A 72,089-nucleotide genomic window follows, 5' to 3' on the forward strand; every position below is an offset into this window, starting at 1 on the left:
GGAAGTTTAACTAGTAGAATCCTCCTCAAAGGAACAAACAGAATGAGCAATAATACCTTTTAAAGTAAGAGCAGCACCAGACTGGTCAGAATGCTAATACATAATAAATTTGCAGGAGGAAAAACCTCAGCATGCTTACAGTATAAACATTTAATACTGGTAGGAAAGTGTTCAGATGACCCAGCTTCAAAGGCAGATTTAGAGACAGAATCAAAAGGTTACATAATTGCAGAAAAAAATAATAATAAAGTTAAAAGCAGAAAAAAACAATCATAAGGTTAAATAGTAATATGCCCATTAAAAGAGCTCTTGAGGACAGGGAACCCCCTTTGAAAGAAACTCTCACAAAATTACATTTTCAAAAAAAACAAATAGATCAGGGATGCAATACACAGTACACCTTGCATCCAGATAGTGAAGTGAGGCCCTCTTCAAATTAACGTCATATATAAAAAAAGTGCACCAAAAAGTATGCACATCATCGCACCAAAGCACGCAGGCCTGAAGGCTGGTGGGTGTCAACGTGCTTCAATATATGTACATGAAAATGAAAATGCTGGAAGTATTTCCTCTATAAAATAAAATACATAACTGTCCCAAGGCTATATATATATATATATATATATATATATATATATATATATTATCCCAAAAAGATCAAGCACATCAAACAGTTCTTTCAAGCAGCCAGGGTGCACTTTAAAATGTATCCAAGAGTCCAGCAAAAAAAGGCACTCACTGTTCACATAAAATTTAGCTTTCTCCTGTTAAATGTAGTCAGTCCACGGGTCATCCATTACTTATGGGATTATATCTCCTCCCTAACAGGAAGTGCAAGAGGATCACCCAAGCAGAGCTGCTATATAGCTCCTCCCCTCTACGTCATACCCAGTCATTCTCTTGCACCTAACTAATAGATAGGAAGTGTGAGAGGACTGTGGTTATTAAAATTAGTTTTTATATCTTCAATCAAAAGTTTGTTATTTTAAACAGCACCGGAGTGTGTTGTTTTTTCTCAGGCAGCATTAGAAGAAGAATCTACCTGAGTTTATGTATGATCTTAGCGGTCGTAACTAAGATCTATTTGCTGTTCTCGGCCATTCTGAGGAGAGAGGTAACTTCAGATCAGGGGACAGCGGGCAGGGTTCACCTGCAAGGAGGTATGTTGCAGTATATTATTTTCTAAGGAATGGAATTGACTGAGAAAATACTGCTAATACCCATATAATGTAAGTGCAGCCTTAAATGCAGTAATAGCGACTGGTATCAGGCTGATATGTATGTATGTTACACTGTGGTATTTCTGGGGAATGGAACTTCACTAAGAAAATACTGTGTACATTTAACTTATACTTGAGCCCCCACTGCAGTGTAAGCGACTAGCAGCAGGCTTATTAGTATCATTTCATAATTTTATTTTAAAACGTTTTTACTGGCATGTTAATCGTTTTTCTCTGAGGTACTTGGTGATAAAAAATTTTGGGCATTATTTTCCACATGGCTGTCGTTATTTATGAATACTTTCAGTTTGCTGAGCTTCCCCACTGCTATAATATGAGTGGGAGGGGCCTATTTTGGCGCTTTCTTGCGCAGTAAGAATTCACTCACAGTCTTCCTATTCCTTCCTCCATGATCCAGGACGTCTCTACAGAGCCCAGGGGTCTCCAAAACTAGTTTTGAGGGAGGTAATCACTCACAGCATACCTGTGAGACTGTGCTTTTTGACTGTGATAAAACGTTTTTATATCTGTTATCCGTTTTTGGGTATTAAGGGGTTAATCATCCATTTGCTGGTGGGTGCAATCCTTTGCTAACTTATTGCATTTATTGTGAAAATTTGGTTGCTATAACAAATTTGGTTCATTGTAATTCTACTGTGACAGTTTATTAGTGTTTCTTAAAGGCACAGTAACGTTTTTTATATTGCTTGAAAATTTATTTCAAAAGTTTTTTCCAAGCTTGCTAGTTTCATTGCTAGTCTGTTAAATATGTCTGACACAGAGGAAACTCTTTGTGCAATATGTTTAAAGGCCAATGTGGAGCCCAATAGAAATTTGTGTACTAATTGCATTGATGCTACTTTAAATAAAAGTGTACATGTAAAGAAAATTTCACCAGACAACGAGGGGGAAGTTATGCCGACTAACTCTCCTCACGTGTCAGTACCTGCGTCTCCCGCTCGGGAGGTGCATGATATTGTGGCGCCAAGTACATCAGGGCGGCCCATACAAATCACTTTGCAAGACATGGCTAATGTTATGACTGAAGTATTATCTAAATTGCCAGAAATTAGGGGTAAACGCGACCACTCTGGGGTGAGAACAGAGTGCGCTGATAATATTAGAGCCATGTCTGATACTGCGTCACAATATGCAGAACATGAGGACGGAGAGCTTCATTCTGTGGGTGACGGATCTGATCCAAGTAAACTGGACTCAGACATTTCAAATTTTAAATTTAAGCTTGAAAACCTCCGTGTATTGCTAGGGGAGGTATTAGCGGCTCTGAATGATTGTAACACGGTTGCAATTCCGGAGAAAATGTGTAGGCTGGATAGATACTATGCGGTACCGGTGTGTACTGATGTTTTTCCTATACCTAAGAGGCTTACAGAAATTATTAACAAGGAGTGGGATAGACCCGGTGTGCCTTTTTCACCCCCTCCTATATTTAGAAAAATGTTTTCAATAGACGCCACCACACAGGACTTATGGCAGACGGTCCCTAAGGTGGAGGGAGCAGTTTCTACTCTGGCTAAGCGCACCACTATCCCGGTGGAGGATAGCTGTGCTTTTTCAGATCCAATGGATAAAAAGTTAGAGGGTTACCTTAAGAAAATGTTTGTTCAACAAGGTTTTATATTACAACCCCTTGCATGCATTGCGCCTGTCACGGCTGCGGCGGCATTCTGGTTTGAGTCTCTGGAAGAGAACATTAACTCAGTTACATTCGATGAAATTACAGACAAGCTTAGAGTACTTAAGCTAGCCAATTCATTTATTTCCGATGCCGTAGTACACTTAATTAAACTTACGGCTAAGAATTCAGGATTCGCCATTCAAGCGCGCAGAGCACTGTGGCTTAAATCTTGGTCAGCCGATGTAACCTCTAAATCTAAATTGCTTAACATACCTTTCAAAGGGCAGACATTATTCGGGCCGGGTTTGAAAGAAATTATCGCTGACATTACTGGGGGTAAGGGTCATGCCCTGCCTCAAGACAGAGCCAAACCAAGGGCTAGACAGTCTAATTTTCGTGCCTTTCGTAACTTCAAGGCAGGAACAGCATCAACTTCCTCAGCCCCAAAGCAGGAAGGAACTGTTGCTCGCTACAGACAGGGCTGGAAACCTAACCAGTCCTGGAACAAGGGCAAGCAGGCCAGAAAGCCTGCTGCTGCCCCTAAGACAGCATGAAGTGAGGGCCCCCGATCCGGAAACGGATCTAGTGGGGGGCAGACTTTCTCTCTTCACCCAGGCTTTAGAGATCATATCTCAGGGATATCTTCTGGACTTCAAAGCTTCTCCTCCAAAAGGGAGATTTCATCTTTCAAGGCTGTCAACAAACCAGCTAAAGAGAAAAGCGTTTCTACGCTGTGTACAAGACCTTTTACTAATGGGAGTGATCCATCCAGTTCCGCGGTCGGAACACGGACAAGGGTTTTACTCAAATCTGTTTGTGGTTCCCAAGAAAGAGGGAACCTTCAGACCAATTTTGGACTTAAAGATCCTAAACAAATTCCTAAGAGTTCCATCGTTCAAAATGGAGACAATTCGGACAATCTTGCCTATGATCCAAAGGGGTCAATACATGACCACAGTGGATTTAAAGGATGCCTACCTCCACATACCGATTCACAAGGATCATTATCGGTACCTAAGGTTTGCCTTCCTAGACAGGCATTACCAGTTTGTAGCTCTTCCCTTTGGGTTAGCCACGGCTCCAAGAATCTTTACAAAGGTTCTGGGCTCTCTTCTGGGGGTTCTAAGACCGCGAGGAATTTCGGTAGCTCCGTACCTAGGCGACATTCTGATACAAGCGTCAAGTTTCCAGACTGCCAAGTCTCATACAGAGTTGGTTCTGGCATTTCTAAGGTCGCATGGGTGGACGGTGAACGTAGAAAAGAGTTCTCTAAGGCCACTCACAAGAGTTCCTGACAGAAGACAGGTTAACAAAACTTCAAAGTGCATGACGTGTCCTTCATTCCATTCAACACCCGTCAGTGGCTCAATGCATGGAGGTAATCGGCTTAATGGTAGCGGCAATGGACATAGTACCTTTTGCACGCCTGCATCTCAGACCACTACAATTGTGCATGCTAAGTCAGTGGAATGGGGATTACTCAGATTTGTCCCCTATGCTGAATCTGGATCAAGAGACCAGAGATTCTCTTCTGTGGTGGCTTTCTCGGCCACATCTGTCCAGGGGAATGCCCTTCAGCAGGCCAGACTGGACAATTGTAACAACAGACGCCAGCCTACTAGGTTGGGGCGCTGTCTGGAATTCCCTGAAGGCTCAGGGATCATGGACTCAGGAGGAGAGTCTCCTTCCAATAAACATTCTGGAATTGAGAGCAGTTCTCAATGCTCTTCTGGCTTGGCCTCAGCTAGCAACTCTGAGGTTCATCAGGTTCCAGTCGGACAACATCATGACTGTGGCTTACATCAACCATCAGGGAGGGACAAGGAGTTCCCTAGCGATGATGGAAGTCTCAAAGATAATTCGCTGGGCAGAGTCTCACTCTTGCCACCTGTCAGCGATCCACATCCCAGGCATGGAGTGGGAACTTCACCCGGAGGTATTTGCACAACTGCTTCGGCGTTGGGGCAAACCAGATCTGGATCTCATGGCGTCTCGCCAGAACGCCAAGCTTCCTTGTTACGGATCAAGATCCAGGGACCCGGAAGCGTTTCTGATAGATGCTCTGACAGCACCTTGGGTCTTCAACATGGCCTATGTGTTTCCACCCTTCCCGATACTTCCTCGTCTGATTGCCAGGATCAAGCAGGAGAGAGCATCAGTGATTCTAATAGCGCCTGCGTGGCCACGCAGGACCTGGTATGCAGATCTAGTGGACATGTCGTCCTGTCCACCATGGTCTCTGCCTCTGAGACAGGACCTTCTGGTTCAGGGTCCTTTCAAACATCCAAATCTAATTTCTCTGAGGCTGACTGCATGGAGATTGAACGCCTGATTCTATCAAAGCGTGGATTCTCGGAGTCAGTGATTGATACCTTAATACAGGCTAGGAAACCTGTTACCAGGAAAATTTACCATAAAATATGGCGTAAATACTTACATTGGTGCGAATCCAAGAGTTACTCATGGAGTAAGGTTAGGATTCCTAGGATATTGTCTTTTCTACAAGAAGGCTTAGAAAAGGGTTTATCTGCTAGTTAAGACGTATATTTGGGTATGTTAGGTGAGTTTTGGGATATTAGGAAATTATGTATTGCTGACATTTGACAAAGGTGTTTTGTAAACACTAAACGTTATGTCTTTTTAAACTTTTGCATATTTATTAAAAGCTAAATTTTATGTGAACAGTGAGTGCCTTTTTTTGCTGGACTTTTTATATATATATATATATATATATATATATATATATATATGCAAATGAAGAGTGCACTCACCAGCACTTTTTAACAATTTATTTCCCAAGTAGTGAACATTTTCTGGGGATTAGCCCCTTCCTCAGACATACAGAAAACAAATGTGCTTGCCCCAACACCCTTATAACAGTAAGACCATCCAATCACACGCTCTCCAGGGTAGGGTGCCACCCACAAAGTGACCTCACCATCCCCAGCAACATGTGTGTATGGTCTATAAACAATTCTAATACATATAAATAAATACAGTACAGCAGGAGTTAAAACATGGAAAAGTACATTCTCCAAAATCAAATACATCATATGTTAATATTATTGGGGCATCAAGTAAATCTAGTCTCAAATGACGAATATGCAGGCAAAGGTAATGCAAAAGCAGATATACACAAAGATTGTTCAAAAAGCGGTTATACTGCTCATTCACAGCTAAGCCAATAATATGGGGTCCATTGTCATAGTAACGGTAAACACCCGGCTTAAATACCTTATCCCCATATGCAATATTAATAACAGCCACCGTAGTGAATAAAGGCATGAGTTAGGCTACGCACATTAGAAAACCTATTGCCCTTAGAGTATATACAATGCAAAGCAGATGCGTAATGTTTGCAAATACATGCGTGCATGTAGCCCTGGTATTTAACCTGTTAGACGGCATAACAGGCGCGCTGTTCACCACCAACCACTGCAGGCACAAACAATCAGGGGTCAGAATCCAGACCGAATACCGAGTCTGATGTGATTGGAGGTGAAAGCCTAATACAAGAGTTATACTGTATATAATAACCTAAACATCTGTGCCAAATAATTAAAAAATATAGTACTTACCCACTGACACCCTGCCACTGAAGGAAACCAGTAGGAAGCCAAAACCAGTGCTGAAACATAACAGCAATGGAACTGGAATAGGATAAAATAAATGAAACAACAGGCAGAGGCAAAGGACAAGTCCCTGTGACTCCTGTGGCAAGACGTGATTAAATCCCAACAGGCAACATATATGCCACTAGCAAATACTCTGAGTAACTGTACTCTAGGGGAAATGGGTCTAAACTCAATCTGAGAACCCCGCTCACTGAAGAATCTAATGCACATCTTCATTTTTCACCACCTCCAGCAGAGGCAAAGACAAGACTGAAGTATGCATTAGGTCTGAGGGGTTTTATAGAGCTCTTGAGGTACGGAAGATCTTTACCCCTCCTTGTGGTAGGGAATAGTAATTCCCAGGAGTAATGGATGGTACACTATCACCACCTGTATTGAAGAAATGTAATTTTTATTATTATTGATAATGTCAATGTACTATATATATATATATATATATATATATATACCTATAAAACTATAGGAATATATATATATATATATAAGATATATAGCTATCTGTATATACAGATATATATATATATATATATATATATATGTATATATATATATATATATATATATATATATATATATAAATATGTATTTAAAATAAATATAATTTACCTGTATGTGAAGAACATTGGAATGTTAAATATTTAAAGTAAATACAGAGTAAAACATTATTAAATATTATTATTTAGACTCATATATATATATTATAGCCCTTTGCAGTCAAATACATGGCCATATACTATACATAGGAAATGTTATCAGCAAAAGGGAGTGAGTTTACATAGAAAGGGGTGCACTACACTGAGTTTCTAGCCCAGGGTTTAGAGTGAGGTTTTAATGTTCAATTTGTGGAAATGTTGTCTGTTAAGTTTCTGCCCATCTTGAAAGCAGCATACCTGTACCAATTCCATAACATAGTGAAAGTAAAAAAGTAGATAGTATTAGGTAGAATTGCCAGACCATTCTGTGGTGCCCTATTAAAATTCTTTAGCTTTTTGCTGTTGAACGTTCTGCCAAAAAATAAACATTTATATTTGGTTTAAATGATCACTTTTATTATCCAAAGGGATCATCTGTAATTAATGATACTGAACCCAAGTTGTCATCTGTGAGATACACATATTTTTGACCAACCAGTGTAGTAGTGGAAAAAGTGGACATTGAGGTTGGGTTCAGATTGTTTCTGCTGCACAAAATAATACAGGTATTTATTAGGATGCCATTTTCAGGGTATTTATTTCTTTATTTTTCATAGAGCTTTTCAAAAGAAAATTGCTGATTGGAGAGATGTTTTATATAGTTTTCATCTGATTTCAAAAAGTGATTGTTGCACTGACAGAAAAATGTTTTAACAGTTGCTAATCATGATGGTGTATCATTTTCAGCTCAGATATCATTTATTTTTTATGATAATAACTTTTTCATAAATATGGAAATTTATTTAGGTGCATTTTGACAATATTTATTGACAATTTAAATGAACTATTCCTGATTTCATATAATTTGTCCATGTGTATTTATTACAAATATTTTATAACGAAAACTGACAGTCAAGTAAACCAAAATGGCATATGTTAATGCACATTTAAAGTGATACTAAACCCAATTTTTTCTATCAAGATTCAGATAGAGCATACAATTTTAAGCAACTTTCTAATTTACTTCCAATATTAATTTGACTTCGTTCTCTTGCTATCTTTATTTAAAAAGCAGGAATTTAACGCTTTGGGGCCAGCCCATTTTAGATTCAGTACCCTGGATAGCACTTGCTTATTGGTGGCTACATTTTGCAAACCAATAAGCAAGCATAACCCAGGTTCTTAACAAAAAATGGGCTGGCTCTTAGGGGCATAATCAACCCCATTGGCCGCGAATCTGCAGGGGGCGGTGAGTGCTGACTGCATATGCTGTCGGCATTTATCGATGTGCAGCGGACATGATCGGCAATATCGGATCATGTACGCTTGCACATTAATAAATAGGTCCCTATAGCTCTGCATTCCTGCTTTTTAAATAAAGATAGCAAGAGAACGAAGAAAATTTGATAATAGGAGTACATTAGAAAGTTGCTTAAAATTGCATGCTCTATCTGAATCATTAAAGAAAAAATTGGGTTTAGTGTCCCTTTAAGAAAGATTATATATTAACCCCTTGAGTGCTAACGATGGCTCTGAGCCGTCGCAGAGTTTCCTGTACCTGCAAGACTCATAATACCAGCGGGCATTAAAAAGCAGCGTTAGCACCGGCTAATGCTGCTTTTTAAGCCTAACGCAAAACTAGTAATCTAGCCGTATGTTATTCCAATTCAAACCACTTTGTAAACACATTTTTTTTTTACTCATAATTTATATGAGAGACAGATTTTAATCAGATTGAATATATTTTTACACCCTGGTACCTTTATGACTACAAATTTTAACCCCTTAACAATGGCCAGAGTATCCTGTACATCAGCTATACAATATGTAGTGCTTCCAGAGCTGTAAGAGCAAGGTGTCGCTAACAGTGGCGAGGTAGCAATGTTTCTGCATGTCTCCTGGACAAGACCCATACTTGTACAGCCCTGGGAGGCCTTTGTGACGGGTACTTCATTGTACAGGGACATGAAATCATATGTGAAACTGGGGGCTTTGTTAAAGTGCAAAGGCTTACAGTTATGATAAATTGTAAATAAAAAAAAAACTGAAAATGCACATTATATTAACATGGCTGAGAACTACACTTCACTAAAGATGATAAAGTGTATCATTGATTGGCGATGGAACAATATTAATTATTTTGAGCATTAAGTAGAAAATTACTTAAGCATTGGGGGATATTTATCAAGCCGTCAAATGCAAATATGCTGGAATTCCGCAGCATAATTGTGGCGAGCTTGATCCTAGTTATCAAAGCCTACAGACTGGCAAAAGTTGAAATCTGTGACATAACATACGATCTGCCGGTCTCAATCCGACACAGATCGATGCTTACGTCATTACAGATGTTCTGAATACACATTGGGCACTATTTGACACTTTTTAAAAGTTATCAAATAGTTAACTGGTACGCACACGGCTATTCCGGCCCAGCGTACCCGGTTTTCAATCCGCCACCCTGGAGGCCGCGGATGCCATAGGAATCAATGGGAGTATGAAAGCAGTGAAAGCTTATGTTCGATGCTGCCAGATATCCCATTGATTTCAATGGTAGAAAACCAGTAACGTTTACACCTAACACCCTAACATAAGCCCTGAGTCTAAACACCCCTAATCTGCTGCCCCGACATCACTGCAACCTAAATAAAAGGTATTAACCCCTATCCTGCCACTCCCGAACCCTGCCGCCACTAAATAAAGTTATTAACCCCTATTCTGCCGCTCCCCGACACTGCCGCAACTAAATACATGTATAGTTAATTTAATTGCTACTTTAATGTAATTTTAGTATAATAGTTAGGGTAGGTTAATTAATAGTTTAGAATTATTTTCTTTTAATTCTACAGGTAAGTTTAAAAACATTTTTAAGATAGGGATGTTGTAATTTTAATGTAAAGTTAGCGGGTTGTTAGGTTTAGGGGTTAATAGCTTAATTTAGTTTATGGCGACGTGGGGTGCTAGCGGTTTAGGGGTTAATAGGTTCAGTTAATGGTAGTGATGTGGGAGGCCAGAGGTTTAGAGGTTAATACGTTTATTTAGTTGCGGCAGGGTTTGGGAGCGGCGGGATAGGGGTTAATAAATTTATTAAAGTTGCGGCGGGGTCCAGGAGCGGCGGGATAGGGGTTAATAACTTTATTAAAGTTGTGGTGGTGTCGGGGAGCGGTGGGATAGGGGTTAATAACTTTATTAAAGTTGCGGCGGGGTCCGGGAGCGGCGGGATAGGGGTTAAACATTTTAGTATAGTGGCGGCGTTTAGTGACATGGTATAATAAAGTTGGTAAAAAGCCGAATAGCAGTGAGATCGATGACTGTTAGTCTGCTTTTTGCCGTATTCAGGTCAGCGACCGCGATGTTAGGCGAGCGTATTAGTGCCGGCGAATGCAGCATAGTTGAGGCTTTGGTAAATATCCCCCATTGTGTCAAAAATAAATTAGTGTGCGTTTTTAATTTTATATATATATATATATATATATATACACACTGTATATATATATATATATATATATATATATATGTATATATATATATACACACACACACATACACATTTTCCTAGAATAACGTAATCTGAAAATCTGGTGGTATATAATTTTCTTTTGCGGAGAAGAAACATGAAGAAGAAATAATATATCACTGCATGCGGTGAACGTTTTTCCTACAAATTTATATTCTGCATGGGAATCTGTTCTTACTCAAATTTAACATGACAAACTTTTCCAAATAATTCAGACAGCATTTTTGTTTAAAATGCATCATTGTCAGTACTTTACATTAGACTTTTTTTTAAAAAAAATAGAAAACTTGTCCATTCCATGGCCAATTCTATGCACCACATAGCTTCAAATGTGCACTATTTTCTAATATTAAACTTATACCACTTCATCTTTATATAAATTATATCAATTTAATATTAGAAGACAAAAAAAAAACCTAGGTTACAGGATTAGCTTTTTGCCCTTTCTAGGGAGCATGGGAAAAGCACAATTTATATACAAAAGCAAGAGGTGCTAGCACCCTTTAAAGCAGTTCTTGCTGAGCATTGTGTAAGTATCCAATACGATGTCAAAATTATAAGGAGTTATCACCACTATTGATCTTTGTTTGTACAGGTGCTGTTTAAGTAAGTGCTCTCATTTTACAAGTCCTTGATAACTCTTCAATGAAGTGAGCTATAATTTTTCCATGGTGAATTTAAAGGAAAAACAGAATTAGATGGGTCAAGACATTTTTTGTTAAACTTCTAAAATGGGGAATCACTCTATTTTTTACTCTAATAGTGAAGGGTTAAACATATGATGTCATTGGTTAATGAAGATATATTGAGAACATTTTATTAACTCCGTCACAGTTCTAAGCACTTGAAAGTTTAAGTGAAAATGAGCCTCAAAGGCGTATTGAACAGGAGTGCTAAAAATACACAAGCATTCTTTAATGCAATTTCCTTGGTATTAGCTCTGCTACATTACGTAACTTGCACAACATTAATCAAGGCAATTAAATTTACCACAGATTGTTTTTAAGTTGGCTTAAGAAGAGCTATGGTTTACTGTAAAGGAAGGCTTGTTCTGTTAATTTAATATAAGAACACAGAAACATTTTGATGAACTATATATATATATATATATATATATATATATATATATATATATATATACACATATATACACACATACATACATACATACATGCAAGGCACTGGAAAAATTAAGAGACCACTACAAAATTATCTGTTTCTCTGGTTTTACTATTTATGGGTATGTGTTTCAGTAAAATTAACATTTTTGCTTTATTCTATAAACTACTGACAAATCTCTCCCAAATTTCAAATAAAAAATATTTTCATATAGAGCATTTATTTTGGAACTGGCCAAAATAACAAAAAAATGCAGTGTTTTCAGATCTTGAATAATGCAAAGTTAACAAGTTCATATTCATTTTTAAACATCACAATACTAATGTTTTAACATTGCAAGAGTTCAGAAATCAATATTTGGTGGAATAACTCTTATTTTCAATCACAGCTTTCATGCGTCTTGGCATGCTCTCCACCAATCTTTCACATTGCTGTTGGATAAGCAGCTCGGTTTTGTGACCATCCATCTTCCTCTTGATCACATTCCACAGGTTTTCAATGGGGTTCAGGTCTAGAGATTGGGGTGGCCATTAGAGTGTCTTGTTCTGATGGTCCTCAATCCACACTTTGATTGGCCTGGCTGTGTGGCATGGAGCATTGTCCTGTTAGAAAAAACAATCCTTAGAGTTATGGAGCATTGTAAGAGCAGATGGTAGCCAGTATTTATTTGTGCAGAGGTGGTCTAATATGCATTTTGTATGCATGATTTGAGTATATATCTTGTAGAAGCCCCTGCTTTATTACTAGCTGGACATTTGCCAAAGGGAACAGCATACAGAAAACAGCTAGGAAGCAGTTCACTGGAGTGTCAGTCAGCTGGAGACTGAGAGTACCAGCCTGCACCTATTGCACTATTATTTTGTTGTGCCATCATAAAGTGTGAGTCATTTTTGTCTCTGAACTTCACATATTTGAACTTTACAAAATTACACTTGTGACACCCCTTTGTTCCTCGTGTCTTCTAGAATATCTGCTATCATTGCCTATATGATTGGAAGTGGAGCAGCCAGAGCATGGAATCATTTACTATTTGATTCACTCTTATATTATCATACATACTATTTATTTTAGCTGTTTTCATCCTTTTTTATTGTTTTTTATGGCATTTTTTGTATTACTGTTGTTTGGTGCCACCTATAATCTACTCATTAGTAGGTAGTTTCATTATCCTCCTGGATAACCTTGTATGTTGCTTGATTCATGTGTCCTTCACAAAGATAAATCTGCCAGATTTCAGTCTTGCTAAAGCACCCCCAAATCATCACCGATCCTCAAGAAAATTTCACAGTCGGTGCAAGACAGCATGGCTTGTAGGCCTCTACAGGTCTCTGTCTAATGACCATGTGCTGGGCAAAGCTGAAAAATGGTCTCATCAGAGATGACCTGGAATCGGGCAGATTTATATTTGTGAAGGACGCATGAATCAAGTCACATACAAGGTTATCCTGGAAGAACACTTGCTTCCTTCTTCTCTGACAATGTTCCCCAACTCTAAGGATTGTTTTTTTCCAGCAGGACAATACTCCATGCTACGCAGCCAGGTTAATCAAGGTATGGATGGAGGACCACCAGATCAAGACCCTCTCATTGCCAGCCTAATCTCCAGACCTTAACCCTATTGATAACCTCTGGAATGTGATCAAGAGGAAAATAAATGTTTATCTAACAGCAATGTGAAAGACTGGTGGAAGAACATGCCAAGATATATGAAAGCTGGGTTTTTCCACCAAATATTGATTTCTGAACTCTTGCAAATTAAAAACAGTATTGTGTTGTTTAAAAATGAATATGAACTATTATTATGTATACTTGTTTTTTCTTCTGCATAATAAAAAATAAATAAATAAAATGAATATGAACTTGTCAAGGTCTGAACACACTGCATTTTGACCAGTTGCCATTTTCTGCAGATAAATGCTCTACATAATTTATTTGGAATATGGGAGTTTATAAAATAAAACAAAACTGTTCACTATAAATAGTAAAAACAAAGAAACTGATAATTTTGCAGTCAATTATATATTAAAAATGAATAAATAGTAATAAACTAATTTAGTGCAATGTCAAACTTGAATATTCAATTTTTATAATAATTAACAGTAACATCTCATAGGGCAACTCTACAATTCTATATGTATTCTGAACTTATGTTTAACAAAAAATACTCAAAAAGGCACACATCAATAGCACATAGGCTTTTCTTAAGTTGCAGGGATTCATTGTAATTCTTTATCAATCACATGTAAGGTGGTAAAATAAAATATATGATGCATCACTATCAGTCAGTTTTACTTTAATAATCGGGTATTTAAGTATTTACTGTAAATAAATGGTGCCTGATATTTTTTAAAAAAAGAAAGGAAAATATCTATCACTGCTGACATTATCCAAATCACTTAAACTAATAAGTAGAATATGATAAAGTAAGCTAACACTAAGAGGCATAAATCATGAGTTCATAAATGAAATGGTTTGGAAATAGCAAAGTGCTACTTGTATTTATGACTCTCTAATGACTCTTCTAAGTACTGTTTAGGTTTCCCTTCATGAACATACGGGAGCTATTTAAGGACATTAAGGCCTAGATTACAAGTGGATCGCTATTGATAGAGCAGAGTGTGCTTTCAACATTACTGGGTTGCCTTAGATTTAGCTTGCAAATTGGTATTACAAGTCCATGTTTGTACTGGGATGTTACTGGGATGGTTGATGTCCGTCTCTCGTCTTGGGGTTCGATGGTTGTGCTGGGATTGCCCGCTCATGCTTGCGTGGTGAACTCACAAATATGTGTTTATGGGGTTGCCATTGATTTGGGTGCTCTTTCCTGTGCTCATGCACATTATTCAGGTGCATGCTTTTCTTCAGCACTTACTCCGTTATACACCTGTTACTAGACATGCCCCTTAGCCTTTGTAAGTAGCATTTGCTTACTAATGCATTGCTTGTTTGTTTGGCCTGACAGGACAATGCTTTTTATAATACACTAAGTCCTGCAAATGTATAAACAAATACAGTACTTACTAGACTGACAGGATGATACAAGGGAGCATCTATGTTAGTGATTATTCACCACTAATTGACTATATCCTTAGATCCATTAAACAATGCATTTGCACTAAATAAAATGTGTAACAACATCCTGCAGCTATAATGTGTAACATGAGAGAGAAGTACTACAATTCAAAACACTCTATTTAAAAGGACAGGTTTTTTTTTCTCTCTTTCTCTCTCTCAAAAATTGTCTATATTGTTAAATCTTTTGATCTTTTGCTAAAAAAAAATACACAAAATACTCTACTCTCATGGATATCAAACAATGGCAAACACAGCACAAGTTTATTCCAAAAAATGTTTTCGTTGTTAAATATACAGTATGTGTGGCACAATTATTGGAACCCTTTTAGTCAATACTTTGTGCTACCTCCCTTAACCAATATAACAGCTCTGAGTCTTCTTATATAATGCCTGATGATACTGGAGAATACATGGTAAGGATCTGAGACCATTCCTCCATACAGAAGCTCTCTAGATTATTCAAATTTCAAGGGTGATGCTGGTGAACGCTCCTCTTCAGTTCACCCCATGGGTTTTCTATGGAGTTCAAGTCAGGGGTCTGGGATGGCCATGGCATGACCTTGGTTTTGTGGTCAGTAAAATATTTTTGTGTTCATTTTGATGTATGTTTTGGATCATTGTCATGCTAGAAGATCCAACCACGGCCCATTTTAAGCTTTCTGGCAGAGGCAGTAATGTGTTGAGTTAATATCTGTTGATATTTGATAGAATCCATGATGGCATGTCCAGGTCCTCTGGCAGAAAAACAGCCCCAAAAAATTAAAGAGCCACCATCATATTTAACAGTGGGCATAAGGTACTTTTCCATATGACTACCACTCTATGTGCGCCAAACCCACCTCTGGTGTTTATTGCCAAAAAGCTCTATTTTGGTTTCATCTGACCATAGAACCCAATCCCATTTGAGGTTCCAGAAATGGCTGGCAAACTGAAGACTCTTGAGTTGGTTTTTGGATGAGAGTGGAGGCTTTTTTCTTGTAAACCTTGGTGATGTTGGATGTCATAGCCTCTGACGAAGCAGGAGGAGCCCGCGAAACGCGTAAAGCCACGCCCATAATCTGACGTGTGAGGAGAAGGGAATGTGAATGACGCTTGGATCAAACTAACAGCCGGCAAGTATAGTTTGTTTCCTATAGCGCATTCACACGATTTCCTCTATACACATTTTAGCCCACAGCATAACTATTTAGTCCCCTGTGATACTCGATTGCATTGAAAATTGGCTGACACGCAGGGAGGCAGTAAGGAGGATATACAGTGCTGGAGCGGTACTTTGTGTATATTTCTTAAAGGAACGGACATACCTCATATGTTTGAGGGCACTCTTGTGAGTGAGAATTTACTGCACTTAGATCGTGGATGCGCTCTTTCTCTTTTCTCCTTCTAGAGAAAAATTTCTGCACACCTTTTACCTAAGCCTGGGAACAGACACCATTGGGCAAGGACGGAGCTGCAACCCCTTCATCTGATTTGGATTTGGAGTATCAAAATAAGTACTATTGACTTGAACTTTCTTTTACCCATTTGTTTTTATATTTGTGTGCTCTATCTTGTATTGATTTAACCAACAGCTTCTGTTGAGATATATATTGATAAGTGTGGCTCTGTCTAATTTTTTGGGAGTTAGATGTTGGATTGTAGTTTTGAAGACTTTCTGACCCCAAGAAGCCACTAACTTCTGCAATTCTCCAGCTGTGAACCTTGAAGATATTTTGGCCACTTTTCATCCTTTTCACTTTGTGTTTAGACAATATAGCCACACATCCTTTTTCAGGTTTATTCATAACATTTCCAGTTGGCTGAAACTTCTTAATTATTGCTCTGAAGGTGGAAATATACATTTTCAATGCTTTTGCTATTTTATTATAGCCATTTCCCATTTTGTGAAGCTCAACAACCTTTTGCCACACATCATAGCTATATGCCTTGGTCTTACCCATTGTGATGAATGACTAAGGGAATTTAGCCTATGTGGTACCTGATATTTATACCCCTGTGAAACAGAAAGTCATGGTTGAACAATTTCCTGTTCCTTTCTCACATGAATTCATAGGGGTGCCAATAATTGTGCCACACATATATTAAACAAAGATTTTTTTTTAATAAACCTGTGTTCTGTTTGCAATTGTTTGATATCAATCAGAAGAGAATTTTTAACAAAAGATCAAAACGTTAAACAATAAAGACAATTTTTCACAGCCTTCTTTGCTCATATTTACCAAGGGTGCCAATATTAGTGGAGTGCACTGTATGTATATATATGTGTGTGTATATATATATATATATATATATATATACACACACATACACAGTCATGGCCAAAAATATTGGCACCCCTGCATTTCTGTCAGGCAATGCACCACTTCGCCCAGAAAATTTTGTCTCAAACCATTTCTGGGTGCTTTTTGATGTGTGCTTTGGGTCATTGTCCTACTGTAAGACCCATGATCTCTGATGGAGACCCAACTTTTTAAAAGCCTCATTTCTTTAGATTGGTGGGCTTTACCGAAAAACTAATTTTGTTTAATCTGTCCACAGCACATTCTGCCCACAGGATTTTGGCTTCCTCAGGTAAATTTTGGCTTTTTTATGTTTCTGTGTCAGCAGTGGGGTCCTCCTGGGTCTCCTACCATAGCATCCCTTTTCATTCAGATGGCGACATATATTGTACCCTTTGCCTCAAGGTCAGCTTGGATTTGTCTGGAAGTTGTATTGAGGGTCTTTATCCACCATTCGAACAATCCTTCGTTCCAATCTTTGATCAATTTTTCTCTTTCGTCCACGTCCAGAGAGATTAGCTACAGTGCCATGAGCTGTAAACCTCTTGACAATGTTGTGCACAGTGGACACAGAAACATTAAGATCTCTGAAGATGGACTTGTAACCTTGAGATTGTCCATGCTTTTCCACAAATTTTGTTCTCAAATCCTCAGACAATTCTTTGCTGCTCTTTCTCTTCTCCGTGCTTAGTATGGCACACAGAGACACACAACAGAAAGGTTGAGTCCATTTTTCACCATTTTAACTGGTTGCCGGTGTGATTTCTATATTGAGGCCTATTTAACAATGGTCTTGCGCATCAGGTCCGCAAGACCTCGCTGAATGCGGAGAGCAATACGCTTTCCGTATTCAGCATTGCACCATCAGCTCACAAGATCGGATCATGTCCGCTCGCACAATGATAATTCGGCCCCTTTCTCTTAATCATGAACGTTTAATTTTGAATTTACTGCCCTTTTAAATCAAAATTTAACCTAAAAGTAATAACTTGAATTAAAAATAATGTATTTTAATAATAAACACAGGAAGCAATATGCATGTTAAATTCAAAACCTAGAATTTCTGAAGAATTCTAAATATTTAAAGGTCAAATCTATGCTCGGCATTTTTTAAGCATTTCATTCAATAGCATGACATTAAGTTAATGTTCTTTACATTTCAAGGTGTTAATATTTTATAAAAGGAACAAAGTCATTTTTATTATATAAAGCAGAAAGACGGCATATGGACATTCTATTTGGCTTTTCTTTTTTTAAAGGAATCTCACTTTTTATGTTGATGCAGATTTCTTATGGTAAATTATCACATCTGCTATGTATCAATTCTGTTACTATAGTAAAATAACCATACAGTGATTTATTAGATGAATATATGTAGTAGCTACATGCATTTGTTTATCTATACTTAAAGTGAACGTAAATTTTTTGCATTGATAATTAATATTTATATTCCTTTTATAGTGTCAAATCCAGTCGCTAGGTTTTTTTTTAATAAAACATTTGCTATTTATATACTTTTAACAGTAAATGTTATTTACCGTTGCCTTCCGAATCTCCTCCCATTCAGCAATTCCGGATTTCTGAGACACAGACGTATAGAGCGGTCCCACCCGCTCTATAAGTGTCATCCAAGCTCGTGCACATCGAGCATCTACTCACCGTGCATGCGCATCCTTACTACACTATCAACATTGCGCATGCGTTAATCGCAGTCTGTGCCCTCTGTAGCGATGAGCGATGAGCTTTCACTGTGCTTGAGAAATAAATTTGTTAGTGCGCATGCTCGAAACGTGGACGCAAAGAACTACAAAATGGTACGCATGCGCATATTAACCGAAACCCTGCTTACGTCAATTGACGGCCGCCTAACGGCCAGAGAATCAATTGGCTGTTTAAACAACGTGATCGTTGTTTATAAAAACAAAATCTATTACGGGTTGATTTTTTGGGAGCCGGATCGATGCAAAAAATATAATATATCGAAGGTAATATTGTAATATACAAATACTGATGAATGAAAGTACTATTATTTTGCCTAGATATATTGATTTATTTAATACACAATGTTTTACTTTACCTTCACGTTAAGTCCGCATTTGCTTTTGTAACAATTTCCTTATGTGATTTAAATGTCTTGAAAATATATATATGCTTTTCCACTACAGACACTAAAGTTAGTCGCTGATTTTAATTGCTCATTTTATACTAGATTTCGAGAAAGTATAGCTTCAATATAAAATTCATGCAAATTTTGTTCACACATTGGTTGTTATGCATTGTTGTCATGGTTACTTGTATTCTAACATATTTACAAATTGGTAGGGAAATACATTTTCCAAAAAGACTAGTTCACTTGAGATGTAAATTCTGATATTTCAGTATCTAATAAACATAAATTACTGCTGGATTACACAGTAGTTTAAATACAGAGAAGCATTGTATGTTAAAAGTATATTACATTTATTACAAATGTTATTCCCATAAATTTTGATTAACTACTTAATGTAAATGAGAGAAGATTAAAAATGTGCAGTTATTATTTATATTGCATTGATTAGCTGTGAAATAAATTTGCTGTGAAAATTGTGCTGTTCACACCCCCTAAAAAGGCTAAATCTCTGTACTTAAAGGGACATGAAACCCATTTTTCCCCTCATGATTTAGAAAGAGCAGGCAATTTTAAACAACTTTCCAATTCAATTATATGATCTAAATTGCTTCATCTCTTGATATCCTTTGTTGAAAATCATATCTAGATAGGCTCAGCAGCTGCTGATTGGTGGCTTCATATAGATGCCCCGTGTGATTGGCTCACCCTGTGCATTGCTATTTCTTCAACAAAGGATATCTGAAGAATGAAGCAAATTAACCCCTTAGTGACCAGACCACTTTTCCATTTGTTGACTGTTTGGGACCAGGGCTATTTTTACATTTCTATGGTGTTTGTGTTTAGCTGTAATTTTCCTCTTACTCATTTACTGTACCCATACATATTATATACCGTTTTTCTCGCCATTAAATGGACTTTATAAAGATACCATTATTTTCATCATATCTTATAATTTACTATAAAAAAATTATAAAATATGATTGAAAAAAAAAACACACACTTTTTCTAACTTTGACCCCCAAAATCTGTTACACATCTACAACCACCAAAAAACACCCATGCTAAATAGTTTCTTATATTAAGTCTGCAGTGATGGATCCCCCCTTAGCCTCCAATCTCCCTGATCCCCCCATATATCTCTCTAAGCCGCCCCCCTCAACCTAAAGGAACATGAAACCCAACATGTTTGTTTCATGATTCAGATAAAGCATGCAATTTTAAAGGGATATAAAGGGCAAAAAAAAGCAATGCATACTTCAACATAGCATGAGAAACTTTCTCTGGTTGGCGCAATCTTCTACTATAAACTGGCCCCCTTCCCAACCCACAGTGGGACTCATTAGTATAGTTTACTCACAGTGGGAAAATCTATCTCATGGGCCTTCTTGGTAGCTTCCTATAAGTATTGCATGCACATTTTTACAGTCGTCATTATCTACGTCCCTATACTTGGATCCTGTTACCAGAGTGGATTTCAAGCAGCAACCACATGGGGAAAAGGCGTAACAGAGCAGTGGGCAGATATAGTATCTCTTCGCGGTAAGTATGTATGGATCCTCCCTTTGTAAAATGAGCAAAATTCCTTACTGAATTTAATAGTTTTATTCAATTAACAATGAATACTGAATACATCAATTATTGTATTTTCTAGCAAGATGCATACAAAATACAAAAGTGTTTTTATACTAAAGAACTCAATTAAATATATTAATATATACTGGGCTCAACCCAGGTGGTAAATCGTCATAGAACAGGTTAACAATGGTAATGAGCTGGTTGTTCGCTCCTGTGAGTGTATTTCTCTCTGTGTGTATATACAGTATATATATATATATATATACAAATTTTATATCAGTTACATTTTCACTCCTATCTTTTATTTTTAACTCATTATTAACTGCAATAGGCACTGCTTGTAAGTATTCATCAATAAAATCTACCTATATAGATATTTCACCCCCCAAAAATAGTGAGCAATAAAACAAAGGACAAGATATTAATTAGCATTGGAATTTGAGTTCTCAAATACTTTTGTACTATTATTATCGATAATATATACATATGAAACAGTTTTACAGTTATATTAAATACATGTATCCAGTAAAGCTTGCAACAATGTAATCACAAGTTAAAAACAGTGACTAAAGTGAGAAAAAAATTATTTCTTCCCGTTCTGTTTTCAACTTGCGATCACCAAGCTATAAATCATTTACCTTGACCCGGAACAATGTAAATACGCTCATACAGCGCCGCCCTATATAAATATTGCGCTGTGAAATGACAGAAAGCTGGCGAAAGCATGCGCTATTTCCTTTCAAAAAGCTGGCAAAAGTCTTGGAGTATATCAGTGCGCATGCGTGAGCAAACAGATTTGACTGAGCATGCATTGGGGGTTGCTCAATATGTAAATAAATGCTAGTTTATTCGAGCATTACAATGTGTATCGGACAGACCTTTTCTGTGAGCTGTCTTTTCGGACGTCATTTTTTGAATAGTAAATGATATTAAGTAACTTACAAGCTTTGGCCTAGATTTGGAGTTTTGCGGCCAAAGGGGTGCGTTAGCTACGCATGCTTTTTTCTGGCCGCACCTTTTAAATACCGCTGGTATTTAGAGTTCACAGAAGGGCTGCGTTAGGCTCCAAAAAGGGAGCGTATAGCATATTTACCGCCACTGCAACTCTCAATACCAGCGGTGCTTACGGACGCGACCAGCTTCAAAAACGTGCTCGTGCACGATTCCCCCATAGAAAACAATGGGGCTGTTTGCGCTGAAAAAAAAACCTAACACCTGCAAAAAAGCAGCGTTCAGCTCCTAACGCGGCCCCATTGTTTCCTATGGGGAAACACTTCCTACGTCTGCACCTAACACCCTAACATGAACCCCCAATTCTAAACACCCCTAACCTTACACTTATTAACCCCTAATCTGCCGACCCCTGCATATTTTTTTAACCCCTAATCTGCCGCTCCGTACACCGCCGCAACCTACGTTATCCCTATGAACCCCTAATCTGCTGCCCCTAACACCGCCGACCCCTATATTATATTTATTAACCCCTAATCTGCCCCCCACAACGTCGCCTCCACCTACCTACAATTATTAACCCCTAATCTGCCGACCGGACCTCACCGCTACTATAATAAATGTATTAACCCCTAAAGCTAAGTCTAACCCTAACACTAACACCCCCCTAAGTTAAATATAATTTAAATCTAACGAAAAAAATTAACTATTATTTAATAAATTATTCCTATTTAAAACTAAATACTCACCTGTAAAATAAACCCTAATATAGCTACAATATAACAAATAATTATATTGTAGCTATTTTAGGATTTATATTTATTTTACAGGCAACTTTGTATTTATTTTAACCAGGTACAATAGCTATTAAATAGTTATTTACTATTTAATAGCTACCAAGTTAAAATAATTACAAAATTAGCTGTAAAATAAATCCTAACCTAAGTTACAATTAAACCTAACACTACACTATCAATAAATTACTTAAATAAAATACCTACAATTATCTACAATAAAACCTAACACTACACTATCAATAAATTAATTAAATACAATACCTACAAATAAATACAATTAAATAAACTAACTAAAGTACAAAAAATAAAAAAGAACTAAGTTACAAAAAATAAAAAAAATATTTACAAACATTAGAAAAATATTACAACTAATTACACCTACTCTAAGCCCCCTAATAAAATAACAAAGCCCCCCAAAATAAAAAAATGCCCTACCCTATTCTAAATTAAAAAAGTTCAAAGCTCTTTTACCTTACCAACCCTGAAAAGGGCCATTTGCGGGGCATGCCCCAAAGAATTCAGCTCTTTTGCCTGTAAAAAAAACACATACAATACCCCCCCCAACATTACAACCCCCCACCCACATACCCCTAATCTAACCCAAACCCCCCTTAAATAAACCTAACACTAAGCCCCTGAAGATCTTCCTACCTTATCTTCACCACGCCCGGTTCACCGATCCGTCCACCGAAGTCTTGATCCAAGCCTCCAAAGTCTTGATCCAAGCCCAAGCGGGGGCTGAAGAGTGATGTCCATCCTCCGGCTGAAGTCTTGATCCAAGCGGCAAATGAAGAAGTCCATCTTCGGGCAGAAGTCTTCATCCTATCCGGGCAGAAGAGTAGATCCGGACCGGCAAACATCTTCATCCAAGCAGCATTTTCTATGTTGTTCCATCCGATGACGAGCGACTGATCTTGAAGACCTCCGGCGCGGATCCATCCTTTTCGTTCGACGTCCAACTGAAGAATGAAGGTTCCTTTAAGGGACGTCATCCAAGATGGCGTCCCTTGAATTCCAATTGGCTGATAGGATTCTATCAGCCAATCGGAATTAAGGTAGGAAAATTCTGATTGGCTGATGGAATCAGCCAATCAGATTCAAGTTCAATCCGATTGGCTGATTGGATCAGCCAATCAGATTGAGCTTGCATTCTATTGGCTGTTCCGATCAAGGAGATCAATTGAGATAAGGTAGGAAGATCTTCAGGGGCTTAGTGTTAGGTTTATTTAGGGGGGGGTTGGGTTAGATTAGGGGTATGTGGGTTGTAATGTTGGGGGGGGGGGATTGTGTTTTTTTACAGGCAAAAGAGCTGAATTCTTTGGGGCATGCCCCGCAAATGGCCCTTTTCAGGGCTGGTAAGGTAAAAGAGCTTTGAACTTTTTTAATTTAGAATAGGGTAGGGCATTTTTTTATTTTGGGGGGCTTTGTTATTTTATTAGGAGGCTTAGAGTAGGTGTAATTAGTTTAAAATTGTTGTAATATTTTTCTAATGTTTGTAAATATTTTTTTATTTTTTGTAACTTAGTTCTTTTGTATTTTTTGTACTTTAGTTAGTTTATTTAATTTTATTTATTTGTAGGTATTGTATTTAATTAATTTATTGATAGTGTAGTGTTAGGTTTAATTGTATATAATTGTAGGTATTTTATTTAAGTAATTTATTGATAGTGTAGTGTTAGGTTTAATTGTAACTTAGGTTAGGATTTATTTTACAGGTAATTTTGTAATTATTTTAACTAGGTAGCTATTAAATAGTTATTAACTATTTAATAGCTATTGTACCTGGTTAAAATAATTACAAAGTTGCCTGTAAAATAAATATAAATCCTAAAATAGCTACAATATAATTATTCGTTATATTGTAGATATTAGGGTTTATTTTACAGGTAAGTATTTATCTTTAAATAGGAATAATTTATTTAATAAGAGTTAATTTTTTTCGCTAGATTTAAATTATATTTAATTTAGAGGGGTGTTAGTGTTAGGGTTAGACTTAGCTTTAGGGGTTAATACATTTATTAGAGTAGCGGTGAGGTCCGGTCGGCAGATTAGGGGTTAATAATTGAAGTTAGGTGTCGGCGATGTTAGGGAGGGCAGATTAGGGGTTAATAATATTTATTATAGGGTTATTGAGGCGGGAGTGAGGCGGATTAGGGGTTAATAACTTTATTATAGTAGCGGTGAGGTGCGGTCGGCAGATAAGGGGTTAATTATTGTAGGTAGCTGGCGGCGATGTTGTTGGGGGCAGATTAGGGGTTAATAAATATAATATAGGGGTCGGCGGTGTTAGGGGCAGCAGATTAGGGGTACATAAGGATAACGTAGGTGGCAGCGCTGTGCGGTCAGCAGATTAGGGGTTAATAATTGTAGGTAGGTGGTGGCGACGTTGGGGGCGGCAGATTAGGGGTTAAAAAATATAATATAGGGGTCAGCGTGTTAGGGGCAGCAGATTAGGGGTACATAAGTATAACGTAGGTGGCGGCGGTGTGCGGTCGGCAGATTAGGGGTTAAAAAAATTATTATAGTGGCGGCGATGTGGGGGGACCTCAGTTTAGGGGTACATAGGTAGTTTATGTGTGTTAGTGTACTGTAGAGCACAGTAGTTAAGAGCTTTATGAACCGGCGTTAGCCCAGAAAGCTCTTAACTCCTGGCTTTTTGCTGCGGCTGGAGTCTTGTCGTTAGATTTCTAACGCTCACTTCAGCCAAGACTCTAAATACCGGCGTTAGAAAGATCTCATTGAAAAGATAGGATACGCAAATGGCGTAGGGGGATCTGCGGTATGGAAAAGTCGCGGCTGGAAAGTGAGCGTTAGACCCTTTCCTGACTGACTCCAAATACCAGCGGGCGGCCAAAACCAGCATTAGGAGCCTCTAACGCTGGTTTTGACGGCTAACGCAAAACTCCAAATCTAGGCGTTTGTTTTTAAAAAATGTAAGTAGCTTTTACTTAAATAATAATTATAAATCTATGTGGGTGTTTTGTTGACCTAACTTGGAGCACAATTTTTTAATCATTTAAACAACTTTCCTATTTACTTCTATTACCAAATTGTCTTCTTTCTCTTGGTATCTTTTGTTTAATATCAGGGACGTCAGCTCTAGAGAGTGCACGTGTCTGGAGCACTATATGGCAGCAGTTCTGCAATAATATTATCCAATTTTTTTCTTTCATGATTCAGGCAGAGCATGCAATTTTAAATAACTTCACAATGAATTTCTATTGTCTAATTTGTTTAGTTTGTTTTGTATCCTTTGTATAAAGGAACATCTAGGTAGGCTCAGAAGCTGCTAATTGGTGGCTAGCTCCCAGTAGTACATTACTGCTCATTCAACAAAGGATACCAAGAAAATGCAACAATATATATAATAAAAGTAAAATGGAAAATTGTTTAAAATTGTATTGAATCATGAAAGAACAATTTTGGATTGCATGTCCCTTTAACTATATTTAACAAGCTTACCAATTAGAATCCATGATTAGCTATTCTTGATGTCTGAAATCAAACAGGTGTGCAACTAGTCATTTTGATTACATAATGTTAACAATATATTAAACATTTATGCAAGGGGTCAATAAAACCATCTGCTTCGGACTAATCTCAAGTTCACAATTAAACTAACACACGCAAACTGAATAAAAACATCTCATCTAAATTGGCTACAATATCCAATAAATTGACAAATCAGTGGAAACTATTAATATTAATATTAAGAACCAGAAGTGTTTCATAAGGAAATTAAAGGGACGCTGAATTTTTTTCTTTCTCAATTCAGAGAGAGCATGAAATTTTAAGCAACTTTCTAATTTACTCCTAGGCCCATATTTATCAAGCTCCGTACGGAGCTTGAAAGGCCGTGTTTCAGAAACAGCAGTTATGAAGCAGCGGTCACAAAGACCGCTGCTCCATAACCTGTCCGCCTGCTCTGAGCAGGCAGACAGACATCACCGGAAATCAACCCGATCGAGTACGATCGGGTTGATTGACAGCCCCTGCTGGCGGCCTATTGGCTGCGAGTCTGCAGGGGGCGGCGTTGCACCAGTAGCTCTTGTGAGCTGCTGGTGCAATGCTGAATACGGCGAGCGTATTGCTCTCAGTATTCAGCGAAGTCTGGTGGACTTGATCTGCAGTGTCGGATCAGGTCCACCAGTCCTTGATAAATAGAGCCCCTATTATCAAATTTTCTTCATTCTCTAGACATTTATGATTCAGACAGAGCATAGAATTTTAAACAATTTTTCAATTTACTTCTAATATTTAATTTGTTTCCTTTTCTTGTTATCATTTGCTAAAAAGGTTTGTCAAGGTAAGCTCAGGAGCAGCAACAAACCTAGGTTCTAGCTGCTGATTGGTGGCTGCATATATATACTGATTGTCATTGGCTCACCCATGTGTTCAACAAATTATATACAGTAATAGAAGTAAACTGAAAAGTTGTTTAAAATTGTATGTTTTACCTAAATAATGAAATAAAAGCTTGGGGTTTCATGTCCCTCTTTAAGGACATAATCATAAAGGAATATCTGGTAGTGGGGAAAGACTCCCCCTGAGCATATTACTGATCATCCGACTAATGGCTACTTCTTGAACTTTAATGTTGCCTCTCTGTATCAGATCTGTAAGGCAGCTACCTATTGGCATATGTTAGCCAAATTCTAGCATTGGCAGGAAAGTACTGTGGGCTGTAGAGCCTGGCCAGTAACATGCCTCCCTATTTGTATTGTGCTGCGCTATTTATTTCATGGTGGTCTGGTGGACTTCACTGCTTGCATATTAGATACCACATGATGATGATGATGATGTTCTTATGGACCATCTTAAGCAAGAAAGGAAATGTATGCTTATGTAATACATTCATTTCTTTCATTATGGTGAGAGTCCACAAGCCTTACCCTTATTATTCTCTTCTTCACCATATGTACCATACCATACCATACCATACATTATAAATATAGCCAAGTTAAGAATAAATGGCAAGAACACAGGAAAGGATCAAAGCAAGCTAATTAATTTCATATTCAGCATTGCTATATTCCACAAGTCATTGGCTGCACACTCTAGTAACCCATTTATAACTGTCCCTAATAAGCCCTTAGCAGTGAAGGAAACCTAGTTTAAAAATGGCAGCCCTATGGCTTAGTGTCATGTCCGGTCGCATATGTGGGAATTCCACTACCTTTCATGAAATAAAGCTTTTATAGGTAATTGTCTTGTTTTCTTGTTCATGCTTTACTGAATCTCATTTGCTTGATCCAAAGCTACATGGACGGAGATTTTGGAAAGTAATTAAATGTAAATTAATTAAAGCAAACAATCATTAAATAAAGATAACTAAACAAATTAAGACTTACAAAGTAACAAATGACGATGTAGATTTGCTTTTGTATTCACTTATTCGGTATGTTTACTTTTATTATTTATTTTAGGGAGGATCTGGAATCTAAAAGCTTTTTAACTGATTTTCACACAATGCCTAAAAAGCAAAGCGAGTAATAATTTAATACCAACAACGCTCATTTTGTTTTATAACACTTTTTTTTCTGAAAAGTTTGAAGCTCATTAAAATCCTTTGCTAAGCAACAAAGATCATAAATGTAACACTAGAAGTCTAAGACTAATAAGACATAAATTGTCCAATTAGTTGGTGACTATTCATTTTAAATTTCTTTAAGTAACAACATCTTTGAAAAACATTTCTAAAATCTAAAATGATCAAAAGCCAATCATATTCCTAAAGTATACATCTACTACAGCTGGGTAATGCAGAATAAAAAGAGACAATAGAAAGAAAAGTGAGTTAAAAAAAACAATAATCATGCATACAGAACACTTTTTGAAATGAGCATGAAACACTTTTATAATATAAAATGCACATAATAAAATAGATATGCACCAATATTTATCTTATTGCAGAATGACAAGGTTCCAATTGCAGGGAAATACTTGTGCAGCTCCGCCTTCTGCTATCACACAACCAATTGTAAGTGCTTTTCAAACATTCCGGATGAATTACTCTCAAGCTGGTGAATAGGTTAGGAAGCAGCGGTCTAAAGACTGACACTCCTTAATGGAGATGAAGCACAACATTTTTCATTTGTGATTCAGATTGTGAATCTTAAACAGTTTTAAACAATGTTCAAATTTGCTTTGTTTTCTTGGTAACCTTTGCTAAAAAAACACAATTTATACTTACCTGATAAATTAATTTATTTCATGGTGGTGTCCACGATCCATTGCTCATGGGAATTAACCTTTTCTACCAATAGGAGAAGGCAGAGTTCAATAAAACCCCTACCAAGTCACACATACCTCACTCTAATGTATAGCCAAGCAAGGGAGGTAAGAAAAAGGAATAAGAGCCATAAAAGGAGCAGGGAAAAAAGATATGCTGAAGAAAAAGACTAACTCTAGAAAAACACAAGGGTGCAGTGGCGTCACTAGGGGGGGGCGGGGGGGGGCGGGCCGCACCCGGGTGACACCCTCCAGGGGGTGACACCAAAAAAAAAAAAAAAAAAAAAAATTTTTTTTTTTTTTTTTTACATTTTATTGAAATTCAAAGAAATACAATGTTGAGATGCATAGATTATTTTATTAGAGGCTGGCATTTGTGAACATTAGTGGGACTGGGGAAGTTGTAGACTCACAATTTTTTTGCCCCTTGAGCCAGTGCTGCAATTTCAACAAATAGTTTTCCCGGCTGCTTTTGCTTGTTTGTACTTTGCTCCTCCCCTGCCCAATTTCACTATGAATGTTGTGGGTGTGCCGTGGGGCTTGCAAAGTTGCGCTGCTAGCCTAAACCTGCCTGCCTATCTGTGCTCACTGCTCAGTGACATGCGGCCCAGGGCTGTGCACTGACAGACTTGGAACAGAGTCAGAGAGCAGAATTTTCATAGTTTGTGCGCCTAAACCTTTTCTTCAGTGATTTATTTTAGAGTGCTCTGTTTATCTTTCATTTGATGTTCTGCTGAGCCAGGGAGCAGCTCTAGGCATGAGCTTCATAATTAATGCAGTGCAGTTTACATATTTTGTATGTGTGTGTCTGAGTTTTTGTGTGTGTGTTTTTGTGTGTGTGTCTGAGTGTGTTTCCGAGTGTTTGTGTGTGCATCTAAGTATGTTTTTAAGTGTGTCTGAGTGTTTGTATGTGTGTGTCTGCTTTCTGGGGGGGGGTGACACCATGACTTACCGCACCGGGTGACACCAACCCTAGTGACGCCACTGCAAGGGTGGACTCTCACCACCATAAAATAAATTGATTTATTAGGTAAGTACAAATTGTGTTTTCCACAATCCATTACTCATGGGAACTAATACACAAGCTGTGGAGTCCACGAGTAATAACAGAAAGGAAGGGATTTAAAAAAAAACCCCGCCTTTTTCACTGAGAAATTAAATCCACAACCTTAAAATAAATATATATACTTTCTTTCAATGATATAAATTCATATATATATATATATATATATATATATATATATATATATACACACGTTTATGGAGGCACGATTTTCTAAATGTCCCCCAATTGCCCCCAAAATACAGCGTAGTGTAAATTAAAAAAATTAGCATTTTATTTTTTATAGAAAAATAACTGCAAAAAAATATTATGAGGCGGGTGTGGGGTGTTCTAATTGCCTTTTCATTGTGGTCTATGGTGACTGTGTTATTACAATAAATATATATGTATATGCTTATATACATATATATATATATATATATATATATATATATATATATATATATATATATGTGTGTGTGTGTTAATATGTGTATAAACACATAAGTATATATGTATATATTTATATAGTAAAGTAGAAATAACTGCAACATCCAAAATGTTTCAAAGTAAATTGTTTAAGCCTTTAAATATTGAAACAAAGTTCTGATTCCGGAGGGTACAGTATTCATTAACCAATATGAAACGAAAGTACTGATCCAATAGAGGTTCCCCCTACACACGCCCTGTGCATTTAATAGAAGACAGCAAGTAACAGCCCAGTAATGCAGTGTTTCACAGCTCTAGAGCATAGCAGGTTTATGTATATTTAAACTACACACAGGTATAAGGTAAACAATCAGGGGGAAACCGTGTTCCCAGGAGGCACTACCGCCTCAACTCACCACCCCACGGGTGCACCGATTGACCTCTTGTCTGGTGTGTATATTCAGCGTCCCTTAGGCATCAAAACTTTAGAGCTGGCTTATCCAAACAGCTGTGGCGTCTTCGGCAGAGCGTCCCACTATGCGGGAGGGGGTGTGTTCCGATCCTCTGACATCATGTGGTTTCCGTAAACCAATTGGAGAAGAGATCTGTATTACTTGAAAAAAGGCCTCCGTGAACTTTGGAGCTTAGAGTCCTTAGACCGTTACTGCAGCCCAGTAAAGTGCTCAGCAAAAGGAAGAATTTTGCAGACAACGGTCAATATAGATAAAACTTCATCTTTATTGTAGAAAACATTAAAACACTCCAGGGGTCATCACAAGTACACAACACGAGTGTCCGCTAACATGTTTCGGCCCTCAGGCCGTAATCATAGCTAAAGGACTGTGCACCTGTGTTTCTTAAAAAGCAACAGGAACTCTTTGATTGGTTTAAAATTGAAGGCGTGTTGTGTAAAGGTTAACCCTTTGGGAACCAACTTTAATTTACATACATATATGAATGTGTATATTGCCCTTCTAAGAATTAAATCTAATCAATACTAGGTAACCGACGTTATTGCATAAATTACTATACTACTTGCTCATATACAATGTAGAGATTTAAGATGAACTTAGTAAATAAAACATTAGATATTACAATAATAATGTTGATGTTAACCCTTTAAGTTCATAGTAGAATAAAATAGAATAAATAATTCTATAGTTCCTATACGATATTTATCGACAGGTTAATCTCACTAGTATACACTTTAAAAAAAAAATTCAAGAAGTATGTTTCTTAGTCGTCTATTGGTATAACCTAAAGAATTGGGAAGAATAATAATAATAATAATCTAAACTGTACTCAACTAGATTATTATCCTAGACTGTACTTGACTAATGTGACTAAGAAATGTGAACAAAGATTTATATCTAGAACATTCCATATAAAATCCGAAAAATTAATTAAGTGTTTAAATTTATCAGACAAAGAGGATAGAGATCAGAAAGCTGTTGGTATTGGATTTATTATAGGTAGACCTTTTATGGTGAACCTAATGTGGTGTAATACAGGGAACCAGGGGCTCTTAAAGATGTTTAAAGATGCTGTAATATGAACTGAAACATGGGCATTTACTGAACACATTATTAGGAGAGCATAGACAGACCACTGCAGAAGAGGGAAGGGATATTACTCCCAAAAATTGATCAAATCATATTCCGAATTTAGACCCTTCGGTACACGCGTTTGTAATTTAAAAATCCAGAACATTTCCCTCTTCTGCAGTAGTCTGTCTCTATTGCCCCCTCTAGGCGGACAAAACACTCTCTCAATGGCCTGCCACCTAAGTGTTTCCACACTTTTTTGGTGGTATTTCGCAAAGTGCTGCACCAAGGGGGTAGACGCAACACCTGCCTGGATTGTGGACAAGTGATTTCGGATACGTACTTTTACCTCGGTGGTCGTGAGCCCAACGTATTGTAGGTGGCAACTAGTGCAACTCAGGGCATAAACTACATACGTGGAGGTGCATTTGAGGCAAGACTGTATGGAATAAACCTCTCCAGTAACTTCAGATCTGACACTATCAGACTGTATTACATATTCACACACCCTACATTTATTTAGGCACTTGAAGGTGCCTTTATGGGTCAGCCAGGAACTTTGTCCCCTGTCAGTTTTAGGGAGAACAGAGGGAGACAGTAAGTTACCAAGTGTAGTTGTTTTTCTATAGGAACAGCGCAGACCTTGAGCAATACAATGCTCCAGTTTGTCATCAGCCGCCAAAAATGAAAAATGTTTTTTAATAATTTTACATATATCGGCATATTCCTGACTGTATTCAGTGACAAAGGTCACTCCCTTATGTTCAGCTTTAGACTTAATACCATCCCTGTTTAGAACCGCAGACCTTTCTAGAGGATCCACTTGGCTTCTAGCCTTTCTAATTACATTTGTATTATATCCTCTGTTCTTCAACCTTTTGGTTAAATCGTCACACTGTTCAGCACATTTTTCTGGCAATGAACAGTTACGTTTAACCCGAATGAACTGGCCTTTAGCCACAGCAAAAGGTACATGTCTAGGGTGGCAGCTACTTGCGTGCAAGAGGGTGTTACCCGTTATGGGCTTCCTATATATTTCTGTCTCAACCTTTCCATCCGTTGTACCTATAATAGTGATGTCCAAGTAATTTATCACATTATCCTGTAGATCACAGGTGAACTCAATTCCAATATTATTGGAATTCAAGTATGTGACAAAGGACATGAACTGTGACTCACTTCCACTCCACACGAGGAGTAGGTCATCTATATAGCGGCCGTAAAAATAAATATATTCTCTGAAGGGGTTTCCATCCCCATAGACGTGGGACAGCTCCCACCAACCCATGAACAGGTTGGCGTAAGAAGGGGCAAACTTCGCCCCCATCGCTGTCCCATGTCTCTGGAGAAAGAAACCACCCTCAAAAGAGAAATAGTTATGAGTGAGCAAGAACTTAAGAACTCTAAGAATAAATTTTCTGAATTCAAAAGAAAAATCTGAAAAAAACTCCAAAAAGTAATTGACCGCTATTAGACCCTCCTCGTGTGGAATGGAGGAATATAGTGCCACTACATCAATAGTGGCCCACCTAAAGCTGGATTGCCAGTCCAGTTGTTCCACTATACATATAATGTCTTTGGTGTCTCGGATATAGCTATGCAGCCTTTGCACTAAAGGCTGCAACAAACTGTCTACCCACTGTGAGACGTGTTCCATTAGTGACCCTATACCACTAACAATAGGGCGCCCCCGAACATCCTTAAGATAAGGCAACATTTAAAAGACAGGGTAGGGGAAGGTCGAGAAATAGAAGGAATAACAGTAACAACAAAGGTAAAGGTCAGGTACCCACACATAACTCAGAGACTAAGAGGGTAACTTATTCTGACACTGATTTTGAATCAGGGGAAGAAACTGGTGCGTCTAGTGGAGATGAACTCCCCAGAAGTATTCTCAAAAATGGTCAGTCAACTATAACACATAACACTAATGCTCCAATTTCCTCGGAACATCACCATATGCAGGTGGCCACTAATGGAATACACTATGCAGAATCCAATAACTCTGCCTCCAATTATGTTGAAGATAATAGTAGTATGGTGGCAATTCAAGCACATGCATCTGTAGATGATCAGAGGAAACTGGAACAGGTTTTTTCTCTTCCTCCCCAACGCACCGGGATAGGTCAGGTGAACCAGGGGCATTATCAGTTGAGAGGTCGGAGAGGAAAGCAGAAGTACAAATAAATAATGTTATAAATCTGTCTAAATTCACACTGACAGACTCCCAAATTTCCCTTTTGAGCCGAGGTCTTAATTTTGCACCCACAAATCACTTTAATGTTTTTAACACCATTCTGGATGTAAACAAACTAATACGTAATATGACACTGCAGAAACATTTTTTCAATGAATCATATGAACCTGTAGGTAATAGAATGGCTTCTGATTTGAATGTACCCACTCAAGATCAGTATTCTAGTAAATTGACATTTAATGAGACTTGTGATGTAATCAATATGGAAAATTTGTCTAGGGAGGCTCTGACTGACACTAATAAAGAGAGTGTAAATGCATCTGGTAGCTTCCAGAATAAATCCTTGTTTTACCCTATCCAGTCAAGGGGTAATACCCTGGAAACCTTTTTCAAACGTGTGGAGCGTGATCTAGTTAGACTCAAGAATAGCACTAAGTACCAAACACCCAATCTGTCCAGTCGCGAGAGGGCCGCCCTTAAAGAGCTACAAGACAATCATGACATAGTCATACGCTCAGCAGATAAGGGGGGCTCTGTCGTTGTGCTGGACAGGGTGGATTATGTCAATGAAGCCTTACGCCAGTTGAACAATACTGAAGACTATATTCCTCTTCCTAGGGACCCTACAATTGGATTTAAAAGGGAACTTTTGGACATTTTGGATGATGGGTTGGAGAGTGGGCACTATGATCGTAAAACGTTTGAGTATTTGGTGGTTGATCACCCGGTAGTGCCCATTTTCCACCACTTGCCCAAAGTCCACAAATCCCTTAAGGATGTTCGGGGGCGCCCTATTGTTAGTGGTATAGGGTCACTAATGGAACACGTCTCACAGTGGGTAGACAGTTTGTTGCAGCCTTTAGTGCAAAGGCTGCATAGCTATATCCGAGACACCAAAGACATTATATGTATAGTGGAACAACTGGACTGGCAATCCAGCTTTAGGTGGGCCACTATTGATGTAGTGGCACTATATTCCTCCATTCCACACGAGGAGGGTCTAATAGTGGTCAATTACTTTTTGGAGTTTTTTTCAGATTTTTCTTTTGAATTCAGAAAATTTATTCTTAGAGTTCTTAAGTTCTTGCTCACTCATAACTATTTCTCTTTTGAGGGTGGTTTCTTTCTCCAGAGACGTGGGACAGCGATGGGGGCGAAGTTTGCCCCTTCTTACGCCAACCTGTTCATGGGTTGGTGGGAGCTGTCCCACGTCTATGGGGATGGAAACCCCTTCAGAGAATATATTTATTTTTACGGCCGCTATATAGATGACCTACTCCTCGTGTGGAGTGGAAGTGAGTCACAGTTCATGTCCTTTGTCACATACTTGAATTCCAATAATATTGGAATTGAGTTCACCTGTGATCTACAGGATAATGTGATAAATTACTTGGACATCACTATTATAGGTACAACGGATGGAAAGGTTGAGACAGAAATATATAGGAAGCCCATAACGGGTAACACCCTCTTGCACGCAAGTAGCTGCCACCCTAGACATGTACCTTTTGCTGTGGCTAAAGGCCAGTTCATTCGGGTTAAACGTAACTGTTCATTGCCAGAAAAATGTGCTGAACAGTGTGACGATTTAACCAAAAGGTTGAAGAACAGAGGATATAATACAAATGTAATTAGAAAGGCTAGAAGCCAAGTGGATCCTCTAGAAAGGTCTGCGGTTCTAAACAGGGATGGTATTAAGTCTAAAGCTGAACATAAGGGAGTGACCTTTGTCACTGAATACAGTCAGGAATATGCCGATATATGTAAAATTATTAAAAAACATTTTTCATTTTTGGCGGCTGATGACAAACTGGAGCATTGTATTGCTCAAGGTCTGCGCTGTTCCTATAGAAAAACAACTACACTTGGTAACTTACTGTCTCCCTCTGTTCTCCCTAAAACTGACAGGGGACAAAGTTCCTGGCTGACCCATAAAGGCACCTTCAAGTGCCTAAATAAATGTAGGGTGTGTGAATATGTAATACAGTCTGATAGTGTCAGATCTGAAGTTACTGGAGAGGTTTATTCCATACAGTCTTGCCTCAAATGCACCTCCACGTATGTAGTTTATGCCCTGAGTTGCACTAGTTGCCACCTACAATATGTTGGGCTCACGACCACCGAGGTAAAAGTACGTATCCGAAATCACTTGTCCACAATCCAGGCAGGTGTTGCGTCTACCCCCTTGGTGCAGCACTTTGCGAAATACCACCAAAAAAGTGTGGAAACACTTAGGTGGCAGGCCATTGAGAGAGTGTTTTGTCCGCCTAGAGGGGGCAATAGAGACAGACTACTGCAGAAGAGGGAAATGTTCTGGATTTTTAAATTACAAACGCGTGTACCGAAGGGTCTAAATTCGGAATATGATTTGATCAATTTTTGGGAGTAATATCCCTTCCCTCTTCTGCAGTGGTCTGTCTATGCTCTCCTAATAATGTGTTCAGTAAATGCCCATGTTTCAGTTCATATTACAGCATCTTTAAACATCTTTAAGAGCCCCTGGTTCCCTGTATTACACCACATTAGGTTCACCATAAAAGGTCTACCTATAATAAATCCAATACCAACAGCTTTCTGATCTCTATCCTCTTTGTCTGATAAATTTAAACACTTAATTAATTTTTCGGATTTTATATGGAATGTTCTAGATATAAATCTTTGTTCACATTTCTTAGTCACATTAGTCAAGTACAGTCTAGGATAATAATCTAGTTGAGTACAGTTTAGATTATTATTATTATTATTCTTCCCAATTCTTTAGGTTATACCAATAGACGACTAAGAAACATACTTCTTGAATTTTTTTTTAAAGTGTATACTAGTGAGATTAACCTGTCGATAAATATCGTATAGGAACTATAGAATTATTTATTCTATTTTATTCTACTATGAACTTAAAGGGTTAACATCAACATTATTATTGTAATATCTAATGTTTTATTTACTAAGTTCATCTTAAATCTCTACATTGTATATGAGCAAGTAGTATAGTAATTTATGCAATAACGTCGGTTACCTAGTATTGATTAGATTTAATTCTTAGAAGGGCAATATACACATTCATATATGTATGTAAATTAAAGTTGGTTCCCAAAGGGTTAACCTTTACACAACACGCCTTCAATTTTAAACCAATCAAAGAGTTCCTGTTGCTTTTTAAGAAACACAGGTGCACAGTCCTTTAGCTATGATTACGGCCTGAGGGCCGAAACATGTTAGCGGACACTCGTGTTGTGTACTTGTGATGACCCCTGGAGTGTTTTAATGTTTTCTACAATAAAGATGAAGTTTTATCTATATTGACCGTTGTCTGCAAAATTCTTCCTTTTGCTATATATTTATATACATATATATTTCAATTTGCTGTCCATTGCTGCACGACTTACCCCTTTTGCTGCTCTAGGTTCTCATGCCGTCCCATTGGAGCCTATGGAAGTGAGCACTGGTAATACTGAGTGGAGAGCAAATATCACGCTCCGGTAAGCGATATTTTGTGATCCACTCGTAATCTAGCCCAATATGTGAACTGATGTACATGCAGAAGGCATATACAACCTAATAAGAATTGTATATGAGAACATAATTTCCTGTACACACATATAAACAGATATCCAATGAGGAATTATATGTAGGAAGAAAAAATAAATATATATATTTATATTATATACACAAGTACATATGAAAAAACATGATGTGCACAAAGCACAAAGAAGAAACATATATTGTTCTTAAATATATACATATGTAAATATATGTATAAAAAACTATTTGTTGTTTACAAAAGCTCATACAGATTCTCATATTAGTAAATACAAAATTATGAGTATATGACAATACATTGAGTACATTACTGCAAATGCATAAAATTAACTGCAATAAAATATAAACCTATCTGCATAACCATACAGTAAATGAAATAAATATGATGCTATAATTCTATAGTGTATACAAATTTCCTTAATCAATTAAAAATAAACAGTATATTATATATACTTATATATAATCTTTATTATTGCAGATAGGATAAATCTAATAAATACATATAGACTGTAACATAATGCAGTCATCAGAGAACCTTAACACAGTCAGAGCTTTTCAGCAACACAGAAAAATTGTGTCAGAGGAGGAGACATTCTGCGCAAATACAACAACAGAACAAGGTAAATCTACAGATTTGTGCTTATGCTACATAATTTAAGAGATAGCCACCAAACAATCTAGATAAATATATTACGTAATGTCTATATGACAGTGTAATAACAATCGGCTAGATTACGAGTTTTTCGTTATGAGCTGTGCGGTGCTAACGAGCAGTTTTCTCTCACCGCTCACTTACCTACAGCGCTGGTATTACGGGTTTTTACAAACCCGGCGTTAAAAGGCAAGACGTGAGCGCTGAGCAAAATTGTGCTCCTTACCGCACTCCAATACCAGCGCTGCTTAAGTCAGCGGTAAGCTGGTCGTATGTGCTTGTGCACGATTTCCCCATAGGAATTAAAGGGGAGAGCCGGCTGAAAAAACGTCTAACACCTGCAATAAAGCAGCGTAAAACTCAGTAACGCAGCCCCATTGATTCCTATGGGGAAATACAATTTATGTTGACACCTAACACCCTAACATGAACCCCGAGTCTAAACAACCCTAATCTTACACTTATTAACCCCTAATCTGCCGCCCACAATATCGCTGACACCTGCATTATATTTATTAACCCCTAATCTGCCGCTCCGGACACCGCCGCCACCTACATTATACTTATGAACCCCTAATCTGCTGCCCCCAACATCGCCGACATCTACATTATATTTATTAACCCCTAATCTGCTGCCTCCAATGTCGCCGCAATCTACCTACACTTATTAGTAAATACAAGTACATTACTGCAAATGCATAAAATTAACTGCAATAAAATATAAACCTACCTGCATAACCATACAGTAAATGAAATAAATATGATGCTATAACTCTATAGTGTATACAAATTTCCTTAATCACTTAAAAATAAACAGTATATATAATCTGCCGCCCCCAACGTCACCACCACTATAATAAACATATTAACCCCTAAACCGACGCACTCCCACCTTGCAAACATTAGTTAAATATTATTAACCCCTAATCTGCCGTCCCTAACATCGCCGCCCCCTACCTACATTTATTAACCCCTAATCTGAAGCCCCCAATGTCGCCGCCACTATACTAAATGTATTAACCCCTAAACCTAAGTCTAACCCTAACCCTAACACCCCCTAACTTAAATATAATTACAATAAATCTAAATAAAAATAATAATTATTATTACCTAAATAATTCCTATTTAAAACTAAATACTTACCTATAAAATAAACCCTAAAATAGCTACAATATAACTAACAATTACATTGTAGCTAGCTAAGGGTTTATTTTTATTTTACAGGCAAATTTGTAATTATTTTAACTAGGTAGAATAGCTATTAAATAGTTATTAACTATTTAATAACTACCTAGCTAAAATAAATACAAAAGTACCTGTAAAATAAAACCTAAGTTACAATAACACCTAACACTACACTATAATTAAATAAATTAACTAAATTAACAACAATTAAATAAATTAAATTAGCTAAAGTACAAACCCCCCCCACTAAATTACAGAAAATAATAAACAAATTACAAGATATTTAAACCCCCAAAATAAAAAAAAATCCCTAGCCTAAACTACCAATAGCCCTCAAAAGGGCCTTTTGCGGGGCATTGCCCCAAAGAAATCAGCTCTTTTACCTGTAAAAAAAAATACAAACAACCCCCCAACAGTAAAACCCACCACCCACACAACCAACCCCCCAAATAAAATACTATCTAAAAAAAACTAAGCTACCCATTGCCCTGAAAAGGGCATTTGGATGGGCATTGCCCTTAAAAGGGCAGTTAGCTCTTTTGCAGCCCAAACCCTAATCTAAAAAATAAAACCCACCCAATACACCCTTAAAAAAACCTAACACTAATCCCCTGAAGATCGACTTACTGTTCTGAAGACCGGACATTCATCCTCAAGGAAGCGGCAGAAGTCTTCATCCAACCGGGCCGAAGTCCTCAACGAAGCCAGGAGAAGTCTTCATCCAAGCCGGAGCGAAGTGGTCCCCCAAAGACGCACAAGTCTTCATCCAGACGGCATCTTCTATCTTCATCCATCTGACGCGGAGCGGCTCCATCTTCAAGACATCTGGCGCGGAGAATCCTCTTCAAGCGACGGCTTCTTACTGAATAGCGGTTCTTTTAAGTGACGTCATCCAAGATGGTGTCCCTTAGATTCCGATTAGCTGATAGAATTCTATTAGTCAATCGGAATTAAGGTAGAAAAAATCCTACTGGTTGATGCAATCAGCCAAAAGGATTGAAGTTCAATCCTATTGGCTGATCCAATCAGCCAATAGGATTGAGTTCGCATTCTATTGGCTGTTCCAATCAGCCAATAGAATGCAAGCTCAATCCAATTGGCTGATTGGATCAGCCAATAGGATTGAATTTCAATCCTATTGGCTGATTGCATTCCTAGTTAAAATAAATACAAACTTGCCTGTAAAATAAAAATAAAGCCTAAGCTAGCTACAATGTAACTATTAGTTATATTGTAGCTAGCTTAGGGTTTATTTTATAGGTAAGTATTTAGTTTTAAATAGGAATTATTTAGGTAATAATATTAATTTTTATTTAGATTTATTGTAATTATATCTAAGTTAGGTGGTGTTATGGTTAGACTTAGGTTTAGGGGTTAATACATTTAGTATAGTGGTGGCGACATTGGGGGCAGAAGATTAGGGGTTAATAAATGTAGGTAGGTGGCGGAGATTTTAGGGACGGCAGATTAGGGGTTAATAATATTTAACTAGTGTTTGCGAGGCGGGAGTGCGGCGGTTTAAGGGTTAATATGTTTATTATAGTTGTGGCGATGTCCGGAGTGGCAGATTAGGGGTTAAAAATGTTACTGTTTCCAATGCGGGAGGGCCTCGGTTTAGGGGTTAATAGGTAGTTTATGGGTGTTAGTGTACTTTTTAGCACTTTAGTTATGAGTTTTATGTTACAGCGTTGTACCATAAAACTCTTAACTACTGACTTTTAAATGTGTTAGGACTCTTGACGGGGTAGGGTGTACAGCTCACTTTTTGACCTCCCAGGACAGACTCGTAATACCGGCGCTATGGAAGTCCCATAGAAAAAAGATTTTACAGAGTTTATGTAAGTCGTTTTGCGGTAAGGCCAAAAAAGTGTGCGGTGACCCTAAACCTTCAAGACTCATAATACCAGTGGGCATAAAAAAGCAGCGTTAGGACCTGTTAACGCACAACTCGTAATCTAGCCGAATGTCAGGTTTAGTGTGTGATTGTGATTGCTGAGCAGAGTTCTGTGCTGGATTTGAACCAGTCTCATCTGGTCCTTAGTTCAGTATGCTACTGTACCTACTAAGCTATTCAGAACCTTTCACACACTGGATTTCTATTCAGGGAAAACAACATTTGAAGTCCCCTGACTGTCAAACACAGAACAAAATTCCTTATAGGAAGTAGATGATTATGGCTGATTGCATGTACAATTAGAAATACACAGCTTTGACAAAAATAAATTGTAAAGTACAAACAACAGTGGGGAGCTTTTGTTCAATAAAACAGTGTAAAAACTGTACACAAATCCTCTGACACTCTAAGCTTAATTGTAATACACTAAAAAACAACAACTGCAGACTGAAAATGCTAAATAAACCACCCTGGCAGCACTTTGCACGAGTACTCACCCCTTTCTAGCAAATTAATCCATGATTAGATGCATTACACTGGATAAATTACAGACCCAGAACACTGCCTTATTGTGGCACTCAGAGAGTTTGAAAAAGAGAGGGAAGTTTTGTGTGTGTGTGTGTGTGGGGGGGGGGGGGGGGGTTAGAGGCCAGACTAAGAGCAAAACAGAAATAAACTGAACTTACCTGATAAATTAATTTCTTTCATAGTGGCAAGAGTCCATGAGCTAGTGACGTATGGAATATACATTCCTACCAGGAGGGGGCAAAGTTTCCCAAACCTCAAAATGCCTATAAATACACCTCCCACCTCACTCATACCTTAGTTTAACATGTAGCCAAGTTGTGAGGTGTAAAAGAAAAAGTAAAAAGGATACAAAAAGAGGAACGGAAAAAAAATAGTGCTTTATACAAAAAATCATAACAACAAAAAATAGGGTGGGTCTCATGGACTCTTGTCACTATGAAAGAAATTAATTTATCAGGTAAGTTCTTACATCCAGACCAAGTTTCTGCTTTGCAAATTTGATCAACTGAAGCTTCATTCTTAAAAGCCCAAGATGTGGCAACTGATCGAGTAGAATGAGCTGTAATTCTCTGAGGCGGAGACTGCTCTGCCTCCAAATAAGCTTTGTGAATCAAAAGTTTCAACCAAGATACCAAAGAAATGGCAGAGGCTTTCTGACCTTTCCTGGAACCAGAAAAAATAACAAATAGACTAGAGGTCTTTCTGAAATCTTTAGTAGCCTCAACATAATATTTCAAAGCTCTTACCACACCCAAAGTAATGTAGAGACCTTTCAAGAGTATTCTTAGGATTAGGACACAAGGAAGGAACAACAATTTCCCTATTGATGTTGTTAGAATTCCCAACTTTATGTAAAAATTTAAATGAAGTCCGCAAAACAGCTTTATCTTGATGGAAAATCAGATATGAAAACTCACAAGAGAGAGCAGACAATTCGGAAACTCTTCTAGCAGAAGACATAACCAAAAGAAATAATACTTTCCAAGAAAGTAGTTTAATATCCAAAGAATGCATAGGCTCAAAAGGGGGACCCTGCAAAATCTTTAAAAACAAATTGAGACTCCAAGGAAGAGAAATATATTTAACAATAGGTTTGATATGAATCAAAGCCTGAACAAAGCAGTGAATGTCAGGAAGTTTAGCAATCTTTCTATGAAATAAGACAGAAAGAGCAGAAATTTGTCCTTTCAAAGTATTTGCAGACAAACCCTTATCCAAATCATCCTGAAGACACTGTATAATCCTAGGAATTCTGAAAGAATGCCAGGAATAATTATGAGTGGAACACTATGAAATACAGGTTTTCCAAACCCGATGATACATTTTCCTTGAAACAGACTTACAAGACTGCATCATAGTGCTAATCAATGAGTCAGAGAAACCTCTATGACTAAGCACTAAGCATTCAATTTCCATGCCTTCAAATTTAGAGATTTGAGATTCTGATGGAAAAACTGCCTTTGAGACAGGTCTGGCCTTAAATGAAGTAGCCAAGGCTGGCAACTGGACATCCGGACAAGATCCGCATACCAAAACCTGTGAGGCCATACTGGTGCTATCAGAAACACATGATATTGTTCCATTATGATCTTGGAGATCACCCTTGGAAAAAGAACCAGATGCGGAAAAATATAAGAAGGTTGGTAAAACCAAGGAACTGCTAAGGCATCTACCATCTCCGCCTGAGGATCCCTGGACCTGAAAAAGGTATCTGGGAAGCTTCTTGTTTAGATGAGAGGCCATCAGATCTATTTCTGGAAGACCCCACATCTGTACAAGATGAAAAAGCACATCTGGATGGCGAGACCACTTCCCCGGATGTAAAGTCTAACGGCTGAGATAATTTGCTTCCCAATTGTCTACACTTGGGATATGAATCGCAGATATTTGACAAGAGTTGGATTCTGCCCAAGAAAGTATCCGAGATATGTCTTTCATTGCTGAAGGACTGCGAGTCCCTCCTTGATGATTGACATATGCCACTGTTGTGATAGTCTGTTTGAAAATGAATGTAAAGTTCTCTCTTCAATAGAGGTCACACCTGAAGAGCTCTGAAAATAGCACAGAGTTCTAAAATATTGATTGGTAACCTCGCCTCTTGAGGCTTCCAAACTCCTTGTGCTGTCAGAGACCCCCAGACAGCTCCCCAACCTGTAAGACTTGCATCTGTTGTGATCACAATCCAGGTAGGACGAACAAATGAGGCCCCTTGAATAATAAGGTGATGGTCCAACGACTAAGTCACAGAGAGTTGAGTGCTGGGATTTAAGTATATCAGTTGTGATATCTGAGTATAATCCCTGTACCATTGGTACAACATGCAAAGTTGTAGAGGCCTCATATGAAAACGAGCAAAGGGGATACCGTCTGATACAGCAGTCATGAGACCTACAACTTTCATGCACATAACCACTGAAGGGAATGATAGAGACTGAAGGTTTAGACAAGCTAAAACTAACTTCATTCGTCTCTTGTCTGTCAGAGAAAGTGCCAAGGACACTGAATCTATCTCATAACCTAAACAGGTGACCCTTGTCTGAGAAATCAAGAAACTCTTTTGTAAATTGATCCTCCAACCATGTCTTTGAAGAAACCACAGAAGTTGTTTCATGTGAGATTCTGCTAAATGAAAAGATTGAGCTAGTACCAAAATATCATCCAAATAAGGAAACACCGCAATACCCTGCTCTCTGATTACAGATAGAAAGGCACCGAGAACTTTTAAAAGATTCTCGGAGCTGTCACTAGGCCAAACGGAAGAGCGACAAATTGGTAATGCTTGTCTAGAAAAGTGAATCTCTGAAAACGATAGTGGTCTGGATGAATCAGAATATGAAGATAAGAGTCCTGTTAGTCTATTGTGGACATGAAATGACCTTGCTGAACAAAAGGCAGAAGAGTCCTTATAGTCACCATCTTGAAAGTTGGGACTCTTACAAAACGATTTAGAAATTTCAGATCTAGAATTGGTCTGAACGAACCTTCTTTCTTTGGGACAATGAATAGATTTGAATAAAAAACCATATCCCGTTCCTGCAGAGGAACTGGAACAATCACCCTGAAAGCTCCAGGTCTGCATTTGCATTTGCGAAAAGCCTGAGCCATCACAGGGTTTGTTGGAATATGAGAAAGAAAGAATCTTTCCATGGGAGGTCTTATTCTGAAACCTATTTGATACCAGAGAAACAATATTCTGAATCCACTGGTTTTGAACAGCGACTGTCCAAATGCGTCAAAATAATTTCAATCTGCCTCCCACCAGTTGAACTGGATTGAGGGCCGCACCTTCATGGAGTCTTAGGGGCTGGATTAGGTTTTTTGTTCTCTATTCTGATGAAAGGAACGAAAACGATTGGGAGTTTTAAATTTACCCTTAGATTTAATATCTTGGGGCAGAAAAACTCCCTTTCCCCCGGTGATAGTGGAGATAATAGAATCCAATTAAGAACCAAATAAATTACTACCCTGAACTGATAAAGATAGTAATCTAGATTTAGAAACCATATCAGCATTCCAAGATTTAAGCCATAAAGCTCTTCTAGTAAGAATAGCTAAAGACATAGATGTAATATCATTCTTAATGACATCAAATATAGCATCACAAATAAAATGATTAGCATTCTGAAGTAAAAGAACAATGCTAGAAAATTGAGGATCTATTAACTGTTTAACTAAACTGTCCAACTAAAAAGTTGAAGCAGCAGCGACATCAGCCATAGAAATGGCAGGTCTAAGAATATAGCCAGTATGTAAATAATATTTTCTAAGATAAGATTCAATCTTTCTAGCTAAAGGATCCTTCAAAGAAGTACTATCATCAATAGGAATAATAGTACGTTTGGCCAAAGTAGAAATTGCACCATCAACCCTAGGGACTTTTTCCTAAAACTCAAAATTAGCCACAGGTAAAGGATATAACATTTTAAACCTAGAAGAAGGGTTAAAAGAAGCACCAAGTATAGACCATTCCTTAGTATGTATGTATGGGGTACTTGTAAAGCGCGGCTAATCACCTGTAAGGGTCTCAAGGCGCATTTTATCGACCTCGGAAGGATGAAAGGCTGAGTGGACCTTGCCGGGGATCGAACCTGCAACCTTTGGGTTGCTACATGCAACCCTTGGGTTGCTACAGAGCTCATCCACAGTGCCTTAGCATGCTGAGCTATCTGTCCATAGTAATCTTATGAGAGATAGCATCTGGAATAGGAAAAACTTCAGGAGCAACCACAGATGTTTTAAAAACAGAATTCAAATGTTTGCTATTCTTGTTATCAAGAGGACTAGATTCCTCAATACCCAAAGTAAACAATACTTCCTTTAATAAAGAATGAATATATTCAATCTTAAAAAGAAAGGTTGATTTATCAATTTCAGACTCTGAAGTAGGTAGGATCCTCTGAGCCAGAGAAATCATCATTAGAAGTTACTTCAGTATGCTGACGATCAATACAGGCTTCATCAGATTTATGAGAAGTAAAGAGAGACCTTTTACGTTTATTTGAAGGCAGAATAGCAGTCATAGCCTTCTCTATGGCTGCAGCAATATAATCTTTAATATCTACAGGAATATCATGTACATTAGACTGTGAAGGTTTAACAGTAGATGTATTTGTACTTATAGAAACATTATCAGCATTTAATAGTTTTTTTATAACAAGTGCCACATATTTGAGCTGAAGAAGTAAGATCAGCTAATTTACAACATACACACTTAGCTTTGGTAGAATTGTATTCAGGCAGCTTAGTTTCTAAAGTAACATCAGAGGCAGGATCAGTCTGAGACATCTTGCAAAATGTAACAAAAAAGAAAAAAATAACAACATTTAAACAAAATATCCTCAAATAGCAGGAATGGAAAAAAAATGCTATTGATAAAATTTTTATATAAAAGTAAAATCAAAAGCAAGCAACCTAGCCCTCTAAGATCAAATGAGAGCAGAGAGTAAAAAAGAGGGAGAGACTTATATAACAAATATAAGGCGCCAGAAATGGCGCAAATGCAGAGCAAAAAACGTTTGGCGTCAAAGATAAATGATGCGACTTGCATCATAACAGGCGGGACTTCAGGCCAAAAAAACCTTGCAACAAAAAAATCGCAAGAAATTACGTAACTCACGTCACGGCAGATGTAAATTTGCGACAAAAATCCTTGCAACAAAAATGTTGCAATAAAAAGTAACATTCTGCGTCATCACGAGCCTAAGCCTGCAACATTTTTGAAAAAAAAACAGACTTCAAGTTTATAATTAACTGGAACCCCAGGTAAGCCAAAAACTCCAATAAACATAATTCCCAAGCTGAAACTGTTTAGACTGCAAAGTGAAATACACAGACCTGACTCATGTCAAATATATACAATATATATTTAAAACTTTATAAGATAAAGTGCCAAACATAGCTAAGAGTGTCTTAAAAAAATGATATAAATGTACCAAAAGACACCCATCCACATATAGCAGACAGCCAAACCAGTACTGAAACATATAAGCAGAGGTAATGGTAGAGGAGTATAATGTCAATCTACAAAGGGAGGCAGAGCTGAATCTCTGTGACAGATTAAAGAGAGCCTTAGAATAGATTTCCCATAGGTAAAAACATGGCATCGTTAGGCAATACTCCCTTCACATCCCTCAGACAAACACTGTATTTTGAGAGGAACTGGTCTTCAATATGCTTAGAAGCGCCTATCACAGAAGAAAATCAAGCACAACTTGCTTCACCACCTCCACAAGGAAGCAAAGTTTGTAAAACTAAGGTATGAGTGAGGTGGGAGGTGTATTCAGTGGCGTAGCGTGGAAGGGCGGTTGCCCCGGGCGCATAATTCTTGGGGGAGCAAAATTAAAGACCCATCTCCTTATCATGAGGAGTCTCCAGTCTCCACCACCGCTCTCACTGAGTGTCTCACATGCAGCAACGGGAGTAAGTGATCATCCTAGTGGTTTGTGCTGGCACTTTTCATTCCTACCTCTAGGTGTCACTGTTACGTTATAGCTCAATGTAAATAGTTACTGCGTTCCTCTCTAGACTTTTCCCCCCTTCCTGAGCTTCCAGCTTCATAAACAGGGTGAGCATACACCAGTATCAGGTTATGCTGCTTGACCTTCAGGATCCAGGTGAGCATAGGTGGGAGCAAGGTAAGGATGCTTGGTCTCAGGAGCAAGGTGAGCATACACAGTTTTCAAGGTAAGTATGCTTGGTCTCAGAAGCAAAGTGAGCATACACAGGAGCCAGGTAAATATGCTTGAATTGAGCAATAACACAGCCCAAAGTGATGGGCTGAGTGAGCTTTTATAGGAACTCCCACACCTAAGTCCTCCAGGTGGGAATTCCTATAATCAGAGGATGGCCCTTTAAATTTAGGCAGCGCACAGCTGCGTGTGCCTAGAGAGCTACAGTAGCAGCTGATTTTGATTGATCTCGGCGTCCCACGTGAAGCGCAGCACCCTCAGAGTTTTCCAAGACCAGGTCCTGCCGACCCGGTGCAGGTAAGGAGCCTGACAGAGTGTGTGTGGGAGAGAGTGTGTGTGTGTGAATACTGAAGAGTGTGTGCATGTGTGAATGAGAGTGGGAGAGGATTTGTGTGTGAGAGAGTGTAGGAGTGTGTGTGTGTGTGATAGGTTGAGTAAGGGTGTGTGGGAGGTGGTAAATGTGTTTATTCTTGCCTCATTTAAAAAGACAACATACTAGACCATCCATACTCATGTGACCCTTTCCTGACAGAATTGTTTAGTAAATACAGCGTTTTCAAGCTTCACAAAACTGTGTTAAAGTGTGCACACATTATAAGTTACTTGGCCACAAATTGCACAGGCACACACATGTTTGCACACACATGTTTGCACACACTGCTAAAAATACATTAGAGGAAACATTGATTCCAATACATATTTATTTGGGTTTGATGTATGCAACATAGTACTTGATTACTTTATTATTAGACCTTGAAAATGCAATTTTATACATAACTTTGTCTACTGCACAACATTTGTGGCAGTGGTTTCATTTATACATAATGTAAGCATTTGCATTATAATTTATGTTTCAGTTTGAATTTTTTTTTCCAAAAGAATAAGCCTTGTAAAAAAAGTATCATTTCTTTAAAAGTGACCTGACTACCTGACTAGCATTATCTTATTTTTTTTATTGTAAATTCATAATATAAATGTATATGCCCATCTAAAGTGATATTAAGTACTTTTTATGCATTCATTAAAATTATATGATTTAATTTTTTTTTATGAAAGATGAATTGAGCAGAAAGCACTTATCAAATCAGCCAATACATTAAAGTTGTATGCTAAATATGCATCACATTTTTATTTGAAGCAACCATGCATTAAATATGATTATACATTACACATTTTAATTATACTCCTTGCTGGATCTACGAATAAAGTTGTGTGTAAAGAATAATTTATGAGCAGATAATTGTATAAAGGGGTTCAAAGACATTTGTAATAATTCAAGCCAGCTGTTTCACCAAAGCTTTAATGTGTTAACGGGCACCTAAAGCCAGTATGAATGAATTACTCTAGTACAAACCCACTTTATTACATATATATTAACAATTTTCAAAAGTAATGATTTAGTTTAAAACAACGCTTAGCAAACATAAAAGTAAGTAACATAATAGTCAAGAAAAAAAACTCTCTGTAGCTTTTTCATTACAAATATTGCTTAGTAATATTAACTGGCATTGTTTGTACCTATAACAATTGCTTATCTCCTGCAAAAGGATTAAAAACATAGTTAAAGTCAACTCCAGAGCAACAATGCGCTACTGGGAGCTAGCTGAGCCAATAACAAGAGAGACAAATGTGTATAGCCACCAGTCACAAGCTAGCTTCAAGTAGTGAATGACTGCTGCTGAAGATATGTTGATTTAAAGGGACAGTCTAGTCCAAAATAAACAGCATTTTGACAGTTTTTCACCACTAGAGGGTGTTAGTTCATGTGTTTCATATAGATAACACTGTGCTCATGCACGTGGAGCTCCAGTGAGCCAGTTCTGATTGGCTAAAATAGATGCCTGGCAAAAGAACTGAAAAAAGGGGGCAGTTTGCAGAGGCTTAGATACAAGGTAATCACCGAGGTAAAAAGTGTATTTATATAACTGTGATGGTTATGCAAAACTAGGGAATGGGTAATAAAGGGATTATCTATCTTTTTAAACAATAAAAATTCTGGTGTAGACTGTCCCTTTAAAGCAAAGGCTACCAAAAAAAAAAAGGAAATTTGAAAATAGAAGCAAGTTTTAAAGTGCCTTAAAATTACATGCACGGTCTGAATCATGAAAGTTAAAGGGACATGAAACCCAAGTTTTTCTTTCATGATTCAGATAGAGAATACAATTTTAAACTACATTCCAAGTTACTTCTAGTATTACATTTGCTTCATTCTCTTCGTATCCTTTGTTTAAGAAATAGCAATGCACATGGGTGAGCAAATCACACGTGGCATCTATTTGCAGCCACCAATCAACAGCTACTGAGCCTATTTAGATATGCTTTTCAACAAAGGATATCAAGAGAATGAAGTAAATTAGATAATAGAAGTACAACCCCAATTCTGAAAACCAAAAAGATTAGATTGAAAATTCAAAATCACCCTGTACTATATTAAAAACACATTATTAACACATTATTTGATGTTTTACTTTGTGAATTTAAAATATTTTTGAAAATATACACTCATTTCAAATCTGATCACTGCAACACACTCCAAAAAAAGTTGGGACTGTCAACTGTTTACCTCTGTGTAACATCACCTTTTCTTTTAATAACATTTATTAATTGTTTGGGCACTGAAGACAGAAGTTAGTTAAGTTTAGCAAGCAGAGTTTTCCCACATTCATCCATTATGCATGTCTTCAGCTGCGCAACTGTACGTGGCCTTCGTTGCCTTATTTTGTGCCTCATAATGCACCACACATTCTCAATCGGAGACAGGTGAGGACTGCAGGCAGGCCATACTAGCACCCGCACTCTCTGCTTATGCAACCATGTGCTTGTATTCCGGGCAGAATGTGGTTTGGTGTTTTCCTGCTGGAAAATGCAGGGATGTCCCTGGAAAGACAAAGTCTTCATGGCAGCATATGTTGCTCCAAAATGTATACATATCTTTCTGCATTAAAGGGATAGTAAACACCAAAAATGTTATTGTTTAAAAAGATAGATAATCCCTTTATTTACCATTCCCCAGTTTTGCATAACCAACACTGTTATAGAAATATACTTTTTACCTATGTAATTACCTTGTAGCTAAGCTTCTGCTGACTGCCTACTTATCTCAAATCTTTTGACAGACTTGCATTTCAGGCTATTAGTGCTGACTCTTAAATAACTTCACGTGCATGAGCACAGTGTTATCTATATGAAACACATGAACTAAAGCCCTCTAGCTGTGAAAAACTGTCAAATGCATTTCAGATGAGAGGCGGCCTTCAAGGGCTTAGAAATTAGCATATGAGCCTACCTATCTGAATCATGAAAGTTTAATTTGGACTTTATTGTTCCTTTAATGGTGCCCTCACAGATGTGCAAGTTACCCAAGCCATGGGCACTGACACTCCCCCATACGATGACAGATGCTGGCTTTGGAACTGACGCTGATAACAGCTTAAATGGTCCTTATACTCTTTGGCCCAGAGAACATGGCGGCTGTTTTATCCTAAAACTATTTGAAATGTTGACTCGTTGGACCACAAAACATGATTCCACTGTGCAACTATCCATCTCAGATGAGACCGAGCCCAGAGAAGTCGGCGGTGCTTCTGTACAGTGTTGATGTTTGGCTTCTGCTTTCCATAGTAAAGCCTTAACTTGCATCTATGAATGCAGTGGTGAATGGTGTTGACTGACAAAGGTTTACTAAAGTATTCCTGAGCCCATGTCAGGATATCCATTATGATGGTTTTTGTGACAGTGACGTCTGAAGGATTGGAGATCACGCACATTCAGAAGTGGTTTTCAGCCTTGCCCTTTAAGCACAGAGATTCATTGAATCTTTTAATTATATGGTACACTGTAGAAGGTGAAATGCCCAAAAACATCCCGATTTGTCGTTGGAGAATGTTTGTTCTCAAAGTGTCAGATTTGTTGACAGATTGGCGAGCCTTGACCCATCCTTGCTCTTGAAGGACTAGGCCTTTTTTGGAGGCTCTTTATATACTATGATTACACAATTGCCTCACCTGTTTCACATCAACTTCTTATTTCAACTTGTCACATCACTATTAGGGGCCGATTTATGAAAGTGCGAGCGGACATGATACGATGTAGCGTATCATGTCCACAACACATGGATAAATGACGACAGCCTACGCTGTCGGCATTTATCATTGCACAAGCAGTTCTGGTGAACTGCTTGTGCAATGCCGCCCCCTGCACATTTGCGGCCAATCGACCGCTAGCAGGGGGTGTCAATCAGCCCAATCGTATAGGATCGGGTGGATTGCAGACCGCAGCCTCAGAGCAGGCGGACAAGTTATGGGGCAGCCGTCTTTAGACCGCTTCTTCATAACTGCTGTTTCCGATGAGCCTGAAGGCTTAGGCGGAAACAGGGGCATCAAGCTCTATTCAGAGCTTGATAATTTGGCCCCATAGTCTTAATTTGCCCCTGTCCCAACTTTTTTGTGTTGCAGTCATCAGATTTGAAATGAGTGTATATTTTCAAAAATACATTAAATTCACAAACTAAAACATCAAATAATGTGTTATTAATGTGTTTTCAATGTAGTACAGGCTGAACTGAATTTTCAAATGACTCTTTTTCTTTGCTTTTTGCATTTTTCCATACTGTCCCAACTTTTTCGGAGTTGGGGTTGTAAATTGGAAAGAAACTGCATGCTCTTTCTAAATCATGTAAGAACATATTTAGGTTCCACGTTCCTTTGAAGATTGACTTTCATGTAACTTTAAAGGGACAGTAAATTTAAAATGAACATTTCATGATTCAGACATAGCATGCAATTTTAAATAACTTTACTATTATTTAATGTGTTCTCTTTGTATCCTTTGTTGAAATGCCTACCTAGGTAAGCCCAGAAGCAGCAGTGCATTACTGTTAATTGATGGCTGCACATATATGCCTCTTGTCATTTGGTTACCCTGTTCAGCTAACTCTCAGTGCATTGTAAATCCTTAAAAAAGGATACTACAAGAATTAAGCAAATTTGATAACATAAGTACATTTAAACGTTTTTAAAACAGCAAAAAATCTTGGTAAATATAAAAAGCCTTTGGAAAAGAGAAATAAGGAAGAGTGGAATACACGCGCACAAAACATATATATATATATATATAAATATATATATATATATATAAATCCAATCAGGATCCAGCACTCCCAAGCCTTGATAAGCTGCAGCGACCAGGGTACTCTTGAAACAAATATCCAAGCTTTGTAAATAGTCAAGCACTCTCTGGATTTAAATTTATTTATTAATAAATAAGTGATGTTTCGGGGGGGTCCCCCTTCCTCAGACATAGAAAAACATAAACAGAAAACATGCTACTTACCCCCAATAAATACCCCACCATAGTGACACAAGCTGGGTCTGTGAGCTCTGTCGGCGTTCCTGGGTTGCAACTGCGCATGCGCCCAGCCCGTATGGAGTCACCAAGTCAAAACGCAAATACAGAAAGGGAATTAATACCGGTTTAAATGTTATAGCGATTTACAAACCACAGCTATCACACTTTAACCATATCGAGCGGCACTGTAACCAGACAAGTAAAATATATTGGTATACTGTACATTTGCAATATCTTAGAACAATATTATGCCATGGTGCATGTACACTTCAATTGAAACTTTTTTCTCATTCTGGTAATTGCCACTTTTCAATTCTAGTCAGGATCATTATATATCCTGTGTATAAAAGTTTATATATAACCTATGCCAATTGCAAGTCGTATTCCTATATATGGAGAATCTATAGATGCTTAAAGGGACAGTCTACACCAGAATTTTTATTGTTTTAAAAGATAGATAATACCTTTATTACCCATTCCCCAGTTTTGCATAACCAACACAGTTATATTAATATACTTTTAACCTCTGTGATTATCTTGTATCTAAGCCTCTGCAAACTGCCCCTTTATTTCAGTTCTTTTGACAGACTTGCAGTTTAGCCAATCAGTGCCTGCTCCCAGATAACTTCACGTGCACGAGCAGTGTTATCTATATGAAACACATGAACTAACACCCTCTAGTGGTGAAGAACTGTTAAAATGCATTTTGGTGGCCTTCAAGGTCTAAGAAATTAGCATATGAACCTCCTAGGTTAAGTCTTCAACTAAGAATACCAAGAGAACAAAGTAAAATTGGTGATAAAAGTAAATTGGAAAATTGTTTAAAATTACATGCCCTATCTGAATCATGAACGTTTATTTTGGCCTAGACTGTCCCTTTAAGTAAATCATAACCGGCACTCATGCATAATATATACCCAATGTGTCATTATACAACTGTAAGTAGCTATGATACTAGTTGCTAATCATAGACTGGCACGTAATGCTAATAGTTTATGGGTATTATATTCTATTGCAATCACTATTGTGTCACTATGGTGGGGTATTTATTGGGGGTAAGTAGCATGTTTTCTGTTTATGTTTTTCTAGTTCTGAGTATAGGTCTGAGGAACGGTGACCACTTCGAAACGTCACTTATTTATTAATAAAACACTTAAAATCCAGAGAGTGCCTGACTGTTATGAAGCTTGGCTATTTGTTTCAAGAGCACCCTGGTCGCTGCAGCTTATCAAGACTTGGGACTGCTGGATCCTGATTGGATTTGTATACATTATTGTGGATTACAAGCATCCAGTTGTTTGGAGTTTTCAGACTACTGACCTCTCTATTCACACTTTATTTTTAAATATGTCACAAGAACATTCTATGCAAATTGGGGACAATTCAGGAGGTGATGATGTACAAGGAGCAAACATGTTTCAATTCTCAGAGGAGGATGCTTCTATAGGATCAGGTTTGATTCTATGGATATAAAAGATAAAAGGGAACAACCAGCATTTACACACCTGGTTAAATTAAAGAAAAGAGAGGTTGACTTCAAATTACATGGGTGATACCTATCAGAATATCATAGAAAGAGGTATATCCCCAGAGGCTTTCGTATACAAAAGTGCCCACCATTGGAAGAAACAACATTGGTTTTTGCAACAAATGGTGTAGGATTTTAAATAAATGTTACCTGGATCTGATGTTATTAGTCATAGAAGAAACCACAAGTTTACTTAAGCAGTGTGAACAAGAGATCCAACAATTTGAGAATACCCATCTTGATACTCTGGAAAGTTTGGAAACTAACACGGATGGCAACTGGTTAACTAAATTAAAGGGCCAGGTGGACGAATATGAGTAGGAACTAATAGCATTTAAGGAAAGTAAATGGGATGCTGTAATCACTGATTACAGAGAAAAAAATATTTATAAATGGACACTGGGGCCTGAAGATAGAAGGACCTTGCAGACCTGTATTTAAACCAAGGGCACTAACCACTGTGGATAGCTTTGATAACAGTTCTGAGGGTGATAAACAACAGAGAGATGTGCCAAGAAGTTTAACCACACAGGGTATGATCAATGGTTCAAAAAACGACAAAGGCACTGCACCCACATAGGCCAACACAGCAACAAGAGAGCGTGGGAGACCGCCATGGCCATGGAGGATGGAGGGCGTTGAATACTCTGAAAAGAGATCCACACTTGGTGATAAGAAAGGCTGACAAGGGTGGAGCCCTTGTACTTATGAACTATCGAGACTATAAACAAGAAATACTTGGTAAGCTCTCTGATGTTCACACCTATAGGAAACTATCCTCGGATCAGATTTATACCTTTAAACAACGATTGACGACTACTCACATTATCTATACACTCCCCAAGATACATAAAGATCTATAACATCCACCTGACCGACCGATTATATTGGCTTGGGGCCGATTGCCACTTACTTGTAATATTTGTTACAACCTATGGTGAGAAATATTCCTTCCTTCTTGTTAGCCTCTATGGATGTAATCAGATTGCTCAAAGATGAGAGTTTGACTGTCACTGAGGATGATTTGCTAGTGACTTTGGACATCACTATTCTCTACACTATTATTCCGCATCCAGAGAGACTAAGGGCAGTGCAGTACCATCTCAATAGGTACCCATATGTGGGATTGCCAGTTTAAGCACGTTTACATTTATTGGAATTTTGTTTAACAATTAATTACTTCAAATTCAAACAAAGTTTCTATTTTCAAACATCTGGCAATGATATGGGCTCAAATGTTGCCCCTTTCTACGCGAATATCTTCATGGCTGAGTTTGAACAGTATGATACTAATATCTTTCATAATTGTCATATAAAGGTATTCAAACGCTACATTGATGATCTGCTATTGATATGGACTGGCACACAGTCTGAACTGGATAAATGGTTCATACAACTCAATAATCTAAAGGATAACTTGAAATTCAAAATGCAGTCATCCAAACATTGTATTGATTTCCTTGATCTTAGGATATATAAAGAGTCCAACAGGTTATTAACAACCTTATATCAGAAGGACACTGACAGGAACTCTATCCTTAGCGCTGACAGTTGCCATCCTCCATCATTTAAGAAAGCTCTCCCGAAATCACAAATGAAAAGGGTCATCATGGATAATTTAAATGTTCTTAATAGAAATGCACAAATGCAGTCAATGATGGATAAATTCAAAACCAGGGGATATTGGGAAAAGGAGTTGAAGAAAATTGCGGAAGAGTATGACACAAGAGGAAGTGTTGGACAAAAGGATCCATGTACCACAGAAGACTGATAAAATATTAACTTTTGTCACCAAATTCACTCCAGATAAGAAACTTAACGAACATCATGAGGAATAATTGGCCAATTGTGAACAGTGATGGCTCACTACCACTTGGACAGTACACACAGCATATGATAGGATATAAAAGGGGCACATCACTATGAGATATGTTGATGAGACCTGACTTTAAACCAAGCTATATGCCAACCACTTGGTTGGGCACCCCCAAAAATGGCTGCTACCGATGCAGTGGGTGTACCACATGTAATGGGCTGCCTCATAGACAATGCTTTACACACCCTTGGAGAAACCAGAGGTATAAAATCAGGTATAGGGTAACCTGTACCACAAAATTCATCATCTATATGATACACTGCAGCTGTGGTAAATATTATATAGGAAAAACAAATGATGACCTGAGGACCAGAATGGAAAAACACAGATGCACCATTAGAACGGCTATTGATACAGGACTAGCAGACCAGCCAGTGACAAAACATTTTTTGAATGCAAGACATCCAGCATCAGAACTGAGAAACATGATCATAGACCATGTTCCACCACTGGACAGGGGAGATAATAGAGTGAAATTACTGCTGCAGAATATAACTTATAAGTTATAATATAACTTTTTTTTTATAACATAACTCATTTTTACGATATAACTCTGTTTTTCCTACTATAACTCTCTGTTGAAGGGTCTGTTAATAAATGCCTTGCATAATATTGGGATATGATTTGATGTTCCAGATAATGATAAAATGAATTTTTGTCATTGAGATTAGATTTAGGAGTTTCCTGTACAACCAGATTCTAACGGATAATGTGGCCTTTGGCAATCTAATATGTCATATTAACATTGATCATATGTTTTACAATATAGGAATAATCAGAATCAATAAGCTGTGGCCCCTATAAACAGTTAAAATTTGTTGCACGGTTATGCAATAAGAGAGTTTGACAGCTTATTAACATGATGTGTCACATATAGTTCTTAAGCCATAGTTTAGGTTATCTAGATTGCAATAGAATATAATACCCCTAGACTATTGGAATTACGTGCCAGTCTATGATTAGCAACTAGTATCATAGCTACTTATAGTTGTTGTATAGTGACACATTAGGTTTATATTATGCAGGTTATGATTTACGTAAGCATCTAGGGATTCTCCATATATAGGAATACGACTCGCAATTGGTATAGGTTATATATAAACTTTTATACACAGGATATATAATGATCCTGACTAGAATTGAAAGGTGGCAATTACCAGAAAGAGAAAAAAAAGTATTCAATTGAAGTGTATATGCACCATTGCATAAAATTGTTCTAACAGATTGCAAATGTACAGTATATACAGTATGCCAAAATATTTTACTTGTCTTGTTACAGTGCCGCTTGATATGGTTAAAGTGTGATAGCTGGGGTTTGTATATCGTTATAACCGCTAAACTTGTATTAAGTGCCTTTCTGTATTTGCTTTTTGACTTTTAGATTTGTCCACTTGGTAACTCCGTACGGTGCCAGGCGCATGCACAGTTGCAACCCAGGAACGCTGATGGAGCTCACGGACCCAGCTTGTGTCACTATGGTGGGGTATTTATTGGGGTAAGTAGCATGTTTTCTGTTTATGTTTTTCTCGGTCTGAGGAAGGAAGACCCCCCGAAACGTTATTTATTAAGAAAACACTTTAAATTCAGAAGCTTATATATATATATATATATATATATATATTGTAAAAATACACAGAAAATAAAATTTATGCTTACCTGAAAAATTACCTGAGTCCACGGCATCAATTACTGTTGAGAATATCACTCCTGGCCAGCAGGAGGAGGCAAAGAGCACCACATCCAAGCTGTTAAGAATCAATCCCCTTCCCATAAACCCCAGTCATTCGACGGAAGAAAAATGGAGAAAAAAGGAGTAACACAAGGTGTAGATGTGCCTGAGGTTTAGTAAAAAATAACTGTCTTAAAATAAAGGGCGGGCTGTGGACTCACCATATCCGGAAATAAATAAATTTATCAGGTTAGCACAAATTTGTTTTTCTTTCCTAAGATATGGTCCATGGCGTCATCAATAACCAAGCTAGAGGACACAGATGACTAGGGAGGGACAAGACAGGTAGACCTAAACAGAAGGCAGCACCGCTTGAAGAACCTTTCTCCCAAAAGAAACCTAAGCCGAGGCAAACGTATCAAATTTATAAAATTTGGAAAAAGTATGTAAAGAGGACCAAGTTGCAGCCTTGCAAATCTGTTCCACAGAAGCTTAATTTTTGAAAGCCCAAGAAGAGGAGACATCCCTCATGGAATGAGCTGTAATTCTCTCAGGAGGTTGGTGTCCAGCAGTCTCATAAGCCAAACAAATCATACTTCTCAACCATAGAGAAAGAGAAGTAGCAGTAGCTTTACGTTTTCCAGAGAAACAAACAAACAAGGCAGAAGACTGGAGAAAATCCTTAGTCGCCTGTAGATAGAATTTAAGATCACGCACAACATCCAGGTTGTGCAACAAACGTTCCTTATGAGAAGGATTAGGGCATAGAGAAGGAACAACAATTTCCTGATTAATATTTCTATCCAAAACAACTTTAGGAAGGATACCTAACTAAGTACAAAGAACCGCCTTTTCGTCATGAAAGATAAGATAAGGAGAATCCCACTGCAAAGCTGAGAGCTCCGAGACTCTCCGAGCAGAAGAGATAGAATAAGAAACAAAACCTTCCAAGATAACAACTTAAAGGGACACTAAACCCAAAAATGTTCTTTCATGATTGAAGTAGAGAATACAATTATAAACAACATTCCAATTTACTTCTATTATCTAATTTACTTAATTCTTTAGATATCCTTTGTTGAAGAAATTTTAATGCACATGTGTGAGCCAATCACATGAGGCATCTATGTGCAGCAACCAATCAGCAGCTACTGAGCCTATCTAGATATGCTTTTCAGCAAAGTATATCAAGAGAATGAAGCAAGTTGGATAATATAAGTAAATTAGAAAGTTGATTAAAATTGCAAGCTCCTTCTAAATCATAAAAGAAAAAAATTGGGTTTTCTGTCCCCTTAATATCTATGGAATACAAAGGCTCAAATGGAGCCTGCTGCAAAACTTTAAGAACAAGGTTAAGGCTCCAAGGAGGAGCAACAGACTTAAACACAGGCCTGATTCTGACCAAGGCCTGACAAAAAGATTGCACATCTGGCACGTCCGCTAGGCACTTATGTCTGACTGGAACCTGATAAACCGGGCTAAGGACAGCTGAGGTCAAGCCATCAGAGCATTGAAAATCGCTCTCAACTCCAATATGTTTATGGGCAGAGCAGACTTCTCTCTGATCCAAAGTCCCTGCACCTTTAATGAGTCCCAGACTGCTCCCCAGGCCAGCAGGCTGGTGTCCATGGTCACAATCACCAAGGAAGGTCTCTGAAAGCATGTTCCCTGAGACAGATGTTCCTAAGAAAGCCACCACGGGAGAGAGTCTTTTGTCAACTGATTTAAGTCTATCCTCAGAGACAGATCTGCATTATGTTCATTCCATTAACTGAGCATGCATAACTGCAGAGCTCTCAAATGAAAATTAAGCAATGATGTCCATTGAAGCAACATCAGACCAATTACCTCCATACATTGAGCCACTGATGGTATAACTGTAGACTGGAGAGAGAGGCAAGAGGAAAGAATTTTGGCTTTTCTGACCTCCGTCAGAAATATTTTCATCAATAGGAAATCTATAATGGTCCCTAAAAAACTACCCTTGTTGCTGGTACAAGGGAACTTTTTTCCAAATTCACTTTCCATCCGTTGGGAACATAGAAAAGACAAAAAGATCTCTGTGTGAGATTTTGTTTGTTGAAAAGATGGCGCCTGAACCAGAATGTCGTCCAGATAGGGCGCCACTGCAAATACCCGAGACCGAATCACTGCCAAAAGATTGCCCAGAACCTTTGAAAAAATTCTTGGAGCTGTGGCAAGGCCAAACGGAAGAGCCACAAACTGAAAGTGTTTGTCCAGGAAGGCAAATCTCAGAAATATGTGATGATCCCTGTGAATGGGAACATGAAGGTACGCATTCTTCAGGTCTATGGTCGTCATGAACTGACCCTCTTGTACTAAAGGAAGGATGGAGCGGATAGGCTCTATCTTGAAGGACAGTACTCTGAGAAACTTGTTTAGACACTTCAGGTCCAGAATAGGTCGGAAAGTTCCCTCTTTTTTTGAAACCACAAACAGATTAGAATAGAAACCTAGACCCTATTCCTGTACTGATACTGCAACTATCACTCCCAGGAAGGAAAGATCCTGTACACATTTCAAGAACGTCTCTCTTTTTATCTGGTCTGCAGATAATCTTGAGAGATGGAACCTGCCCCTGGGAGGGAAGGTCTTGAATTCCAATTTGTAACCCTGAGATACTATGTCCACAGCTCAGGGATCTGGGACGTCTCGTATCCATGCTTGATAAAACCGAAAAAGTCTGCCCCCCACCTGATCTGATCCCGGATCAGGGGCAAACCCTTCATGCTGATTTAGACTCAGCTGTGGGTTTCCTTGATTGCTTCCCTTTGTTCCAAGACTGACTGGGTTTCCAAGAAGACTTGAACTGTTCCTGCTTGGAAGAAGAAGGGGAAGACTTCCCTTTGAAGTTACAAAAGGAACGAAAAATACTCTGATGCCCTTTCGGTCTATTCTTCTTGTCTTGGGGGAGGAAAGACCCTTTTCCACCCGTTATATCAGAAATAATTTCTGTGAGACCGGATCCAAACAAGGTCTTACCTTTGTAAGGAATCGCCAAAAGCTTAGCTTTAAAAGAAACATTGGCTGACCAAGATTTCAGCCACAATGCTCTCTGTGCTAGCACAGCGAAATCAGATATTTTGGCTCCCAATTTAATAACCTGCATAGAAGCATCGGTAATAAAGGAATTGACTAGCTTAAGAGCCTTAATCCTGTCTTGGATCTCCTCTAAGAAAGTCTCCACCTGAAGAGACTCAGACAAGGCTTCAAACCAATATGCTGCTGCACTGGTCACAGTGGCAATACACACTGCAGGTTGCCATTGGAAACCTTGATGAACATACATTTTTTTCAAATAAGCCTCCAGCTTTTTGTCCTTTGGATCCTTAAAAGAATAGCTATCCTCAATAGGAATAGTAGTTCTCTTAGCCAGAGTAGAAATGGTCCCTTCTACTTTAGGCACCATTTGCCATGACTCCTTAATAGAGTCAGCAACAGGAAACATCTTTTTAAAGACAGGAGACGGGGAAAAATGAATCCCCGGCTTCTCCCATTCCTGTGCTATAATCTCCGTGGCACGGTATGGCACAGGAAATACCGACTCAGAGGAAGGAACATCAAAGTATTTATTAAATTTGCTATATTTCCTAGGGTTGACAGCGACAGGAGTATCAGAGTCGTCTAAAGTAGCCAAAACCTCCTTTAACAGTACACAGAGGTGTTCAAGGTTAAATTTGAAGGATACAACTTCAGCATCAGATGAAGGAATTATACCGTCCGAATCTGAGATTTCACCCTCAGAGGCTACCGACATATCCTTCTCATCAGACTTATGAGAAGGAGCAACTAGGGTAGCTGACGCTGGAGCAGAAACTTTACTATCTGAATCTTTACACTTCCTCTTGTGTTTTCCCTGTAGCATGGGAATAGCAGCTAATGCCGCAGATACCGCAGTGGATACCTGGGTAACAATCTCTGCTTGCAAATAAACTCCTCCAGGAGATTGAGAGGAACTGCAGGGCACTGTATGTGACGCCATAGGGGCTAGGGACGGTTGACGAGAGAGCTGTGACAGAGCCTGGACAGCATCATCCTGAGAGACAATAGGCTCAGCAAAAAAAAAAAATCTTTACATTGTAACGTTCTCTCTACACATGAGGAACAAAATTGCATAGTAGGGGAAACTTGGGCCTCTAGACACAGTAGGCACAAATTCATAAGAACAGCCTCCTGCTCCATGTCAGACATGGCCCCACAAAACAATTTAAATAAACTGTAAATTGAAAATTGTAAATTAAAAAAAATGTGAACTGTCACTTTAAGACAAGTGATATTAAATAAAAAGCTGGTACTAAATTATTTCCCCTCAGAGTGACAATATATCTGATATATTTTAGGGCTAAACCTCACAATGTCACCTCCACTAAACTGAGGTGCTTATCTGCCCCTTCCGATGTCAGGACTTGCCGCTGAAGGAAAACTGACCCTTCTAGTATAAACAAACTGCCCACACTGCTCCGGTAGTTTAGACTGGAGCGGAAGGAAGAACATGTGACCCAAGAAATTATCTGCGTAGCACAAAAAGCGCACGTATACCCGCTTAGGCTAGGCTCCGATATTGAGGAAGACATCAGACAAGCCGGAATTACACAGAGCGGTAATCATAACTGCTTCTGTCTAAATATAATGTTATCCACTCCTCGGCTTTAGGAAGGAACCTTATCCATGCTTGATACCTGCCTCAAACGGAATCTACTACAGTGACAAGCCCATAAACAATAAAGACTATTATGTCCTTAATGAAAAATACAGAGCCATATTAAAACAACAGGTTAACTCCTTCATAATCATATGAAGGATTAACCAATAAGTTTCTAAATAACATACATAAAATGTGCCTGCATACTGCCAAGGATCTGTTTGTCCCCATAAATTTGCTAATCTCCCTCCCAGAAGACATAAAAGCACTCACCTGCAATCTCGCCGTACGGCAGTCAGATGGCTCACACAGTGTGAAAGGACGCCGATCCTTAGAGGGACCTGTGAAAAAAGAAAGAACAGAGTAAACCTACTCTGGCTTTCTGTACCAATAAAAAAGTGCTGTCCAGAAATCTGAACACAAAAAAAAAAGCTTAGATGCCTTCTTTTTAAAATAAAGATAGCAAGAGAACGAAGAAAAATAGGAGTAAATTAGAAAGTTGCTTAAAATTGCATGCTCTACCTGAACCACGAAAGAAAAATTTGGGTTCAGTGTCCCTTTAAGCTCCGTCCCTGCATTTGGCAGATTCTCACACCAGCCGGGTTCTGCAATTGAAAATCAATGTTCCAAAGTGTTCTGTCTCCTCAGATGAAGGTTTAATTTCTGAAGGTATTTATAGTTTCTGTAACAATGCATCTGTAGTTTACGGAACAACACATGACAAAGGTGCAAAGGGCTTGTGCGAATTTGCAGACTTTGTTGCATCTCAATAGCACAGTGCATGGAGGTAATGGGTTTGATGGTTGCTGCTTATGATGCAATTTCCTTTTCAAGACTTCACTTATGTCCTCTTAAACTCAGCATGCTAAAGAAATGGAACAGCAATTACATTCATCTTTCACGGAAAATTCAGTTGGATTACATAGCCAGGCAAGTATCTCTCTTGGTGGCAGGCTCATCAGTCTGTGATTCAAGGGGCATCTTTTCTGTGGCTGTCTTGGGTGATCATTACCATAGATACCAGGGGTTTGGTCTCCTCTGGAGGTGAGGGTAGCAATTAATAACTGGAACTTTGAGCTATCTTCAAGGCTCTTTAGAGTTTGCATTTCTGAGCTTTCAATCAGACAATGTCAAGGCTGTGGCGCATATCAGTCATCAGGGAGAAACTTGAAGTTCCTTGGTGCTGCAGAAGGTATCCCACATTGTAAGTTGGTTATAACTAAATAACTGTACAATATCAGCAATTCATATCCCTGGGGTAAACAACCAGGAAGCAGACTTCCAGTTGTCAGAATCTCCACCCAGGAGGTGCCTGATCAAATTGTGTGTTGGTGGGGCCCCTTCCAGATATCAATCTAATGTCTTCTTGTATGAAACACAGGCTTCCCGGGAATTGTGCCATGTCAAGAAATTCCCAAGAGGAAACTTATAGCTTCAGTAATTGTAATTGCTCCAGCTTGGCCTTGCAGGACTTTGTACTCAAATCTGGTTCTGATGTATTGCTCGCCACCTCTGAGTCTTACTCTAAGAAAAGATCTACTGCTTCAAAGTCTATTTTGCCATTTAATGCCTGGTTCTGAGTAATAGATATTTCTCTGATTCAGTAATTGACACTTTTATGCAAGTTAGGAACTCCTGTCACAAGAAAAATCTATCAGAAGATCTGGAAGATTTTTCTTTTCTGGTGTGATAGCAAAGGTTTTTGTTAGAATTATTTTAGAATTCCTTGAAATCTTCAATTTCTCCCAGATGGTCTAGATAAGGGCTTATCTGCAAGTTCATGGAAAGGTCAAATTTCTGCCATTTCAATCTTATATCACAAAATGATTGCTATTGCGATTGCTGGTCATACATTTGTTCAGACTAAATTAAGATTAGACAGGTGATTAAGATATTAGTTCCTCCTTCTTAATTTGGTCCTAAGGGTGTTCCAGGCTTTTGGGCCTATACATGATTTGGATATTCAGCTTGTGTCTTGGAAGCTTTTATTCTTTTTAGCCACTTCCTCAGCTAGAAGAGGGTCTGAGATATCTGCTCTTTCATGTGAGTCATCTTATCTTACCGTTAATGCTCAGGATTCTTTGCAATGTTTTCCCCAAGCTTCTAAAAAAGCATCTATTACATAATATGGATGTGGTACAGACCCTAAAATTTTATTTTGAGGCCTTTACTCAAACTTCCTCCTTGTTTGTTAATTTTTCAGAACTTGGAAAGCAACAAAATTTATTCTTACCTGATAAATCTATTTTTTCTTGGTAGTTGAGTCCATAATCCTTACATTTGGGAATTCAACACCTGGCTACCAGGAGGAGGCAAATACACCCTACCAGAGCTTAATATATATATATATATATATATATATATATATATATATATATATATTTATCCTACCTCCCCTTCTCCCCCCCCCTAGGCACCACCGCCTGAATAACATTCCTCCCAAATGCAGCCTCTGCTGAGGCAAACACATCGAAATGATAAAACTTTGTAAAAATGTGTGTAAAAGACCAAGTCGTGGCCTTGCAAATCTGCTCAACAGTGGTCTCATTCTTGAAAGCCCATGAAGTAACAGCTGAACAAGTGGAATAAGTAGTAATTCTGATTGGTGAATCTTGACCAGCTTCCATAAAATAACACAAATAGACTTTTCTCCTTAGTAGCCTAAAGATACAATTTTAATGCAATCACTACATCCAGATTATGTAAAAGTCTCTCCTGTGACTTTGAATTAGTGCACAAAGAAAGGACCAAGATTTCCTGATTTACATTATCAGTAGATACCACCTTAGGCAGAAAAACTTGATTTTATCCATAACACAGCCATATCCTGATGAAAGACCAAATACGAAATTTCACAAGAAATCGCTGATAATTCTGACACGCTACGGGCAGAAGAAATAGCAAACAAAAAAAGCAGCTTCCACGAAAGAAGTTTGAGATCCAACTTATGCATAGGTTCAAAAGGTGGATGTTGTAAAACCTTCAAAACCAGATTCAAACTCCACGGAGGAGAAGAAGACTTGATCACTGGTCTAATTATGTGTAAAGCCTGAATAAAAGATTGAATGTCAGGAAAGCGAGCCAACTTTAAATGTAACAAACAGACAAAGCTGAAATTTGGGTCATAATACAAATGCATTCAAAGAGAGAAGCTGTCATGATCCAATCATTGCCGTGTCGCTGCGGCTCCCGGATCTCTCTATGTATCACTGCCTCACGTTGCCTAGCAACATGACGTGGCCTTCCTGTGTTATGCCCCCACACGTCAACGGTATTGGACTGATTATTTACGGCTGACAGAACAAACAAGCCAAAATATGGACCCCACTGAGCTATACATGGCCGTGGCCCACCAGGGACAATTGTTGGGATCCCATGCCACACATTTGCAATCCCTGGACTCCAAACTGGATCAGATAACTGCTTTGCTACAAAGTCTGGTTGCTCTAATACAATCAAACCCTACCTCTATGGCTTCGCCTCCTCCTTCAGTTCCAGCTACCCATCCTCAAGGGCAAATTGGCCCTAGGATACCCCTGACAAATAAAAATTAGGTTTCTTTTTAATCAATGCCGCCTTTATTTTCGCAACAGCGCTGCACTGTTCTCTACACATTCTTCAAGGATAACATTTCTTATATCCTTGATGAAAGGAAAATCCCTGGCCAGGGTATCCCCCTTGTTGGAAAAGAATGATTCTATTCTCTATACTGGATTTCTTCCTGTCTGTATTTTCGACTGTTTAGACAAACCTGGAAGATCTTCAGCTGCGGAAGCCTCTCTTTTAGACCTACATCAGGGGACCCAATCTGTGGCACAGTATGCAATTGAATTCCGCACACTTGCGGCCGAGACCTCTTGGAATCAGGGAGCTCTTAGAGTGGCTTTTCGTAAGGGTCTTTCTGAACTTCTCAAAGACGTGTTAGTATATCGAGATCTTCCAGAATCTCTAGAAGATCTAATCAATCTTTGTATCAGACTTGATGCTAGGTATAGCGAATGGCAACAAGAAAGAGAGAGAGCTCGCAAGCCTTCATTTCGCTCTTCATTTCGTCTAGCACCCTGTTTCTCCAATCCTGTGTCTCCTGCTTCTACCTCTACCGATCAAACAGAACCTATGGAAATTGGTACCATAAAGTTAACAGATACCGAACACCAAAGAAGACACTCTCTTCGTCTATGTCTATACTGTGGTCTAAAGGGACACTTGTTGAGGGATTGTCCCACCAGACCAGTAAAAGTCAGGGCTTAACTCCAGATCGAGGGACTGAGTTAAGCCAAATTTAATTCTTTTCCCTCAAAAACAAACTGTTTGTTCCAGTAACTCTTCATCTTGGAGATCGTAAACTCTATACTCAAGGCCTCATTGATTCCAGTGCTGGTGGTGTGTTCATAGATTCTACCTTTGCAACCACACACAGAATAACTCTACGTTTTAAAGGGCACTCTATCAAGGTCTCCACTGTCAGCGGTGGTCTGCTGGGTTCTGGACTCATTCAGTTTTCTACCAGGCCATTACTATTTTCCGTTGGAGTACTCCATTATGAAACAATTAGTCTTGATGTCATTCTGACTACCCAATTTCCCATAATCTTGGGTCTCCCCTGGCTCCAGTTACACAACCCTACGTTTTCTTGGGCACAAGGCGAACTCACCTCTTGGGGTTCTTCATGTTTGATCAACTGTTTACATACTCCCGTCAAACGACCAGTCACCATAGCACTCGCTACTGAAACCTCTAACTCCTTACCCATTCCCTACCTGGACTTTCTTGATGTTTTCTCCAAAAAACAGGCAGAACGCCTTCCTCCACATCGTCCCTTCGATTGTCCCATAAACTTCTCCCTGGAGCTCCTTTGACCCGTTGCAAGACTTATCCTCTTTCCAGACCCGAAAATCTAGCCCTGGAAGAGTATATCAAGGATAACTTGGCTAGAGGTTTTATAAGACCATCTTCTTCACCTGTGGTGGCTGGCTTCTTTTTTGTGGAAAAGAAGGACAGAGGTCTTCGACCCTGTATAGACTTTAGAGGTCTAAATCAGATCACTGTAAAGAAAAGTTATCCATTACCCCTAATCTCCAAATTGTTCACCTATCTTCAAGGATCCACTATATTTACCAAATTGGATCTTCGTAGCGCATACAACCTCATCCGAATGCGCAAGGGGGATGAATGGAAAACAGCTTTTAATACCCGCTTTGGGCATTACGAATATCTGGTCATGCCTTTTGGGCTCTGCAATGCCCCTGCAGTGTTCCAACACTTTGTTAATGAGACTTTCCGGGATTATTTGAATGTCTTTGTCATCATCTACCTTGACAATATCCTCATCTTTTCACAAACTTATCAAGATCATGTATCCCATGTCAGGAAAGTACTTCAAGGTCTTAGAGATAATCATCTTTTTGCCAAGATGGAAAAATGTTCTTTTCACCAGGACTCTGTTCCCTTTCTAGGATATGTAATATCTAAAACAGGCTTCAAAATGGATCCAACTAAACTTAATTCCATACTCAAATGGCCTAGACCTGACTCCCTTAAAGTTCTCCAGCATTTCCTGGGCTTTGCCAGTTACTACAGGAAGTTTGTCAAAGGTTTTACTACTATTACGGCACCCCTTACTTCACTGACAAAAAAGGGCAAAACTGCAAAGAATGGACCCCTGATGCTATTCAGGCTTTTGATTCTCTAAAAAAGGTTTTTGCTTCTGCACCCATTCTTCGTCATCCTAATCCTGAATACCAATTTATCCTGGAAGAGGATGCTTCATCAGTAGCTGCAGGATCAGTCCTTTCTCAACGTATTCCTGAGTCTGGCAAGATTCATCTGGTCGGTTTCTTCTACAAGAAGTTCACCTCTTCAGAATTAAACTATGACGTGGGCAACAAGGAGTTTCTGTTCATCAAAATGGCCTTAGACTTTTCCACTTCGTACCTCATCTTCAGAAATTCCTGCTGCTGATCTCTCTGTCCGCAGACTTTGTCGCCATTGGCAGGTAATCCGCCTTCTCCTCACCAATGCCTTAGATGAATGGAGACATTGGTTAGAGGGTACTATTCAACCCTTCTCAATCCTTACTGATCATAAAAATCTACTTTGTCTCCAGACAGCCAAACGTTTAAATTCCCGGCAAGCTCGATGATCCTTGTTTTTCTCTCGGTTCCACTATGTTTTATCCTACATCCCTGACATGAAGAATATCAAGGCTGATGCTTTGTCAAGGCAGTTCCAATCCACTAATTCTCCAGAATCTGGCAATATTCTCCATCCTCATGAGATCATAGCTCAAGTATCAGTCTCTACCTTACAAGAATTACAAGCTGCTCAAAAGGACCTTCTCTCCACTTGCAAACCCCCTGTTGGTCTAGTTTTGTTCCTGAGCACCTACAATCTAAATTGTTACTATGGGCTCATGACAATCCCCTTTTCGGACATCCTGGTATCAGCAATACTATTTGGAACCTTAAGCAACATATTTGGTGGCCCTCTTTAACTTGTGACGTCAAAGATTATGTTTCTGCTTGCACTGTATGTGCATCCAACAAGATACCTTGTCATTTACCTTCTAGCTTACTCCAACCTCTCCCTAGTCCTCATCAGCCTTGGACTCATTTACCCATGGACTTTGTTACTGATCTTCCTCTCTCAGCAGGAAACAATACTGTTTGGGTTATTGTCGACAGATTCACCAAATCTGCCCATTTTGTGCTATTGTCCGGCTTACCTTTTGCTAAACCTCTCCAAACTTTTTATTCAGCTTGTTGTGAGACTGCATAAATATATTAACCCCTATCCCGCCTCTCCCCGACACCGCCGCAACTAAATAAATGTATTAACCCCTATCCCGCTGCTCCCGGAGCCCACCGCAACTAAATAAATATATTAACCCCTATCACGCCGCTCCCCGACACCGCCGCAACTAAATAAATGTATTAACCCCTATCCCTCCGCTACCGGAGCCCACAGCAACTAAATAAATGTATTAACCCCTGGCCTCTCGCATCACTACCACTTACTAAACCTCTTAACCCTTAAACCGCCAGCCCCCCACATCGCCACAACCTAAATTAAGATATTAACCACTAAACCTAACAACCCGCTAACTTTACATTAAATATTAACTCATCCCTATCTTATAATAAATTTAAACTTACCTTTAGAATTAAAATAATCTATATTAAACAACTAATTAACCTACCCTAACTAGTATACTACAATTACATTACACTATATTAAACTATTAATTAACCTACCCTAACTATTATCCTAAAATTACATTAAACTACAAATTAAATTAACTATATTACATATTTAAAAACCTAACCCTACTGAATTATTTAAATCTACAATAAAGAATTACTAAGTTACAAAAAAATAACAACTAAGTTACACAAAATAAAAAACACTAAGTTACACAAAATAAAAAACACTAAGTTACACAAAATAAATTATCAAATATTTAAACTTATTACATCTAATCTAATAGCCCTATCAAAATAAAAAAGCCCCCCCAAAATAAAAAAAAACCCTAGCCTACAATAAACTACCAATGGCCCTTAAAAGGGCCTTTTGCAGGGCATTGCCCCAAAGAAATCAGCTATTTTACCTGTAAAATAAAATACAAAAACCCCCCAACAGTAAAACCCACCATCCACACAACCAAACCCCCCAAATAAAAACCTAAAAAAAATAAGCTCCCTATTGCCCTGAAAAGGGCATTTGTATGGGCATTGCCAATTCCAATCAGCCAATAGAATGCAAGTTCAATCCTATTGGGTGACTGGATCAGCCAATAGGATGAAAGCTCAATCCTATTGGCTGATTGCAACAGCCAATAGGATTTTTTCCACCTTAAAGTGAATGTAAATTTTGATGCTAAAATGCCCGTTTTTTAAAAATTCGATTAAAAAAAGGGGCACTTTAATTCATCAAAATTTACATTTCACTTGTGCTGTGAAAAAAAAACTTACCTTTTAATCTTGACCAACAATGGAGGATGAACCTGCTGCAAGGAAAACACCACCGCAAAGGTATTGCAAGTAAAAACAGACTTTATTGTAAGTCTATACAAACATAAAGGGTACGTTCAAGCTCAGGAGGGAGCTAGAAACAAACCAAATGTCCGACGCGTTTCCTGCCCATAGGCACTTCGTCAGGGACTGAACATGGTAATTACAATGCTTCTTAAAAAGGCACTTCCTGCTGCATGAGACTAGTAACACCTGGTGTTAGTTCTTAAAGGTGTACTTGTTTCTCAGCAATGCATTCTCACAGTATGTATTTCAACACATTAACATAAGCTAGACTGTGCAAAAACATTCATGTGTTAAAATGTATATGAATCTTGTATCAAACAGTACTTAATGTGAAAGATGTATATTACATACATAGAAAAAAATATATTATTCAAATAAAAAAATATATATATTATTCAAATAAAATAAAAATAGTGCATTTTATAAACATCATCTAAAACCTTAAAAAAGAAGTTTCTAGAATCTCTATATCCCAGTTAAATCATATAAGAAAGACATTAAGTTGTATAAGTTGTTAATCTTTAAGAGAGAAAGTACATACAATGTAATATAACAAAAGTATCAATATTAATACTATTTCTAATGCATCTATGTTCATCACTGAATCTGATCGTGTCTCCAAGATTACATTATATTATATGTTGCTAATTCCTTCTACTAACTGCTACCATTGCAGTGAAAATGTTTCAATTAAATTTAATTCATTATACTTAATGTGAATATTATGTTGTTATAATTTCTTATTTATTTATATTTATCTATTTATGTTCTCCGTTTTATTATATTTCTATCTTCATAAAACATGTTAAAACCAGGCTTAATGAAAACGTGTCTAAGGTCATGATACTCATAACTCAACTAAATCATGTGTGTAAATATAAATGCATGATTGTAGATGCATATATATATGAGGCGTTATGTCTCATATTTAAAAACACAATTTATGCTTACCTGATAAATTTATTTCTCTTGTGGTATATCCAGTCCACGGATCA

This window comes from Bombina bombina, chromosome 6, assembly GCF_027579735.1.
Source record: "Bombina bombina isolate aBomBom1 chromosome 6, aBomBom1.pri, whole genome shotgun sequence".
Lineage (NCBI taxonomy): Eukaryota > Metazoa > Chordata > Amphibia > Anura > Bombinatoridae > Bombina > Bombina bombina.